This window comes from Papaver somniferum, chromosome 10 (genome assembly GCF_003573695.1).
Source record: "Papaver somniferum cultivar HN1 chromosome 10, ASM357369v1, whole genome shotgun sequence".
NCBI classification, from domain to species: domain Eukaryota; kingdom Viridiplantae; phylum Streptophyta; class Magnoliopsida; order Ranunculales; family Papaveraceae; genus Papaver; species Papaver somniferum.
Genome location: NC_039367.1, coordinates 122,401,065 through 122,473,153, shown reverse-complemented (window position 1 = coordinate 122,473,153; position 72,089 = coordinate 122,401,065). Strand labels below are relative to the sequence as shown.

General features: G+C 40.3%; 2 protein-coding genes across 3 annotated transcripts; one reads left to right on the top strand and one right to left on the bottom strand.

Moving 5' to 3' along the window:
• Positions 1–38,202: 38,202 nt before the first annotated feature.
• Positions 38,203–38,688, top strand: LOC113316165. The gene has a single exon (XM_026564385.1). The coding sequence runs from the start codon at positions 38,203–38,205 to the stop codon at positions 38,686–38,688; it is 486 nt and encodes a 161-aa protein (XP_026420170.1).
• A 171-nt stretch (positions 38,689–38,859) lies between these two features.
• On the bottom strand, positions 38,860–61,096 carry LOC113319594 (calmodulin-like protein 11). Of its 2 annotated transcripts, XM_026567845.1 has the most exons (5): positions 61,021–61,096; positions 58,708–58,710; positions 46,347–46,504; positions 45,779–45,859; positions 38,860–38,994 (listed from the first exon to the last, which is right to left on the bottom strand). In XM_026567845.1, exons 1-5 carry the CDS (start codon positions 61,094–61,096, stop codon positions 38,860–38,862), a joined length of 453 nt encoding a protein of 150 aa, XP_026423630.1. The 2 variants fall into 2 exon arrangements, with proteins under 2 accessions (XP_026423630.1, XP_026423629.1); XM_026567844.1 differs by lacking the exon at positions 58,708–58,710.
• Positions 61,097–72,089: the final 10,993 nt, after the last annotated feature.

Below are 72,089 nucleotides of genomic sequence, written 5' to 3'. Positions count from 1 at the left end.
TGTTAATTTCAAATCTATTGAAAGACTTGCTAAATTAGGCTGCATTCCTAAAATAAACTTTGACAGAGGTCATAAATGTGAAATTTGTGTTGAATCTAAATTTGCTAGAAAACCCTTTAACAAAAAGGTTGAACGTAGTACAACTCCCCTAGAACTAATCCACTCCGATTTGGGAGATTTGAAATCAACACCAACTAGAGGTGGGAAAAAATGGTACATCACTTTTATAGATGATCACTCAAGATACTGTCAGGTTTATCTTCTTAGAAGTAAAGATGAAGCCCTAGACGCTTTCAAATTATATAAACTTGAAGTAGAAAACCAAAGAGGTGTTACTATTAAAACTCTTAGGTCGGACCGAGGCGGTGAGTATGTGATACCTATAGGAGAATTCTGCAAACTTAATGGCATCATTCATGAAACTACTGCACCTTATTCACCTGAGTCGAATGGAGTAGCTGAAAGGAAAAACCGAACACTCATAGATATGGTGAACGCTATGTTAGCTAGTTCAGGGATACCTTCGAACCTGTGGGGGGAAGCAATTCTCTCTGCTTGCTATATCTTGAACCGAGTTCCATTTAAGAAATCCGACAAAAATCCATATGAGTTAGGGAAGGGAAGACAACCGTCCTATGCATACTTTAAAGTGTGGGGGTGTTTGGCCAAGGTGGCCACTCCTCGTTCCAAGAAAACCAAAATAGGACCTAAAACTGTAGATTGTGTTTTCCTAGGATATCCTGAGCACACTAGTGCTTATAGGTTCATGGTAATTGGTGAGAACACCATAATGGAATCCAGAGATGCAGTGTTTTTCGAACACATTTTCCCTTTAGGGTCTGGACCTCATAAAAGGGTCCGCAATGATCTCTCAGATGTTCCTTCGACTAGTCAACCCCCGTCTCTAGATGCTGAAACCGAACCTAGAAGAAGTAAGAGGGTCAGAACCGAGAAAGGTTTCGGTCCAGATTTTGTGACTCTTACGGTAGAGTCTGAACCCCAAACCTATAAGGAAGCTATGACTTCTCCGGAAGCTCCCTTCTGGGAAGAAGCTTCAAATAATGAGTGGGATTCCATTCAACAAAATGAAACTTGGGAGCTTGTAGACTTACCTCCTGGTAGTAAAACCATAGGTTGCAAGTGGGTCTTCAAAAGGAAACTTAGAACAGATGGAACTATAGAAAAACACAAAGCTAGGTTGGTAGCTAAGGGGTACAGACAACAGGAAGGATTAGATTTCTTTGATACCTATTCACCGGTCACTAGAATCACTTCTATCCGGATGATGATTGCTATTGCTTCTATTTATGATTTGCATATACATCAGATGGATGTTAAAACTGCTTTTTTATATGGTGAATTGAATGAAGAAATTTATATGGACCAACCGGAAGGTTTTGTTGTGAAAGGTTTTGAAGATAAAGTATGCAAACTGAAAAAATCTTTGTATGGTTTAAAACAAGCACCTAAACAGTGGCATGAAAAATTTAATCATGTAATGATATCTAATGGCTTCAAGGTTAATGAATCTGATAAATGTGTTTACATTAAATCTGTGGATGATTCTCATGTTATTGTGTGCCTATATGTTGATGATATGCTCATATTAGGTAGTAACCTTGAAAGTATCAATACCACTAAAAGCATGCTTAACGAAAACTTTGACATGAAAGACTTAGGCCCTGCTGATGTAATCTTAGGGATGAAAATCAGAAAGATGTCTGATGGATATAGTCTTAGTCAATCTCGTTATGTTGAAACTGTGCTTAAGAGATTTAATCATGAAAATGCTAAACCTGCAACTACTCCTTATGATCCCAATTGCAAATTGAAAAAGAACAAGGGTGAGGGTATTTATCAACTTGAGTATTCTCGTGTTATTGGCAGTCTTATGTATTTAATGAACTGTACACGACCTGATATTGCTTATACTGTGAGTAGATTAAGCAGGTACACTTGCAACCCTGGGCAGGATCACTGGAATGCTCTCTACAGAGTTCTACGGTACCTGAGAGGAACTTCAAACTATTGCCTAAGTTTTGGGAAGTATCCTGCTGTGCTAGAAGGGTATTGTGATGCTAACTGGATATCAGACTCAGATGAGTGCAAATCCACTAGCGGGTACATCTTCACACTTGGTGGTGCGTCTGTGTCATGGAAGTCTACCAAACAGACATCTATAGCCCGATCCACCATGGAGTCTGAGTTTATAGCCTTGGAGAAAGCTGGAGAGGAAGCTGAATGGATACGAGGTTTCCTGGGTGGAATTCCACTCTGGCCCAAGCCTGTGTCTTCGATCGCAATCCACTGTGACAGTCAAGCTGCTATTGGATGCGCAAAGAATAGTGTATACAACGGAAAGTCTATACATCTTCGAAGAAGACACAAGACAGTGAAACAACTACTCTCTACTGGCATCATCTCTATAGACTTTGTAAGGTCTAAAGAGAATATTGCAGATCCTTTGACGAAAGGGTTATCTAGAGAGGTAGTTAGATCCACATCGAAGGGGATGGGACTCAAGCTCATAGAATAAATCGCCATGAAGGACACTCAACCTTGTGAATGGAGCTCCAAGATCAAGGTTCAATGAGATAACTAATTTTTGGTGATGTCGAGAGAAAGCACTATCTTTGTCCCTCCCTATGGTGTAACCATATGATAGTGCTGCCTGCATGTTTTAGGATGATCTGTCAGGATCTTAATGAGTTCCATGGCTTTACTTAAAGCGGAGCGTGGCAGGACACTCTTAATGGACTCACCTATGTGGATGTTGGAAGTGGGGCCGCTTCCTATGAGAATTTGAGCTTTTTCTCTAGAGACATTCATTAAGTCCGGGATTTAGCCCACGGCCAAAACGGGCACAACGGCAAGAGCTTGGCAGCTTTCTTTTTCTTTGAGACATCAAAGTGTGGTTGTTATTTCTGAATTGCACTCACTGTTGACGGTTCAAGACATTGTGTTCACCGAAACAACAAGCAGTTCCGGTAACCTCTCACTATGTTAAGGTTCAATCTCTGGGACACCTTAGCCTAATATTGATGTATTATGTTTTCTCGTATTTCGTCGATATGTTTTATCATTCATGTGGGGGATTGTTAGAAAAAACGCTTTAAAATTACCAATTTTTCCATGGACTATGTTTTGATCCCTAGACCTATTGCCCATTGATTGTTTTTTCTTTTGAATAGATAAAACAATAGTCCCACATTGACTAAAATCTAAAGAGTTTTAGACATAAATACCATAGAGTTGGCTATAAGGGCATGGCCCTTGGGTCATTAGACTTTTGTGCTTGGGGGGGAGGCTTAGACTAGGGCAAGGTTGCCTTTCCCGTATGCGCGGTGCTTCGCACAGAAGCACGCACGCCGCCGCCGCCGTCCGTCCGGTCGGTCGGTCGGTCGGGTCGGGCTCGGGCTCGGGCTCGGGTTCGGGTTCGGGTGTGGGTGTGGGTGTATTAGATCCTATCTTTTTGCTGAAATTTTTGGTACGTGTTTTCCACACAAGTAGAAGAATCTTTTCTTTGTCTGCACGTGTTTTGTCCTGACTTCTTTGTCTGAACGTGCTTGTCTTGGCTTCTTTGTCTGCACGAGTTTTGTCCTGACTTCTTTGTCTGAACGTGCTTGTCTTGGCTTCTTTGTTTGTACGTGTTTTGTCCTGGCTCCCTTGTATGTACGTATTTGGCTTGGCAGCAACACACTGCTCCATGCCTGACAAAACAACTTTTGTTGCACTATCTTTAACCCAACATAACCAGTTTTTTCTGTCATACGCATGGGTTTTCTTTCTTGTTTGTAACTACACAAACACTATATAAGAGAGTAGTTGTAATCTCAGAAAATATATACCACAGAGAAATATCTCTTCTACTCTTCCTCAGTTTTTCTGTAAACATCTCTTCTACTGTTTTAAGTTCTGCCAAGCTCTAAGGGTACCCTCATTGTATGCTACATTGAGGGGTACTAACTGTAGTTGTATCCTGGAGGTGACTCGCAAACTGCTGTAGCATCTCAGAGGAGTGGCAGGCGATATTGCCTTTAGGACAGCGTAGTTTACGTGCCTCTACATTTTCTGTGCAGCAACATCAGCAACATTATTTTGAGCTAAGTATCTTCTTCTCAGTTACTTTATTATTAATATACCCAAAAATCTAAAGGCAATATCCTCTTTACTATATTTTGTAACAACATGGGAAAGAGTACTGTAGACAAACCCCCAAAGTTTAGTGGCAAAGACTTTAAACGATGGCAGTCCAAAATGTTATTCTTCTTAAAAGACCAAAGGCTAGATGAAGTTGCCTTAGAAAGACCCTCAAGAAGGCTTCATGACCGTGGTTATGAAGATAGACTGGATAGGTGGACTAGGAAAAATTACATGTGCAAAAACCATATTCTTAACTGTCTGGATGACTCCTTGTACGACTTTTATAATGCAAAAGAGAATTTTACTGCTTTTGATTTATGGGAAGCCCTAGAAGAAAAATATCTTGCTGAAGCTGCTGGAAGCAAGAAGTTCTTGGTGGCTAGGTTCCTGGAATATAAGATGACTGATGAAAAGCCTGTTGTAGAACAATTCGTCGAACTCCAGCTACTCATCAACGAAATTCTTGCTAAAGGCATGCATATTGATGAATCTCTAAAAGTATCTGCAATGATTGAAAAGCTACCACCCTCATGGAACGAGTACAAGAGGAGGCTGCGACACAAGAATCGTGAAATCACCATGGTGGAGCTGGGGAAAAAGATCCAGGTGGAGGAACTTCTGTGCTGCAAATACAAGAGCCTGATGCTGAGCAAAGACATGTCAAACAAAGCTCATGTCCTGGACGATAATGCTGCGTCAAAGAAAAGGCACGGAGAATCCAGCAAAAATGGTAAACGTAACAAACAGCGTAACTCCAAAGGTAACCATCTTAAGCCAAAGGGTGGTGTCTCCAAAAACACCATCAAAGGCGACTGCTATAACTGTGGGAAAACTGGTCATATGGCCAAGGACTGTAGGGCACCTAAAAAGACCAAAAATGATCCTAAACAGAAAAATAAGGCAAACGTAGTAGATGATTCTGGATATTTTACTGGCATGGTGTCTGAAGTCAACCTTGTCTCTAATGTGACCAATGTGAGAGACTGGTGGCTTGATTCTGGAGCCACTAGGCATGTCTGTAAGTTCAGAAATGCTTTCTCCTCCTATAACAAAGTAGGAGACGATGAGAAATTGTTTATGGGAAACTCTTCTACCTCTAAAGTGGTAGGAAAAGGCAAGGTTGAATTGAAGCTCACTTCAGGAAAAACTCTCGCATTGAATGACGTGTATCACGTCCCGGACATATGCAAGAATCTTATCTCAGAAACCATCTTACTTGGAAAAGGTTTTAAATTTGTAGTTGAGTCTAACAAAGTTGTAATCTCTAAAGGTGGTGACTTCGTAGGAAAAGGATATGTCACTGATAACATGATTAAGCTTAGTGTACTTTCTTTGAACTTGAATGATAATGCATCTTCTTCTGCTTATGTTTGTGACTCCTCACATGTTTGGCATGATAGACTAGGACATGTTAATTTCAAATCTATTGAAAGACTTGCTAAATTAGGCTGCATTCCTAAAATAAACTTTGACAGAGGTCATAAATGTGAAATTTGTGTTGAATCTAAATTTGCTAGAAAACCCTTTAACAAAAAGGTTGAACGTAGTACAACTCCCCTAGAACTAATCCACTCCGATTTGGGAGATTTGAAATCAACACCAACTAGAGGTGGGAAAAAATGGTACATCACTTTTATAGATGATCACTCAAGATACTGTCAGGTTTATCTTCTTAGAAGTAAAGATGAAGCCCTAGACGCTTTCAAATTATATAAACTTGAAGTAGAAAACCAAAGAGGTGTTACTATTAAAACTCTTAGGTCGGACCGAGGCGGTGAGTATGTGATACCTATAGGAGAATTCTGCAAACTTAATGGCATCATTCATGAAACTACTGCACCTTATTCACCTGAGTCGAATGGAGTAGCTGAAAGGAAAAACCGAACACTCATAGATATGGTGAACGCTATGTTAGCTAGTTCAGGGATACCTTCGAACCTGTGGGGGGAAGCAATTCTCTCTGCTTGCTATATCTTGAACCGAGTTCCATTTAAGAAATCCGACAAAACTCCATATGAGTTGTGGAAAGGAAGACAACCGTCCTATGCATACTTTAAAGTGTGGGGGTGTTTGGCCAAGGTGGCCACTCCTCGTTCCAAGAAAACCAAAATAGGACCAAAAACTGTAGATTGTGTTTTCCTAGGATATCCTGAGCACACTAGTGCTTATAGGTTCATGGTAATTGGTGAGAACACCATAATGGAATCCAGAGATGCAGTGTTTTTCGAACACATTTTCCCTTTAGGGTCTGGACCTCATAAAAGGGTCCGCGATGATCTCTCAGATGTTCCTTCGACTAGTCAACCCCCGTCTCTAGATGCTGAAACCGAACCTAGAAGAAGTAAGAGGGTCAGAACCGAGAAAGGTTTCGGTCCAGATTTTGTGACTCTTACGGTAGAGTCTGAACCCCAAACCTATAAGGAAGCTATGACTTCTCCGGAAGCTCCCTTCTGGGAAGAAGCTTCAAATAATGAGTGGGATTCCATTCAACAAAATGAAACTTGGGAGCTTGTAGACTTACCTCCTGGTAGTAAAACCATAGGTTGCAAGTGGGTCTTCAAAAGGAAACTTAGAACAGATGGAACTATAGAAAAACACAAAGCTAGGTTGGTAGCTAAGGGGTACAAACAACAGGAAGGATTAGATTTCTTTGACACCTATTCACCGGTCACTAGAATCACTTCTATCCGGATGTTGATTGCTATTGCTTCTATTTATGATTTGCATATACATCAGATGGATGTTAAAACTGCTTTTTTATATGGTGAATTGAATGAAGAAATTTATATGGACCAACCGGAAGGTTTTGTTGTGAAAGGTTTTGAAGATAAAGTATGCAAACTGAAAAAATCTTTGTATGGTTTAAAACAAGCACCTAAACAGTGGCATGAAAAATTTAATCATGTAATGATATCTAATGGCTTCAAGGTTAATGAATCTGATAAATGTGTTTACATTAAATCTGTGGATGATTCTCATGTTATTGTGTGCCTATATGTTGATGATATGCTCATATTAGGTAGTAACCTTGAAAGTATCAATACCACTAAAAGCATGCTTAACGAAAACTTTGACATGAAAGACTTAGGCCCTTCTGATGTAATCTTAGGGATGAAAATCAGAAAGATGTCTGATGGATATAGTCTTAGTCAATCTCATTATGTTGAAACTGTGCTTAAGAGATTTAATCATGAAAATGCTAAACCTGCAACTACTCCTTATGATCCCAATTGCAAATTGAAAAAGAACAAGGGTGAGGGTATTTATCAACTTGAGTATTCTCGTGTTATTGGCAGTCTTATGTATTTAATGAACTGTACAAGACCTGATATTGCCTATACTGTAAGTAGATTAAGCAGGTACACTTGCAACCCTGGGCAGGATCACTGGAATGCTCTCTACAGAGTTCTACGGTACCTGAGAGGAACTTCAAACTATTGCCTAAGTTTTGGGAAGTATCCTGCTGTGCTAGAAGGGTATTGTGATGCTAACTGGATATCAGACTCAGATGAGTGCAAATCCACTAGCGGGTACATCTTCACACTTGGTGGTACGTCTGTGTCATGGAAGTCTACCAAACAGACATCTATAGCCCGATCCACCATGGAGTCTGAGTTTATAGCCTTGGAGAAAGCTGGAGAGGAAGCTGAATGGATACGAGGTTTCCTGGGTGGAATTCCACTCTGGCCCAAGCCTGTGTCTTCGATCGCAATCCACTGTGACAGTCAAGCTGCTATTGGATGCGCAAAGAATAATGTATACAACGGAAAGTCTATACATCTTCGAAGAAGACACAAGACAGTGAAACAACTACTCTCTACTGGCATCATCTCTATAGACTTTGTAAGGTCTAAAGAGAATATTGCAGATCCTTTGACGAAAGGGTTATCTAGAGAGGTAGTTAGATCCACATCGAAGGGGATGGGACTCAAGCTCATAGAATAAATCGCCATGAAGGACACTCAACCTTGTGAATGGAGCTCCAAGATCAAGGTTCAATGAGATAACTAATTTTTGGTGATGTCGAGAGAAAGCACTATCTTTGTCCCTCCCTATGGTGTAACCATATGATAGTGCTGCCTGCATGTTTTAGGATGATCTGTCAGGATCTTAATGAGTTCCATGGCTTTACTTAAAGCGGAGTGTGGCAGGACACTCTTAATGGACTCACCTATGTGGATGTTGGAAGTGGGGCCGCTTCCTATGAGAATTTGAGCTTTTTCTCTAGAGACATTCATTAAGTCCGGGATTTAGCCCACGGCCAAAACGGGCACAACGGCAAGAGCTTGGCAGCTTTCTTTTTCTTTGAGACATCAAAGTATGGTTGTTATTTCTGAATTGCACTCACTGTTGACGGTTCAAGACATTGTGTTCACCGAAACAACAAGCAGTTCCGGTAACCTCTCACTATGTTAAGGTTCAATCTCTGGGACACCTTAGCCTAATATTGATGTATTATGTTTTCTCGTATTTCGTCGATATGTTTTATCATTCATGTGGGGGATTGTTAGAAAAAAAACGCTTTAAAATTACCAATTTTTCCATGGACTATGTTTTGATCCCTAGACCTATTGCCCATTAATTGTTTTTTCTTTTGAATAGATAAAACAATAGTCCCACATTGACTAAAATCTAAAGAGTTTTAGACATAAATACCATAGAGTTGGCTATAAGGGCATGGCCCTTGGGTCATTAGACTTTTGTGCTTGGGGGGGAGGCTTGGACTAGGGCAAGGTTGCCTTTCCCGTACGCGTGGTGCTTCGCACAGAAGCACGCACGCCGCCGCCGCCGTCCGTCTGGTCGGGCGGTCGGGCTCGGGTGTGGGTGTGGGTGTGTTAGATCCTATCTTTTTGCTGAAATTTTTGGTACGTGTTTTCCACACAAGTAGAAGAATCTTTTCTTTTGTCCTGACTTCTTTGTCTGAACGTGCTTGTCTTGGCTTCTTTGTCTGCACGATTTTTGTCCTGACTTCTTTGTCTGAACGTGCTTGTCTTGGCTTCTTTGTTTGTACGTGTTTTGTCCTGGCTCCCTTGTATGTACGTATTTGGCTTGGCAGCAACACACTGCTCCATGCCTGACAAAACAACTTTTGTTGCACTATCTTTAACCCAACATAACCAGTTTTTTCTGTCATACGCATGGGTTTTCTTTCTTGTTTGTAACTACACAAACACTATATAAGAGAGTAGTTGTAATCTCAGAAAATACACACCACAGAGAAATATCTCTTCTACTCTCCCTCAGTTTTTCTGTAAACATCTCTTCTACGCCAAGCTCTAAGGGTACCCTCATTGTATGCTACATTGAGGGGTACTAACTGTAGTTGTATCCTGGAGGTGACTCGCCAACTGCTGTAGCATCTCAGAGGAGTGGCAGGCGATATTGCCTTTAGGACAGCGTAGTCTACATGCCTCTACATTTTCTGTGCAGCAACATCAGCAACATTATTTTGAGCTAAGTATCTTCTTCTCAGTTACTTTATTAGTAATATACCCAACAATCTAAAGGCAATATCCTCTTTACTATATTTTGTAACAACATGGGAAAGAGTACTGTAGAAAAACCCCCAAAGTTTAGTGGCAAAGACTTTAAACGATGGCAGTCCAAAATGTTATTCTTCTTAAAAGACCAAAGGCTAGATGAAGTTGCCTTAGAAAGACCCTCAAGAAGGCTTCATGACCGTGGTTATGAAGATAGACTGGATAGGTGGACTAGGAAAAATTACATGTGCAAAAACCATATTCTTAACTGTCTGGATGACTCCTTGTACGACTTTTATAATGCAAAAGAGAATTTTACTGCTTTTGATTTATGGGAAGCCCTAGAAGAAAAATATCTTGCTGAAGCTGCTGGAAGCAAGAAGTTCTTGGTGGCTAGGTTCCTGGAATATAAGATGACTGATGAAAAGCCTGTTGTAGAACAATTCGTCGAACTCCAGCTACTCATCAATGAAATTCTTGCTGAAGGCATGCATATTGATGAATCTCTACAAGTATCTGCAGTGATTGAAAAGCTACCACCCTCATGGAACGAGTACAAGAGGAGGCTGCGACACAAGAATCGTGAAATCACCATGGTGGAGCTGGGGAAAAAGATCCAGGTGGAGGAACTTCTGTGCTGCAAAGACAAGATCCTGATGCTGAGCAAAGACATGTCAAACAAAGCTCATGTCCTGGACGATAATGCTGCGTCAAAGAAAAGGCACGGAGAATCCAGCAAAAATGGTAAACGTAACAAACAGCGTAACTCCAAAGGTAACCATCTTAAGCCAAAGGGTGGTGTCTCCAAAAACACCATCAAAGGCGACTGCTATAACTGTGGGAAAACTGGTCATATGGCCAAGGACTGTAGGGCACCTAAAAAGACCAAAAATGATCCTAAACAGAAAATAAGGCAAACGTAGTAGATGATTCTGGATATTTTACTGGCATGGTGTCTGAAGTCAACCTTGTCTCTAATGTGACCAATGTGAGAGACTGGTGGCTTGATTCTGGAGCCACTAGGCATGTCTGTAAGTTCAGAAATGCTTTCTCCTCCTATAACAAAGTAGGAGACGATGAGAAATTGTTTATGGGAAACTCTTCTACCTCTAAAGTGGTAGGAAAAGGCAAGGTTGAATTGAAGCTCACTTCAGGAAAAACTCTCGCATTGAATGACGTGTATCACGTCCCGGACATATGCAAGAATCTTATCTCAGAAACCATCTTACTTGGAAAAGGTTTTAAATTTGTAGCTGAGTCTAACAAAGTTGTAATCTCTAAAGGTGGTGACTTCGTAGGAAAAGGATATGTCACTGATAACATGATTAAGCTTAGTGTACTTTCTTTGAACTTGAATGATAATGCATCTTCTTCTGCTTATGTTTGTGACTCCTCACATGTTTGGCATGATAGACTAGGACATGTTAATTTCAAATCTATTGAAAGACTTGCTAAATTAGGCTGCATTCCTAAAATAAACTTTGACAGAGGTCATAAATGTAAAATTTGTGTTGAATCTAAATTTGCTAGAAAACCCTTTAACAAAAAGGTTGAACGTAGTACAACTCCCCTAGAACTAATCCACTCCGATTTGGGAGATTTGAAATCAACACCAACTAGAGGTGGGAAAAAATGGTACATCACTTTTATAGATGATCACTCAAGATACTGTCAGGTTTATCTTCTTAGAAGTAAAGATGAAGCCCTAGACGCTTTCAAATTATATAAACTTGAAGTAGAAAACCAAAGAGGTGTTACTATTAAAACTCTTAGGTCGGACCGAGGCGGTGAGTATGTGATACCTATAGGAGAATTCTGCAAACTTAATGGCATCATTCATGAAACTACTGCACCTTATTCACCTGAGTCGAATGGAGTAGCTGAAAGGAAAAACCGAACACTCATAGATATGGTGAACGCTATGTTAGCTAGTTCAGGGCTACCTTCGAACCTGTGGGGGGAAGCAATTCTCTCTGCTTGCTATATCTTGAACCGAGTTCCATTTAAGAAATCCGACAAAACTCCATATGAGTTGTGGAAAGGAAGACAACCGTCCTATGCATACTTTAAAATGTGGGGGTGTTTGGCCAAGGTGGCCACTCCTCGTTCCAAGAAAACCAAAATAGGACCAAAAACTGTAGATTGTGTTTTCCTAGGATATCCTGAGCACACTAGTGCTTATAGGTTCATGGTAATTGGTGAGAACACCATAATGGAATCCAGAGATGCAGTGTTTTTCGAACACATTTTCCCTTTAGGGTCTGGACCTCATAAAAGGGTCCGCGATGATCTCTCAGATGTTCCTTCGACTAGTCAACCCCCGTCTCTAGATGCTGAAACCGAACCTAGAAGAAGTAAGAGGGTCAGAACCGAGAAAGGTTTCGGTCCAGATTTTGTGACTCTTACGGTAGAGTCTGAACCCCAAACCTATAAGGAAGTTATGACTTCTCCGGAAGCTCCCTTCTGGGAAGAAGCTTCAAATAATGAGTGGGATTCCATTCAACAAAATGAAACTTGGGAGCTTGTAGACTTACCTCCTGGTAGTAAAACCATAGGTTGCAAGTGGGTCTTCAAAAGGAAACTTAGAACAGATGGAACTATAGAAAAACACAAAGCTAGGTTGGTAGCTAAGGGGTACAGACAACAGGAAGGATTAGATTTCTTTGACACCTATTCACCGGTCACTAGAATCACTTCTATCCGGATGTTGATTGCTATTGCTTCTATTTATGATTTGCATATACATCAGATGGATGTTAAAACTGCTTTTTTATATGGTGAATTGAATGAAGAAATTTATATGGACCAACCGGAAGGTTTTGTTGTGAAAGGTTTTGAAGATAAAGTATGCAAACTGAAAAAATCTTTGTATGGTTTAAAACAAGCACCTAAATAGTGGCATGAAAAATTTAATCATGTAATGATATCTAATGGCTTCAAGGTTAATGAATCTGATAAATGTGTTTACATTAAATCTGTGGACGATTCTCATGTTATTGTGTGCCTATATGTTGATGATATGCTCATATTAGGAAGTAACCTTGATAGTATCAATACCACTAAAAGCATGCTTAACGAAAACTTTGACATGAAAGACTTAGGCCCTGCTGATGTAATCTTAGGGATGAAAATCAGAAAGATGTCTGATGGATATAGTCTTAGTCAATCTCATTATGTTGAAACTGTGCTTAAGAGATTTAATCATGAAAAAGCTAAACCTGCAACTACTCCTTATGATCCCAATTGCAAATTGAAAAAGAACAAGGGTGAGGGTATTTATCAACTTGAGTATTCTCGTGTTATTGGCAGTCTTATGTATTTAATGAACTGTACAAGACCTGATATTGCTTATACTGTGAGTAGATTAAGCAGGTACACTTGCAACCCTGGGCAGGATCACTGGAATGCTCTCTACAGAGTTTTACGGTACCTGAGAGGAACTTCAAACTATTGCCTAAGTTTTGGGAAGTATCCTGCTGTGCTAGAAGGGTATTGTGATGCTAACTGGATATCAGACTCAGATGAGTGCAAATCCACTAGCGGGTACATCTTCACACTTGGTGGTGCGTCTGTGTCATGGAAGTCTACCAAACAGACATGTATAGCTCGATCCACCATGGAGTCTGAGTTTATAGCCTTGGAGAAAGCTGGAGAGGAAGCTGAATGGATACGAGGTTTCCTGGGTGGAATTCCACTCTGGCCCAAGCCTGTGTCTTCGATCGCAATCCACTGTGACAGTCAAGCTGCTATTGGATGCGCAAAGAATAGTGTATACAACGGAAAGTCTATACATCTTCGAAGAAGACACAAGACAGTGAAACAACTACTCTCTACTGGCATCATCTCTATAGACTTTGTAAGGTCTAAAGAGAATATTGCAGATCCTTTGACGAAAGGGTTATCTAGAGAGGTAGTTAGATCCACATCGAAGGGGATGGGACTCAAGCTCATAGAATAAATCGCCATGAAGGACACTCAACCTTGTGAATGGAGTTCCAAGATCAAGGTTCAATGAGATAACTAATTTTTGGTGATGTCGAGAGAAAGCACTATCTTTGTCCCTCCCTATGGTGTAACCGTATGATAGTGCTGCCTGCATGTTTTAGGATGATCTGTCAGGATCTTAATGAGTTCCATGGCTTTGCTTACAGCGGAGTGTGGCAGGACACTCTTAATGGACTCACCTATGTGGATGTTGGAAGTGGGGCCGCTTCCTATGAGAATTTGAGCTTTTTCTCTAGAGACATTCATTAAGTCCGAGATTTAGCCCACGGCCAAAACGGGCACAACGGCAAGAGCTTGGCAGCTTTCTTTTTCTTTGAGACATCAAAGTGTGGTTGTTATTTCTGAATTGCACTCACTGTTGACGGTTCAAGACATTGTGTTCACCGAAACAACAAGCAGTTCCGGTAACCTCTCACTATGTTAAGGTTCAATCTCTGGGACACCTTAGCCTAATATTGATGTATTATGTTTTCTCGTATTTCGTCGATATGTTTTATCATTCATGTGGGGGATTGTTAGAAAAAACGCTTTAAAATTACCAATTTTTCCATGGACTATGTTTTGATCCCTAGACCTATTGCCCATTGATTGTTTTTTCTTTTGAATAGATAAAACAATAGTCCCACATTGACTAAAATCTAAAGAGTTTTAGACATAAATACCATAGAGTTGGCTATAAGGGCATGGCCCTTGGGTCATTAGACTTTTGTGCTTGGGGGGGAGGCTTAGACTAGGGCAAGGTTGCCTTTCCCGTATGCGCGGTGCTTCGCACAGAAGCACGCACGCCGCCGCCGCCGTCCGTCCGGTCGGTCGGTCGGTCGGGTCGGGCTCGGGCTCGGGTTCGGGTTCGGGTGTGGGTGTATTAGATCCTATCTTTTTGCTGAAATTTTTGGTACGTGTTTTCCACACAAGTAGAAGAATCTTTTCTTTGTCTGCACGTGTTTTGTCCTGACTTCTTTGTCTGAACGTGCTTGTCTTGGCTTCTTTGTCTGCACGAGTTTTGTCCTGACTTCTTTGTCTGAACGTGCTTGTCTTGGCTTCTTTGTTTGTACGTGTTTTGTCCTGGCTCCCTTGTATGTACGTATTTGGCTTGGCAGCAACACACTGCTCCATGCCTGACAAAACAACTTTTGTTGCACTATCTTTAACCCAACATAACCAGTTTTTTCTGTCATACGCATGGGTTTTCTTTCTTGTTTGTAACTACACAAACACTATATAAGAGAGTAGTTGTAATCTCAGAAAATATATACCACAGAGAAATATCTCTTCTACTCTTCCTCAGTTTTTCTGTAAACATCTCTTCTACTGTTTTAAGTTCTGCCAAGCTCTAAGGGTACCCTCATTGTATGCTACATTGAGGGGTACTAACTGTAGTTGTATCCTGGAGGTGACTCGCAAACTGCTGTAGCATCTCAGAGGAGTGGCAGGCGATATTGCCTTTAGGACAGCGTAGTTTACGTGCCTCTACATTTTCTGTGCAGCAACATCAGCAACATTATTTTGAGCTAAGTATCTTCTTCTCAGTTACTTTATTAGTAATATACCCAAAAATCTAAAGGCAATATCCTCTTTACTATATTTTGTAACAACATGGGAAAGAGTACTGTAGACAAACCCCCAAAGTTTAGTGGCAAAGACTTTAAACGATGGCAGTCCAAAATGTTATTCTTCTTAAAAGACCAAAGGCTAGATGAAGTTGCCTTAGAAAGACCCTCAAGAAGGCTTCATGACCGTGGTTATGAAGATAGACTGGATAGGTGGACTAGGAAAAATTACATGTGCAAAAACCATATTCTTAACTGTCTGGATGACTCCTTGTACGACTTTTATAATGCAAAAGAGAATTTTACTGCTTTTGATTTATGGGAAGCCCTAGAAGAAAAATATCTTGCTGAAGCTGCTGGAAGCAAGAAGTTCTTGGTGGCTAGGTTCCTGGAATATAAGATGACTGATGAAAAGCCTGTTGTAGAACAATTCGTCGAACTCCAGCTACTCATCAACGAAATTCTTGCTGAAGGCATGCATATTGATGAATCTCTACAAGTATCTGCAGTGATTGAAAAGCTACCACCCTCATGGAACGAGTACAAGAGGAGGCTGCGACACAAGAATCGTGAAATCACCATGGTGGAGATGGGGAAAAAGATCCAGGTGGAGGAACTTCTGTGCTGCAAAGACAAGAGCCTGATGCTGAGCAAAGATATGTCAAACAAAGCTCATGTCCTGGACGATAATGCTGCGTCAAAGAAAAGGCACGGAGAATCCAGCAAAAATGGTAAACGTAACAAACAGCGTAACTCCAAAGGTAACCATCTTAAGCCAAAGGGTGGTGTCTCCAAAAACACCATCAAAGGCGACTGCTATAACTGTGGGAAAACTGGTCATATGGCCAAGGACTGTAGGGCACCTAAAAAGACCAAAAATGATCCTAAACAGAAAAATAAGGCAAACGTAGTAGATGATTCTGGATATTTTACTGGCATGGTGTCTGAAGTCAACCTTGTCTCTAATGTGACCAATGTGAGAGACTGGTGGCTTGATTCTGGAGCCACTAGGCATGTCTGTAAGTTCAGAAATGCTTTCTCCTCCTATAACAAAGTAGGAGACGATGAGAAATTGTTTATGGGAAACTCTTCTACCTCTAAAGTGGTAGGAAAAGGCAAGGTTGAATTGAAGCTCACTTCAGGAAAAACTCTCGCATTGAATGACGTGTATCACGTCCCGGACATATGCAAGAATCTTATCTCAGAAACCATCTTACTTGGAAAAGGTTTTAAATTTGTAGCTGAGTCTAACAAAGTTGTAATCTCTAAAGGTGGTGACTTCGTAGGAAAAGGATATGTCACTGATAACATGATTAATCTTAGTGTACTTTCTTTGAACTTGAATGATAATGCATCTTCTTATGTTTGTGACTCCTCACATGTTTGGCATGATAGACTAGGACATGTTAATTTCAAATCTATTGAAAGACTTGCTAAATTAGGCTGCATTCCTAAAATAAACTTTGACAGAGGTCATAAATGTGAAATTTGTGTTGAATCTAAATTTGCTAGAAAACCCTTTAACAAAAAGGTTGAACGTAGTACAACTCCCCTAGAACTAATCCACTCCGATTTGGGAGATTTGAAATCAACACCAACTAGAGGTGGGAAAAAATGGTACATCACTTTTATAGATGATCACTCAAGATACTGTCAGGTTTATCTTCTTAGAAGTAAAGATGAAGCCCTAGACGCTTTCAAATTATATAAACTTGAAGTAGAAAACCAAAGAGGTGTTACTATTAAAACTCTTAGGTCGGACCGAGGCGGTGAGTATGTGATACCTATAGGAGAATTCTGCAAACTTAATGGCATCATTCATGAAACTACTGCACCTTATTCACCTGAGTCGAATGGAGTAGCTGAAAGGAAAAACCGAACACTCATAGATATGGTGAACGCTATGTTAGCTAGTTCAGGGATACCTTCGAACCTGTGGGGGGAAGCAATTCTCTCTGCTTGCTATATCTTGAACCGAGTTCCATTTAAGAAATCCGACAAAAATCCATATGAGTTAGGGAAGGGAAGACAACCGTCCTATGCATACTTTAAAGTGTGGGGGTGTTTGGCCAAGGTGGCCACTCCTCGTTCCAAGAAAACCAAAATAGGACCTAAAACTGTAGATTGTGTTTTCCTAGGATATCCTGAGCACACTAGTGCTTATAGGTTCATGGTAATTGGTGAGAACACCATAATGGAATCCAGAGATGCAGTGTTTTTCGAACACATTTTCCCTTTAGGGTCTGGACCTCATAAAAGGGTCCGCAATGATCTCTCAGATGTTCCTTCGACTAGTCAACCCCCGTCTCTAGATGCTGAAACCGAACCTAGAAGAAGTAAGAGGGTCAGAACCGAGAAAGGTTTCGGTCCAGATTTTGTGACTCTTACGGTAGAGTCTGAACCCCAAACCTATAAGGAAGCTATGACTTCTCCGGAAGCTCCCTTCTGGGAAGAAGCTTCAAATAATGAGTGGGATTCCATTCAACAAAATGAAACTTGGGAGCTTGTAGACTTACCTCCTGGTAGTAAAACCATAGGTTGCAAGTGGGTCTTCAAAAGGAAACTTAGAACAGATGGAACTATAGAAAAACACAAAGCTAGGTTGGTAGCTAAGGGGTACAGACAACAGGAAGGATTAGATTTCTTTGATACCTATTCACCGGTCACTAGAATCACTTCTATCCGGATGATGATTGCTATTGCTTCTATTTATGATTTGCATATACATCAGATGGATGTTAAAACTGCTTTTTTATATGGTGAATTGAATGAAGAAATTTATATGGACCAACCGGAAGGTTTTGTTGTGAAAGGTTTTGAAGATAAAGTATGCAAACTGAAAAAATCTTTGTATGGTTTAAAACAAGCACCTAAACAGTGGCATGAAAAATTTAATCATGTAATGATATCTAATGGCTTCAAGGTTAATGAATCTGATAAATGTGTTTACATTAAATCTGTGGATGATTCTCATGTTATTGTGTGCCTATATGTTGATGATATGCTCATATTAGGTAGTAACCTTGAAAGTATCAATACCACTAAAAGCATGCTTAACGAAAACTTTGACATGAAAGACTTAGGCCCTGCTGATGTAATCTTAGGGATGAAAATCAGAAAGATGTCTGATGGATATAGTCTTAGTCAATCTCGTTATGTTGAAACTGTGCTTAAGAGATTTAATCATGAAAATGCTAAACCTGCAACTACTCCTTATGATCCCAATTGCAAATTGAAAAAGAACAAGGGTGAGGGTATTTATCAACTTGAGTATTCTCGTGTTATTGGCAGTCTTATGTATTTAATGAACTGTACAAGACCTGATATTGCCTATACTGTGAGTAGATTAAGCAGGTACACTTGCAACCCTGGGCAGGATCACTGGAATGCTCTCTACAGAGTTCTACGGTACCTGAGAGGAACTTCAAACTATTGCCTATGTTTTGGGAAGTATCGTGTTGTGCTAGAAGGGTATTGTGATGCTAACTGGATATCAGACTCAGATGAGTGCAAATCCACTAGCGGGTACATCTTCACACTTGGTGGTGCGTCTGTGTCATGGAAGTCTACCAAACAGACATGTATAGCCCGATCCACCATGGAGTCTGAGTTTATAGCCTTGGAGAAAGCTGGAGAGGAAGCTGAATGGATACGAGGTTTCCTGGGTGGAATTCCACTCTGGCCCAAGCCTGTGTCTTCGATCGCAATCCACTGTGACAGTCAAGCTGCTATTGGATGCACAAAGAATAGTGTATACAACGGAAAGTCTATACATCTTCGAAGAAGACACAAGACAGTGAAACAACTACTCTCTACTGGCATCATCTCTATAGACTTTGTAAGGTCTAAAGAGAATATTGCAGATCCTTTGACGAAAGGGTTATCTAGATAGGTAGTTAGATCCACATCGAAGGGGATGGGACTCAAGCTCATAGAATAAATCGCCATGAAGGACACTCAACCTTGTGAATGGAGCTCCAAGATCAAGGTTCAATGAGATAACTAATTTTTGGTGATGTCGAGAGAAAGCATTATCTTTGTCCCTCCCTATGGTGTAACCATATGATAGTGCTGCCTGCATGTTTTAGGATGATCTGTCAGGATCTTAATGAGTTCCATGGCTTTACTTAAAGCGGAGTGTGGCAGGACACTCTTAATGGACTCACCTATGTGGATGTTGGAAGTGGGGCCGCTTCCTATGAGAATTTGAGCTTTTTCTCTAGAGACATTCATTAAGTCCGGGATTTAGCCCACGGCCAAAACGGGCACAACGGCAAGAGCTTGGCAGCTTTCTTTTTCTTTGAGACATCAAAGTGTGATTGTTATTTCTGAATTGCACTCACTGTTGACGGTTCAAGACATTGTGTTCACCGAAACAACAAGCAGTTCCGGTAACCTCTCACTATGTTAAGGTTCAATCTCTGGGACACCTTAGCCTAATATTGATGTATTATGTTTTCTCGTATTTCGTCGATATGTTTTATCATTCATGTGGGGGATTGTTAGAAAAAACGCTTTAAAATTACCAATTTTTCCATGGACTATGTTTTGATCCCTAGACCTATTGCCCATTAATTGTTTTTTCTTTTGAATAGATAAAACAATAGTCCCACATTGACTAAAATCTAAAGAGTTTTAGACATAAATACCATAGAGTTGGCTATAAGGGCATGGCCCTTGGGTCATTAGACTTTTGTGCTTGGGGGGGAGGCTTAGACTAGGGCAAGGTTGCCTTTCCCGTACGCGCGGTGCTTCGCACAGAAGCACGCACGCCGCCGCCGCCGTCCGTCCGGTCGGTCGGGTCGGGTCGGGTCGGGCTCGGGCTCGGGTTCGGGTTCGGGTTCGGGTGTGGGTGTGGGTGTATTAGATCCTATCTTTTTGCTGAAATTTTTGGTACGTGTTTTCCACACAAGTAGAAGAATCTTTTCTTTGTCTGCACGTGTTTTGTCCTGACTTCTTTGTCTGAACGTGCTTGTCTTGGCTTCTTTGTCTGCACGAGTTTTGTCCTGACTTCTTTGTCTGAACGTGCTTGTCTTGGTTTCTTTGTTTGTACGTGTTTTGTCCTGGCTCCCTTGTATGTACGTATTTGGCTTGGCAGCAACACACTGCTCCATGCCTGACAAAACAACTTTTGTTGCACTATCTTTAACCCAACATAACCAGTTTTTTCTGTCATACGCATGGGTTTTCTTTCTTGTTTGTAACTACACAAACACTATATAAGAGAGTAGTTGTAATCTCAGAAAATACACACCACAGAGAAATATCTCTTCTACTCTCCCTCAGTTTTTCTGTAAACATCTCTTCTACTGTTTTAAGTTCTGCCAAGCTCTAAGGGTACCCTCATTGTATGCTACATTGAGGGGTACTAACTGTAGTTGTATCCTGGAGGTGACTCGCCAACTGCTGTAGCATCTCAGAGGAGTGGCAGGCGATATTGCCTTTAGGACAGCGTAGTCTACGTGCCTCTACATTTTCTGTGCAGCAACATCAGCAACATTATTTTGAGCTAAGTATCTTCTTCTCAGTTACTTTATTAGTAATATACCCAACAATCTAAAGGCAATATCCTCTTTACTATATTTTATAACAACATGGGAAAGAGTACTGTAGACAAACCCCCAAAGTTTAGTGGCAAAGAATTTAAACGATGGCAGTCCAAAATGTTATTCTTCTTAAAAGACCAAAGGCTAGATGAAGTTGCCTTAGAAAGACCCTCAAGAAGGCTTCATGACCGTGGTTATGAAGATAGACTGGATAAGTGGACTAGGAAAAATTACATGTGCAAAAACCATATTCTTAACTGTCTGGATGACTCCTTGTACGACTTTTATAATGCAAAAGAGAATTTTACTGCTTTTGATTTATGGGAAGCCCTAGAAGAAAAATATCTTGCTGAAGCTGCTGGAAGCAAGAAGTTCTTGGTGGCTAGGTTCCTGGAATATAAGATGACTGATGAAAAGCCTGTTGTAGAACAATTCGTCGAACTCCAGCTACTCATCAACGAAATTCTTGCTGAAGGCATGCATATTGATGAATCTCTACAAGTATCTGCAGTGATTGAAAAGCTACCACCCTCATGGAACGAGTACAAGAGGAGGCTGCGACACAAGAATCGTGAAATCACCATGGTGGAGCTGGGGAAAAAGATCCAGGTGGAGGAACTTCTGTGCTGCAAAGACAAGAGCCTGATGCTGAGCAAAGACATGTCAAACAAAGCTCATGTCCTGGACGATAATGCTGCGTCAAAGAAAAGGCACGGAGAATCCAGCAAAAATGGTAAACGTAACAAACAGCGTAACTCCAAAGGTAACCATCTTAAGCCAAAGGGTGGTGTCTCCAAAAACACCATCAAAGGCGACTGCTATAACTGTGTGAAAACTGGTCATATGGCCAAGGACTGTAGGGCACCTAAAAAGACCAAAAATGATCCTAAACAGAAAAATAAGGCAAACGTAGTAGATGATTCTGGATATTTTACTGGCATGGTGTCTGAAGTCAACCTTGTCTCTAATGTGACCAATGTGAGAGACTGGTGGCTTGATTCTGGAACCACTAGGCATGTATGTAAGTTCAGAAATGCTTTCTCCTCCTATAACAAAGTAGGAGACGATGAGAAATTGTTTATGGGAAACTCTTCTACCTCTAAAGTGGTAGGAAAAGGCAAGGTTGAATTGAAGCTCACTTCAGGAAAAACTCTCGCATTGAATGACGTGTATCACGTCCCGGACATATGCAAGAATCTTATCTCAGAAACCATCTTACTTGGAAAAGGTTTTAAATTTGTAGCTGAGTCTAACAAAGTTGTAATCTCTAAAGGTGGTGACTTCGTAGGAAAAGGATATGTCACTGATAACATGATTAAGCTTAGTGTACTTTCTTTGAACTTGAATGATAATGCATCTTCTTCTGCTTATGTTTGTGACTCCTCACATGTTTGGCATGATAGACTAGGACATGTTAATTTCAAATCTATTGAAAGACTTGCTAAATTAGGATGCATTCCTAAAATAATCTTTGACAGAGGTCATAAATGTGAAATTTGTGTTGAATCTAAATTTGCTAGAAAACCCTTTAACAAAAAGGTTGAACGTAGTACAACTCCCCTAGAACTAATCCACTCCGATTTGGGAGATTTGAAATCAACACCAACTAGAGGTGGGAAAAAATGGTACATCACTTTTATAGATGATCACTCAAGATACTGTCAGGTTTATCTTCTTAGAAGTAAAGATGAAGCCCTAAACGCTTTCAAATTATATAAACTTGAAGTAGAAAACCAAAGAGGTGTTACTATTAAAACTCTTAGGTCGGACCGAGGCGGTGAGTATGTGATACCTATAGGAGAATTCTGCAAACTTAATGGCATCATTCATGAAACTACTGCACCTTATTCACCTGAGTCGAATGGAGTAGCTGAAAGGAAAAACCGAACACTCATAGATATGGTGAACGCTATGTTAGCTAGTTCAGGGCTACCTTCGAACCTGTGGGGGGAAGCAATTCTCTCTGCTTGCTATATCTTGAACCGAGTTCCATTTAAGAAATCCGACAAAACTCCATATGAGTTGTGGAAAGGAAGACAACCGTCCTATGCATACTTTAAAGTGTGGGGGTGTTTGACCAAGGTGGCCACTCCTCGTTCCAAGAAAACCAAAATAGGACCAAAAACTGTAGATTGTGTTTTCCTAGGATATCCTGAGCACACTAGTGCTTATAGGTTCATGGTAATTGGTGAGAACACCATAATGGAATCCAGAGATGCAGTGTTTTTCGAACACATTTTCCCTTTAGGGTCTGGACCTCATAAAAGGGTCCGCGATGATCTCTCAGATGTTCCTTCGACTAGTCAACCCCCGTCTCTAGATGCTGAAACCGAACCTAGAAGAAGTAAGAGGGTCAGAACCGAGAAAGGTTTCGGTCCAGATTTTGTGACTCTTACGGTAGAGTCTGAACCCCAAACCTATAAGGAAGCTATGACTTCTCCGGAAGCTCCCTTCTGGGAAGAAGCTTCAAATAATGAGTGGGATTCCATTCAACAAAATGAAACTTGGGAGCTTGTAGACTTACCTCCTGGTAGTAAAACCATAGGTTGCAAGTGGGTCTTCAAAAGGAAACTTAGAACAGATGGAACTATAGAAAAACACAAAGCTAGGTTGGTAGCTAAGGGGTACAGACAACATGAAGGATTAGATTTCTTTGATACCTAATCACCGGTCACTAGAATCACTTCTATCCGGATGCTGATTGCTATTGCTTCTATTTATGATTTGCATATACATCAGATGGATGTTAAAACTGCTTTTTTATATGGTGAATTGAATGAAGAAATTTATATGGACCAACCGGAAGGTTTTGTTGTGAAAGGTTTTGAAGATAAAGTATGCAAACTGAAAAAATCTTTGTATGGTTTAAAACAAGCACCTAAACAGTGGCATGAAAAATTTAATCATGTAATGATATCTAATGGCTTCAAGGTTAATGAATCTGATAAATGTGTTTACATTAAATCTGTGGATGATTCTCATGTTATTGTGTGCCTATATGTTGATGATATGCTCATATTAGGTAGTAACCTTGAAAGTATCAATACCACTAAAAGCATGCTTAACGAAAACTTTGACATGAAAGACTTAGGCCCTGCTGATGTAATCTTAGGGATGAAAATCAGAAAGATGTCTGATGGATATAGTCTTAGTCAATCTCATTATGTTGAAACTATGCTTAAGAGATTTAATCATGAAAATGCTAAACCTGCAACTACTCCTTATGATCCCAATTGCAAATTGAAAAAGAACAAGGGTGAGGGTATTTATCAACTTGAGTATTCTCGTGTTATTGGCAGTCTTATGTATTTAATGAACTGTACAAGACCTGATATTGCCTATACTGTGAGTAGATTAAGCAGGTACACTTGCAACCCTGGGCAGGATCACTGGAATGCTCTCTACAGAGTTCTACGGTACCTGAGAGGAACTTCAAACTATTGCCTAAGTTTTGGGAAGTTTCCTGCTGTGCTAGAAGGGTATTGTGATGCTAACTGGATATCAGACTCAGATGAGTGCAAATCCACTAGCGGGTACATCTTCACACTTGGTGGTGCGTCTGTGTCATGGAAGTCTACCAAACAGACATGTATAGCCCGATCCACCATGGAGTCTGAGTTTATAGCCTTGGAGAAAGCTGGAGAGGAAGCTGAATGGATACGAGGTTTCCTGGGTGGAATTCCACTCTGGCCCAAGCCTGTGTCTTCGATCGCAATCCACTGTGACAGTCAAGCTGCTATTGGATGCGCAAAGAATAGTGTATACAACGGAAAGTCTATACATCTTCGAAGAAGACACAAGACAGTGAAACAACTACTCTCTACTGGCATCATCTCTATAGACTTTGTAAGGTCTAAAGAGAATATTGCAGATCCTTTGACGAAAGGGTTATCTAGAGAGGTAGTTAGATCCACATCGAAGGGGATGGGACTCAAGCTCATAGAATAAATCGTCATGAAGGACACTCAACCTTGTGAATGGAGCTCCAAGATCAAGGTTCAATGAGATAACTAATTTTTGGTGATGTCGAGAGAAAGCACTATCTTTGTCCCTCCCTATGGTGTAACCATATGATAGTGCTGCCTGCATGTTTTAGGATGATCTGTCAGGATCTTAATGAGTTCCATGGCTTTACTTAAAGCGGAGTGTGGCAGGACACTCTTAATGGACTCACCTATGTGGATGTTGGAAGTGGGGCCGCTTCCTATGAGAATTTGAGCTTTTTCTCTAGAGACATTCATTAAGTCCGGGATTTAGCCCACGGCCAAAACGGGCACAACGGCAAGAGCTTGGCAGCTTTCTTTTTCTTTGAGACATCAAAGTGTGGTTGTTATTTCTGAATTGCACTCACTGTTGACGGTTCAAGACATTGTGTTCACCGAAACAACAAGCAGTTCCGGTAACCTCTCACTATGTTAAGGTTCAATCTCTGGGACACCTTAGCCTAATATTGATGTATTATGTTTTCTCGTATTTCGTCGATATGTTTTATCATTCATGTGGGGGATTGTTAGAAAAAACGCTTTAAAATTACCAATTTTTCCATGGACTATGTTTTGATCCCTAGACCTATTGCCCATTAGTTGTTTTTTCTTTTGAATAGATAAAACAATAGTCCCACATTGACTAAAATCTAAAGAGTTTTAGACATAAATACCATAAAGTTGGCTATAAGGGCATGGCCCTTGGGTCATTAGACTTTTGTGCTTGGGGGGGAGGCTTAGACTAGGGCAAGGTTGCCTTTCCCGTACGCGCGGTGCTTCGCACAGAAGCACGCACGCCGCCGCCGCCGTCCGTCCGTCCGGTCGGTCGGGTCGGGCTCGGGCTCGGGTTCGGGTTCGGGTGTGGGTGTGGGTGTGGGTTCATTAGATCCTATCTTTTTGCTGAAATTTTTGGTACGTGTTTTCCACACAAGTAGAAGAATCTTTTCTTTGTCTGAACGTGCTTGTCTTGGCTTCTTTGTCTGCACGAGTTTTCTCCTGACTTCTTTGTCTGAACGTGCTTGTCTTGGCTTCTTTGTCTGCACGAGTTTTCTCCTGACTTCTTTGTCTGAACGTGCTTGTCTTGGCTTCTTTGTCTGTACGTGTTTTGTCCTGGCTCTCTTGTATGTACGTATTTGGCTTGGCAGCAACACACTGCTCCATGCCTGTCAAAACAACTTTTCTTGCACTATCTTTAACCCAACATAACCAGTTTTTCCTGTCATACGCATGGGTTTTCTTTCTTGTTTGTAACTACACAAACACTATATAAGAGAGTAGTTGTAATCTCATAAGAAATACCACAGAGAAATATCTCTTCTACTCTCCCTCAGTTTTTCTATAAACATCTCTTCTACTGTTTTAAGTTCTGCCAAGCTCTAAGGGTACCCTCATTGTATGCTACATTGAGGGGTACTAACTGTAGTTGTATCCTGGAGGTGACTCGCCAACTGTTGTAGCATCTCAGAGGAGTGGCAGGCGATATTGCCTTTAGGACAGCGTAGTCTACGTGCCTCTACATTCTCTGTGCAGCAACATCAGCAACATTATTTTGTGCTAAGTATCTTCTTCTCAGTTACTTTATTAGTATTTTTCTCAACAATCTAAAGGCAATAGCCTCTTTACTATATTTTGTAACAACATGGGAAAGAGTACTGTAGACAAACCCCCAAAGTTTAGTGGCAAAGACTTTAAACGATGGCAGTCCAAAATGTTATTCTTCTTAAAAGACCAAAGGCTAGATGAAGTTGCCTTAGAAAGACCCTCAAGAAGGCTTCATGACCGTGGTTATGAAGATAGACTGGATAGGTGGACTAGGAAAAATTACATGTGCAAAAACCATATTCTTAACTGTCTGGATGACTCCTTGTACGACTTTTATAATGCAAAAGATAATTTTACTGCTTTTGATTTATGGGAAGCCCTAGAAGAAAAATATCTTGCTGAAGCTGCTGGAAGCAAGAAGTTCTTGGTGGCTAGGTTCCTGGAATATAAGATGACTGATGAAAAGTCTGTTGTAGAACAATTCGTCGAACTCCAGCTACTCATCAACGAAATTCTTGCTGAAGGCATGCATATTGATGAATCTCTACAAGTATCCGCAGTGATTGAAAATCTACCACCCTCATGGAACGAGTACAAGAGGAGGCTGCGACACAAGAATCGTGAAATCACCATGGTAGAGCTGGGGAAAAAGATCCAGGTGGAGGAACTTCTGTGCTGCAAAGACAAGAGCCTGATGCTGAGCAAAGACATGTCAAACAAAGCTCATGTCCTGGACGATAATGCTGCGTCAAAGAAAAAGCACGGAGAATCCAGAAAAAATGGTAAACGTAACAAACAGCGTAACTCCAAAGGTAACCATCTTAAGCCAAAGGGTGGTGTCTCCAAAAACACCATCAAAGGCGACTGCTATAACTGTGGGAAAACTGGTCATATGGCCAAGGACTGTAGGGCACCTAAAAAGACCAAAAATGATCCTAAACAGAAAAATAAGGCAAACGTAGTAGATGATTCTGGATATTTTACTGGCATGGTGTCTGAAGTCAACCTTGTCCCTAATGTGACCAATGTGAGAGACTGGTGGCTTGATTCTGGAGCCACTAGGCATGTCTGTAAGTTCAGAAATGATTTCTCCTCCTATAACAAAGTAGGAGACGATGAGAAATTGTTTATGGGAAACTCTTCTACCTCTAAAGTGGTAGGAAAAGGCAAGGTTGAATTGAAGCTCACTTCAGGAAAAACTCTCGCATTGAATGACGTGTATCACGTCCCGGACATATGCAAGAATCTTATCTCAGAAACCATCTTACTTGGAAAAGGTTTTAAATTTGTAGCTGAGTCTAACAAAGTTGTAATCTCTAAAGGTGGTGACTTCGTAGGAAAAGGATATGTCACTGATAACATGATTAAGCTTAGTGTACTTTCTTTGAACTTGAATGATAATGCATCTTCTTATGTTTGTGACTCCTCACATGTTTGGCATGATAGACTAGGACATGTTAATTTCAAATCTATTGAAAGACTTGCTAAATTAGGCTGCATTCCTAAAATAAACTTTGACAGAGGTCATAAATGTGAAATTTGTGTTGAATCTAAATTTGCTAGAAAACCCTTTAACAAAAAGGTTGAACGTAGTACAACTCCCCTAGAACTAATCCACTCCGATTTGGGAGATTTGAAATCAACACCAACTAGAGGTGGGAAAAAATGGTACATCACTTTTATAGATGATCACTCAAGATACTGTCAGGTTTATCTTCTTAGAAGTAAAGATGAAGCCCTAGACGCTTTCAAATTATATAAACTTGAAGTAGAAAACCAAAGAGGTGTTACTATTAAAACTCTTAGGTCGGACTGAGGCGGTGAGTATGTGATACCTATAGGAGAATTCTGCAAACTTAATGGCATCATTCATGAAACTACTGCACCTTATTCACCTGAGTCGAATGGAGTAGCTGAAAGGAAAAACCGAACACTCATAGATATGGTGAACGCTATGTTAGCTAGTTCAGGGCTACCTTCGAACCTGTGGGGGGAAGCAATTCTCTCTGCTTGCTATATCTTGAACCGAGTTCCATTTAAGAAATCCGACAAAACTCCATATGAGTTGTGGAAAGGAAGACAACCGTCCTATGCATACTTTAAAGTGTGGGGGTGTTTGGCCAAGTTGGCCACTCCTCGTTCCAAGAAAACCAAAATAGGACCAAAAACTGTAGATTGTGTTTTCCTAGGATATCCTGAGCACACTAGTGCTTATAGGTTCATGGTAATTGGTGAGAACACCATAATGGAATCCAGAGATGCAGTGTTTTTCGAACACATTTTCCCTTTAGGGTCTGGACCTCATAAAAGGGTCCGCGATGATCTCTCAGATGTTCCTTCGACTAGTCAACCCCCGTCTCTAGATGCTGAAACCGAACCTAGAAGAAGTAAGAGGGTCAGAACCGAGAAAGGTTTCGGTCCAGATGTTGTGACTCTTACGGTAGAGTCTGAACCCCAAACCTATAAGGAAGCTATGACTTCTCCGGAAGCTCCCTTCTGGGAAGAAGCTTCAAATAATGAGTGGGATTCCATTCAACAAAATGAAACTTGGGAGCTTGTAGACTTACCTCCTGGTAGTAAAACCATAGGTTGCAAGTGGGTCTTCAAAAGGAAACTTAGAACAGATGGAACTATAGAAAAACACAAAGCTAGGTTGGTAGCTAAGGGGTACAGACAACAGGAAGGATTAGATTTCTTTGACACCTATTCACCGGTCACTAGAATCACTTCTATCCGGATGTTGATTGCTATTGCTTCTATTTATGATTTGCATATACATCAGATGGATGTTAAAACTGCTTTTTTATATGGTGAATTGAATGAAGAAATTTATATGGACCAACCGAAAGGTTTTGTTGTGAAAGGTTTTGAAGATAAAGTATGCAAACTGAAAAAATCTTTGTATGGTTTAAAACAAGCACCTAAACAGTGGCATGAAAAATTTAATCATGTAATGATATCTAATGGCTTCAAGGTTAATGAATCTGATAAATGTGTTTACATTAAATCTGTGGATGATTCTCATGTTATTGTGTGCCTATATGTTGATGATATGCTCATATTAGGTAGTAACCTTGATAGTATTAATACAACTAAAAGCATGCTTAACGAAAACTTTGACATGAAAGACTTAGGCCCTGCTGATGTAATCTTAGGGATGAAAATCAGAAAGATGTCTGATGGATATAGTCTTAGTCAATCTCATTATGTTGAAACTGTGCTTAAGAGATTTAATCATGAAAATGCTAAACCTGCAACTACTCCTTATGATCCCAATTGCAAATTGAAAAAGAACAAGGGTGAGGGTATTTATCAACTTGAGTATTCTCGTGTTATTGGCAGTCTTATGTATTTAATGAACTGTACAAGACCTGATATTGCCTATACTGTGAGTAGATTAAGCAGGTACACTTGCAACCCTGGGCAGGATCACTGGAATGCTCTCTACAGAGTTCTACGGTACCTGAGAGGAACTTCAAACTATTGCCTAAGTTTTGGGAAGTATCCTGCTGTGCTAGAAGGGTATTGTGATGCTAACTGGATATCAGACTCAGATGAGTGCAAATCCACTAGCGGGTACATCTTTACACTTGGTGGTGCGTCTGTGTCATGGAAGTCTACCAAACAGACATGTATAGCCCGATCCACCATGGAGTCTGAGTTTATAGCCTTGGAGAAAGATGGAGAGGAAGCTGAATGGATACGAGGTTTCCTGGGTGGAATTCCACTCTAGCCCAAGCCTGTGTCTTCGATCGCAATCCACTGTGACAGTCAAGCTGCTATTGGATGCGCAAAGAATAATGTATACAACGGAAAGTCTATACATCTTCGAAGAAGACACAAGACAGTGAAACAACTACTCTCTACTGGCATCATCTCTATAGACTTTGTAAGGTCTAAAGAGAATATTGCAGATCCTTTGACGAAAGGGTTATCTAGAGAGGTAGTTAGATCCACATCGAAGGGGATGGGACTCAAGCTCATAGAATAAATCGCCATGAAGGACACTCAACCTTGTGAATGGAGCTCCAAGATCAAGGTTCAATGAGATAACTAATTTTTGGTGATGTCGAGAGAAAGCACTATCTTTGTCCCTCCCTATGGTGTAACCATATGATAGTGCTGCCTGCATGTTTTAGGATGATCTGTCAGGATCTTAATGAGTTTCATGGCTTTACTTAAAGCGGAGTGTGGCAGGACACTCTTAATGGACTCACCTATGTGGATGTTGGAAGTGGGGCCGCTTCCTATGAGAATTTGAGCTTTTTCTCTAGAGACATTCATTAAGTCCGGGATTTAGCCCACGGCCAAAACGGGCACAACGGCAAGAGCTTGGCAGCTTTCTTTTTCTTTGAGACATCAAAGTGTGGTTGTTATTTCTGAATTGCACTCACTGTTGACGGTTCAAGACATTGTGTTCACCGAAACAACAAGCAGTTCCGGTAACCTCTCACTATGTTAAGGTTCAATCTCTGGGACACCTTAGCCTAATATTGATGTATTATCTTTTCTCGTATTTCGTCGATATGTTTTATCATTCATGTGGGGGATTGTTAGAAAAAACGCTTTAAAATTACCAATTTTTCCATGGACTGTGTTTTGATCCCTAGACCTATTGCCCATTAGTTGTTTTTTCTTTTGAATAGATAAAACAATAGTCCCACATTGACTAAAATCTAAAGAGTTTTAGACATAAATACCATAGAGTTGGCTATAAGGGCATGGCCCTTGGGTCATTAGACTTTTGTGCTTGGGGGGGAGGCTTAGACTAGGGCAAGGTTGCCTTTCCCGTACGCGCGGTGCTTCGCACAGAAGCACGCACGCCGCCGCCGTCCGTCCGGTCGGTCGGGCTCGGGCTCGGGCTCGGGTTCGGGTGTGGGTGTGGGTGTGGGTTCATTAGATCCTATCTTTTTGCTGAAATTTTTGGTACGTGTTTTCCACACAAGTAGAAGAATCTTTTCTTTGTCTGAATGTGCTTGTCTTGGCTTCTTTGTCTGCACGAGTTTTCTCCTGACTTCTTTGTCTGAACGTGCTTGTCTTGGCTTCTTTGTCTGCACGAGTTTTCTCCTGACTTCTTTGTCTGAACGTGCTTGTCTTGGCTTCTTTGTCTGTACGTGTTTTGTCCTGGCTCTCTTGTATGTACGTATTTGGCTTGGAAGCAACACACTGCTCCATGCCTGTCAAAACAACTTTTCTTGCACTATCTTTAACCCAACATAACCAGTTTTTCCTGTCATACGCATGGGTTTTCTTTCTTGTTTGTAACTACACAAACACTATATAAGAGAGTAGTTGTAATCTCATAAGACATACCACAGAGAAATATCTCTTCTACTCTCCCTCAGTTTTTCTATAAACATCTCTTCTACTGTTTTAAGTTCTGCCAAGCTCTAAGGGTACCCTCATTGTATGCTACATTGAGGGGTACTAACTGTAGTTGTATCCTGGAGGTGACTCGCCAACTGCTGTAGCATCTCAGAGGAGTGGCAGGCGATATTGCCTTTAGGACAGCGTAGTCTACGTGCCTCTACATTCTCTGTGCAGCAACATCAGCAACATTATTTTGTGCTAAGTATCTTCTTCTCAGTTACTTTATTAGTATTATTCTCAACAATCTAAAGGCAATATCCTCTTTACTATATTTTGTAACAACATGGGAAAGAGTACTGTAGACAAACCCCCAAAGTTTAGTGGCAAAGACTTTAAACGATGGCAGTCCAAAATGTTATTCTTCTTAAAAGACCAAAGGCTAGATGAAGTTGCCTTAGAAAGACCCTCAAGAAGGCTTCATGACCGTGGTTATGAAGATAGACTGGATAGGTGGACTAGGAAAAATTACATGTGCAAAAACCATATTCTTAACTGTCTGGATGACTCCTTGTACGACTTTTATAATGCAAAAGAGAATTTTACTTCTTTTGATTTATGGGAAGCCCTAGAAGAAAAATATCTTGCTGAAGCTGCTGGAAGCAAGAAGTTCTTGGTGGCTAGGTTCCTGGAATATAAGATGACTGATGAAAAGCCTGTTGTAGAACAATTCGTCGAACTCCAGCTACTCATCAACGAAATTCTTGCTGAAGGCATGCATATTGATGAATCTCTACAAGTATCTGCAGTGATTGAAAAGCTACCACCCTCATGGAACGAGTACAAGAGGAGGATGCGACACAAGAATCGCGAAATCACCATGGTGGAGCTGGGGAAAAAGATCCAGGTGGAGGAACTTCTGTGCTGCAAGGACAAAAGCCTGATGCTGAGCAAAGACATGTCCAACAAAGCTCATGTCCTGGACGATAATGCTGCGTCAAAGAAAAGGCAAGGAGAATCCAGCAAAAATGGTAAACGTAACAAACAACATAACTCCAAAGGTAACCATCTTAAGCCAAAGGGTGGTGTCTCCAAAAACACCATCAAAGGCGACTGCTATAACTGTGGGAAAACTGGTCATATGGCCAAAGATTGCAGGGCACCTAAAAAGACCAAAAATGATCCTAAACAAAAAAATAAGGCAAACGTAGTAGATGATTCTGGATATTTTACTGGCATGGTGTCTGAAGTCAACCTTGTCTCTAATGTGACCAATGTGAGAGACTGGTGGCTTGATTCTGGAGCCACTAGGCATGTCTGTAAATTCAGAAATGCTTTCTCCTCCTATAACAAAGTAGGAGACGATGAGAAATTGTTTATGGGAAACTCTTCTACCTCTAAAGTGGTGGGAAAAGGAAAGGTTGAATTGAAACTCACTTCAGGAAAAACTCTCGCATTGAATGACGTGTATCACGTCCCGGACATATGCAAGAATCTTATCTCAGAAACCATCTTACTTGGGAAAGGTTTTAAATTTGTAGCTGAGTCTAACAAGGTTGTAATCTCTAAAGGTGGTGATTTCGTAGGAAAAGGATATGTCACTGATAACATGATTAAGCTTAGTGTACTTTCTTTGAACTTGAATGATAATGCATCTTCTTCTGCTTATGTTTGTGACTCCTCACATGTTTGGCATGATAGACTAGGACATGTTAATTTCAAATCTATTGAAAGACTTGCTAAATTAGGCTGCATTCCTAAATTAAACTTTGACAGAGGTCATAAATGTGAAATTTGTGTTGAATCTAAATATTCTAGAAAACCCTTTAACAAAAAGGTTGAACGTAGTACAACTCCCCTAGAACTAATCCACTCATATTTGGGAGATTTGAAATCAACACCAACTAGAGGAGGTAAAAAATGGTACATCACTTTTATAGATGATCACTCAAGATACTGTCAGGTTTATCTTCTTAGAAGTAAAGATGAAGCCTTAGACGCTTTCAAATTATATAAACTTGAAGTAGAAAACCAAAGAGGTGTCACTATTAAAACTCTTAGGTCGGACCGAGGCGGTGAGTATGTGATACCTATAGGAGAATTCTGCAAACTTAATGGCATCATTCATGAAACTACTGCACCTTCTTCACCTGAGTCGAATGGAGTAGTTGAAAGGAAAAACCGAACACTCATAGATATGGTGAACGCTATGTTAGCTAGTTCAGGGCTACCTTCGAACCTGTGGGGGGAAGCAATTCTCTCTGCTTGCTATATCTTGAACCGAGTTCCATTTAAGAAATCCGACAAAACTCCATATGAGTTATGGAAGGGAAGACAACCGTCCTATGCATACTTTAAAGTGTGGGGGTGTTTGGCCAAGGTGGCCACTCCTCGTTCCAAGAAAACCAAAATAGGACCTAAAACTGTAGATTGTGTTTTCCTAGGATATCCTGAGCACACTAGTGCTTATAGGTTCATGGTAATTGGTGAGAACACCATAATGGAATCCAGAGATGCAGTGTTTTTCGAACACATTTTCCCTTTAGGGTCTGGACCTCATAAAAGGGTCCGCGATGATCTCTCAGATGTTCCTTCGACTAGTCAACCCCCGTCTCTAGATGCTGAAACCGAACCTAGAAGAAGTAAGAGGGTCAGAACCGAGAAAGATTTCGGTCCAGATTTTGTGACTCTTACGGTAGAGTCTGAACCCCAAACCTATAAGGAAGCTATGACTTCTCCGGAAGCTCCCTTCTGGGAAGAAGCTTCAAATAATGAGTGGGATTCCATTCAACAAAATGAAACTTGGGAGCTTGTAGACTTACCTCCTGGTAGTAAAACCATAGGTTGCAAGTGGGTCTTCAAAAGGAAACTTAGAACAGATGGAACTATAGAAAAACACAAAGCTAGGTTGGTAGCTAAGGGGTACAAACAACAGGAAGGATTAGATTTCTTTGATACCTATTCACCGGTCACTAGAATCACTTCTATCCGGATGCTGATTGCTATTGCTTCTATTTATGATTTGCATATACATCAGATGGATGTTAAAACTGCTTTTTTATATGGTGATTTGAATGAAGAAATTTATATGGACCAACCGGAAGGTTTTGTTGTGAAAGGTTTTGAAGATAAAGTATGCAAACTGAAAAAATCTTTGTATGGTTTAAAACAAGCACCTAACAGTGGCATGACAAATTTAATCATGTAATGATATCTAATGACTTCAAGGTTAATGAATCTGATAAATGTGTGTACATTAAATCTGTGGATGATTCTCATGTTATTGTGTGCCTATATGTTGATGATATGCTCATATTAGGAAGTAACCTTGATAGTATCAATACCACTAAAATCATGCTTAACGAAAACTTTGACATGAAAGACTTAGGGCCTGCTGATGTAATCTTAGGGATGAAAATCAGAAAGATGTCTGATGGATATAGTCTTAGTCAATCTCATTATGTTGAAACTGTTCTTAAGAGATTTAATCATGAAAATGCTAAACCTGCAACTACTCCTTATGATCCCAATTGCAAATTGAAAAAGAACAAGGGTGAGGGTATTGATCAACTTGAGTATTCTCGTGTTATTGGCAGTCTTATGTATTTAATGAACTGTACAAGACCTGATATTGCTTATACTGTGAGTAGATTAAGCAGGTACACTTGCAACCCTAGGCAGGATCACTGGAATGCTCTCTACAGAGTTCTACGGTACCTGAGAGGAACTTCAAACTATTGCCTAAGTTTTGGGAAGTATCCTGCTGTGCTAGAAGGGTATTGTGATGCTAACTGGATATCAGACTCAGATGAGTGCAAATCCACTAGCGGGTACATCTTCACACTTGGTGGTGCGTCTGTGTCATGGAAGTCTACCAAACAGACATGTATAGCCCGATCCACCATGGAGTCTGAGTTTATAGCCTTGGAGAAAGCTGGAGAGGAAGCTGAATGGATACGAGGTTTCCTGGGTGGAATTCCACTCTGGCCCAAGCCTGTGTCTTCGATCGCAATCCACAGTGACAGTCAAGCTGCTATTGGATGCGCAAAGAATAGTGTATACAACGGAAAGTCTATACATCTTCGAAGAAGACACAAGACAGTGAAACAACTACTCTCTACTGGCATCATCTCTATAGACTTTGTAAGGTCTAAAGAGAATATTGCAGATCCTTTGACGAAAGGGTTATCTAGAGAGGTAGTTAGATCCACATCGAAGGGGATGGGACTCAAGCTCATAGAATAAATCGCCATGAAGGACACTCAACCTTGTGAATGGAGCTCCAAGATCAAGGTTCAATGAGATAACTAATTTTTGGTGATGTCGAGAGAAAGCACTATCTTTGTCCCTCCCTATGGTGTAACCGTATGATAGTGTTGCCTGCATGTTTTAGGATGATCTGTCAGGATCTTAATGAGTTCCATGGCTTTACTTAAAGCGGAGTGTGGCAGGACACTCTTAATGGACTCACCTATGTGGATGTTGGAAGTGGGGCCGCTTCCTATGAGAATTTGAGCTTTTTCTCTAGAGACATTCATTAAGTCCGGGATTTAGCCCACGGCCAAAACGGGCACAACGGCAAGAGCTTGGCAGCTTTCTTTTTCTTTGAGACATCAAAGTGTGGTTGTTATTTCTGAATTGCACTCACTGTTGACGGTTCAAGACATTGTGTTCACCGAAACAACAAGCAGTTCCGGTAACCTCTCACTATGTTAAGGTTCAATCTCTGGGACACCTTAGCCTAATATTGATGTATTATGTTTTCTCGTATTTCGTCGATATGTTTTATCATTCATGTGGGGGATTGTTAGAAAAAACGCTTTAAAATTACCAATTTTTCCATGGACTATGTTTTGATCCCTAGACCTATTGCCCATTGATTGTTTTTTCTTTTGAATAGATAAAACAATAGTCCCACATTGACTAAAATCTAAAGAGTTTTAGACATAAATACCATAGAGTTGGCTATAAGGGCATGGCCCTTGGGTCATTAGACTTTTGTGCTTGGGGGGGAGGCTTAGACTAGGGCAAGGTTGTCTTTCCCGTACGCGCGGTGCTTCGCACAGAAGCACGCACGCCGCCGCCGCCGTCCGTCCGGTCGGTCGGTCGGGCTCGGGCTCGGGCTCGGGTTCGGGTTCGGGTGTGGGTGTGGGTGTATTAGATCCTATCTTTTTGCTGAAATTTTTGGTACGTGTTTTCCACACAAGTAGAAGAATCTTTTCTTTGTCTGCACGTGTTTTGTCCTGACTTCTTTGTCTGAACGTGCTTGTCTTGGCTTCTTTGTCTGCACGAGTTTTGTCCTGACTTCTTTGTCTGAACGTGCTTGTCTTGGCTTCTTTGTTTGTACGTGTTTTGTCCTGGCTCCCTTGTATGTACGTATTTGGCTTGGCAGCAACACACTGCTCCATGCCTGACAAAACAACTTTTGTTGCACTATCTTTAACCCAACATAACCAGTTTTTTCTGTCATACGCATGGGTTTTCTTTCTTGTTTGTAACTACACAAACACTATATAAGAGAGTAGTTGTAATCTCAGAAAATATATACCACAGAGAAATATCTCTTCTACTCTCCCTCAGTTTTTCTGTAAACATCTCTTCTACTGTTTTAAGTTCTGCCAAGCTCTAAGGGTACCCTCATTGTATGCTACATTGAGGGGTACTAACTGTAGTTGTATCCTGAAGGTGACTCGCCAACTGCTGTAGCATCTCAGAGGAGTGGCAGGCGATATTGCCTTTAGGACAGCGTAGTTTACGTGCCTCTACATTTTCTGTGCAGCAACATCAGCAACATTATTTTGAGCTAAGTATCTTCTTCTCAGTTACTTTATTAGTAATATACCCAACAATTACTTCATGCTAAGTATCTGAGAGGGACTTCCTTTTGGAACGCTAACAAACCAAAAAAGTGGTCTTCCACTTGGTCTGCAATGCTCGATAGCAGGAAATATTTAAAGAATGGATGTTTGTGGGTTGTCGGAAACCGAGCTAATATTAAGGTATGGAGTGACCCTTGGATCCCAACTTTACCAGGCTATATTCCTCCCATTTCCTTGAACAATTCAGCTGCAGTTACTTTAGTAAAAGATTTGATGCAAAATGATTCTCCCACTTGGAATCAAGGCCTGATCCACCAGCTTTTCGAGCCATATGTTGCTGAACAAATTCTTGCAATCTCAATTTACTCTGGAACATCTGAAGATAAACTCGTATGGAGCTTCACATACCATGGTAACTTTACTGCCTCTTCATTTCAGAAAATGATGGTCGATCTCAATGGAGAATCTTCTTCATACAATGATACTTCTTTTCCCTGGCGAAAATTTTGGGACGTGAAATCCCTTGCTCCAAATATAAAGTCCTCTTTGGTTCTCCTATTACTTTCAGAACTCCAAGTGATGCGTCTTACAAGATAAGTGACTGTCTTACTCATTGGCTAAGCTTGAAGGATAACGATTATACATTCTGTCAAGGTGCTTGTTTGTTTTGGGCCCTATGGAAAGCCAGGAATCGTCTCTGTTTCGAAAAGGAAGTTCCAAACGTTCTCACAATTCTGAAGGATGCTTCTTATTGGTTTCATTTATACTATCAGCCAGCAGATAACCCGAGCATTTCGAATACCCATGGATAGCACTAACAATGCATATGAATGGACTGCTCCTCTGATGGATTCATAAAGATCAACGTGGATGCGACTTTTCATCTTGGAAAATCTGCTGCTGCAGTTGTTGCTAGGGATCATAAGGGAGACATTGTGGCAGTGGCTTCTACTATCCAGCGACAGTCAAAAACTCTTGCAGCTGAGGCCTCTGCATTCCTTCTTGCTTTAAACGTTGCCCAGCAGATGCAATTTCACAACTGTATTATAGAAGGTGATTCTCAGACAGTAGTGAAAGTGCTTAATGGAGAGTTGCATACTACTCCATGGAGAATCCTCATATTGTCAGAAGAACTGAAGAGTATTTCTCACTCTTTCAACTCAGTATCCTTCAAGTTTGTGAAGAGAAGAGCTAATGCAGTAGCTCATAATCTCGCTAAATATGCTGCGAAGCATAATGTCCAAGCTATATGGATACCTTCCCAAATCCCCCGTTATATAGTTTCCTGCTTGTCTGAAGCCCCTACGGCTAGTTAGGCTTCTGTTTCTCTTGTTTCTTTTTCCCTTTGGTTGGATTGTTTCCTCTACCAAAAAAAAAAAACTAAGGAAAGAAAAAACGAATTAAATTGAATTATTCATATATTTTGTTCCCACAAATTTCATCTTTATACCAAATAATCGAAATAATTTATAATTCAGATACACTAATTAAACAGCCATCATCATCCTGACGAATTCTTCATAATTAACTTGGCCATCGCCGTCTAAATCCGCTTCCCTAATCATCTGATCCACCTCTTCATCAGTTAATTTTTCTCCAAGATTGATCATAACGTGCCTCAACTACCAAAAAAAAAAATAAACAAACAGAAATTTAGTTAATCTTAGTTAAGACAGCTAATTCGCAGTTATAAACAAAAGCGTTAGCGGTCCGAGTTCCAAAATGCTAGTAATTAATATAATTACATAATCCAGCTAATATGCTCATTGTACGAGACAATGGGTACTTAGTGTTATCTATTAAAAATGCTTACACACGTTGGAACTTCAAAGTTTAAATTCCAATCGGGAAGCCGGTGAATACAGTGAGAAAGTTAAGAGATGGTACGAATATACTAAGTTGATCAGTACCAATTTCTTTTATCGACCAACAGAAGAAAAGAAGGCCATTATTGAGGCGTCACACTTCAATAGAGGGGTTTTATTTGGATTTTTAATGTCCAAAAAAGTAATTATGGGATATCTTAACACATATACAAAATGTCTAGCTTATCCTTTAACTAAAATAAAACTTAAAAATCGTAGAAGTGATTTTACGTCCAGGTTAGGGTTAATTCCAACCGTAAAATTTTATTTGCATGTAGTTTAACGTCCAGGTTTGGACTAGTTTCCAACCGTAAAAGCTCATTTTACGTCTAGGTTTCTTTTAATTCCAACCGTAAAATCCGATTTTACGTCCAGTTTTCTTTTAATTCCAACCATAGAAGTGATTTTACGTCTAGGTTTAGTTGAATTCCAACCGTAATTTTCAATTTTACGTCTAGGTTTAGTTGAATTCCAACCGTAATTTTCAATTTTACGTCTAGGTTTAGTTTACTAAATTTTCCTTTCGTCAACCTAGCCGTAAATTTCAATTTTACGTCCAGGTTCCTTTTAATTCCAACCATAGAAATTGATTTTACGTCCAGGTTTTGATTGATTCCAACCATAGAAATTGGTTTTACGTCCAGGTTTGGATCGATTCCAACCGTAGAAATTAATTATTATCTAGTTAAATTAAAATTAATTAAAGGATTATTCGGTCATTACAAAATTATTTGAGATAAGGGATTTTTTATATTACTTCTGGGTGACCCGTTTTTGTTCTATTAGGTGACGCCCCTCTAATGGAATGTGACGCCCCAATAATAGCCTTCAAAGAAAACTCGTTATGTTTCATCCGGTCATTTGGACTAACCAAATTAATCGTACGGGACGCGGTTTCTCCCTGTCTCATACCTAATGGATCACGTGACTCAAACTGTTCCTATGTATTTGTGTTTATGCATAATTACAACATTATTCAACCAACTTATATAATTAATGGTATTTGTATATGATTAATGTGGAACAAGGTAAAAGAAAGCAATACTAGATTGCTATAAGCAAGAAGAGAAGAGAATTCAAGCAAGAAGAGAAAGATAAGTTTTGTGTTTAATAATTTGATGGAGTAATAGATAGCTCTTACAAGACTTAATGTAGCCTTTATATAGGCTTGAAGAATAACTAAACTAGGAAACAGAAAACTAAAAGGAAATCTAAAAGAATCCTAAAAATAAGAAAGACTGAAACTAGGAAACCATGGAAGCCAAACCTCTAAGCGGAATCTTCTGGAATTGTAGTATGCCCTGCATCAGTCCCCCCTTCTAGAGTAAAGCTCGTCCTCGAGTTGTCCAAACAAACCAGAAGTTCATTGTCACCATGAAACGTAAAAATCTCTTGAACATTAAATGTGTTGGAGATATTCCAATCATTTGGTAGATCAATAACATAAGCATTATCATTGATCTTCTTTAAAACCTTTAAAGGACCATATTTCTTCATCTTGGTTTTGTTATAAGTACCCACTGGAAATCTCTTTTTTCTTAGATGTATCATCACGAGCTCCCCTTCCTTGAAGGTTTTAAACCTCTTTTGTTTATCAGCATCCTCTTTATATTTAGAATTGGACTTCTCCAGTTTAGATTTTACTTCATTATGTAATTCAGTTGCTTTGTCTACAAAAGAGTCGGCTGCAGTGTTTGTACTCTGTGTGGTGGGTAAGGATACCAAATCAAGAGTATGATTAGGTACTCTAGAGTACACAATCTCAAATGGAGTTTTCCCAGTAGAACGATTCACAGAAGTGTTGAAAACGAATTCCATATGTGGCAATAACACATCCCACTGCTTAATATTATCCAGGCACTTAGCTCTAATCAAATTACCAAGTGATCTATTAACAACCTCAGTCTGTCCATCAGTTTGCGGATGTGAAGTTGTGCTGAATTGTAGAACTGTGCCTAAGCGCATCCATAAACTTTTCCAGAAATAACTCAAAAATTTGGTATCTCTGTCAGAAGTGATAGACTTTGGAACCCCATGCAATCTTACTACTTCTTTAAAGAACAAAGAAGCAACATTAGAAGCGTCAGTTGATTTCTTACAAGCCACGAAGTAAGCCATTTTAGAGTAACGATCAACTACGACCATAACAGAATCATTACCTCTAGCAGTACGAGGTAAACCAAGTATAAAATCCATACTTATATCAACCCAAGGTGCATCAGGAACTGGTAAAGGAGTATACAACCCGGTATTTTGAATTGTACCCTTTGCTCTCTGACAGACCATGCATTTTTGTACGAACTTTTGTACATCACGCTTCAAAGATGGCCAGAAATATCTTTCTTCAATTAGGGCAATGGTTTTATCTCTCCCAAAATGACCACCAAGACCACTGCCATGTAATTCTCGCATAAGATGTAAACGTAAAGACCCTTGAGGAATACATAATCGATTCCCTTTAAAAAGAAAACCTTCTTGTATAAGAAAATCATCAACCCCATGAGTTTGAGAACTGCATTGATCCCATAGTTTGCCAAAATCTTCATCTTCTGGATAAATGTCTTTGATATAGTCAAATGCATACCTCTCATTACGAATTGTAGTTAATAGATGACTTCTTATACTTAAGGCATCAGCAACTTGATTCAATTTGCCACTTTTATGTCTCACGGAGAAAGTGTATTTGTTGAGTATGGAAAGCCATCGATCATGCATTCTGTTAACTTTAGCAGAAGTATTCAAAAACTTCAAAGCATGGTTGTCAGTGTTGACAACAAATTCCCTATGTATAATATAAGTATGCCACTGCTTAAGAGATTGAACAAGAGCCAGTAACTCTAATTCATATGTAGACCATTTCTTTTGTGCATCTGAATTCTTCTCACTGTAATATGCAATTGGATGACCCTCCTGTGATAATACTGCACCAATACCAACAACAGATGCATCACAATCTATTTCAAAAGGCTTGTTGAAATTCGGAAGTGCAAGAATTGGTGCCGTACAAAGCGTTTCTTTAAGAAGAATAAAGCTTTTATCCATTGCTTCCGTCCACTCAAACTTCTCCTTCTTGAGACAGTCAGTCAAAGGTGCAGAAATAGAGCTAAAGTTCTTCACAAATCTTCGATAGAAAGAAGCCAAACCATGAAAACTACGAACATCACGAATAGAAGTAGGAACTGGCCAATCTTCAATTGCTTGAACTTTAGAAGGATCGACATGAATACCATCAGTATAAATTACATATCCCAAAAATGTTACTGAAGAATCCATGAAGGTACACTTCTTCAAATTAACATATAAAGAGTTGTCAGCAAGAACTTGAAACACTTGTGAAAGATGTTGGAGGTGTTCTGGCTCACTGCGACTAAAAATTAGTATGTCATCAAAATAGACAATAACAAATTTACTGAGAAAGGGTTGGAGAACCTGATTCATAAGTCGCATAAAAGTACTAGGTGCATTAGATAACCCAAATGGCATGACCAGCCATTCATATAAACCTTCACGTGTCTTGAATGCTGTTTTCCACTCATCTCCACCTCGAATGCGTATTTGGTGGTAACCACTGCGTAAATCCAACTTAGTAAAAATAATAGAGCCCGACAGTAAATCAATCATATCATCAATACGCGGGATCGGAAATCTATAATGAATGGTGATGCGATTTAATGCTCTGCAATCGATACACATCCTCCATCCATTGTCTTTTTTACTAACCAAGAAGGCAGGACTGGCACAAGGACTGTTTCTAGGTCGTATCAAACCATTTGTAAGCAAATCATTTACCTGTCCCTGTAATATCTCATGCTCAACAGGACTCAAGCGATAGTGTGCTTGGTTTGGTAAAGAGGCTCCAGGAATAAAATCGATGCAGTGTTGAATATTCCGTAAAGGAGGTAATGCAGTTGGTAGTTCATCTGGAAATAAAACATTATATTGAAATAATAAGGGCTTCACCTTTGCAGGAAACTCAATCATAGGCTTAGAATCTTCATGGGAATGTAAAGAATGTTGTGGGTGCAAAGAACGAATAACAGTGGCTACGACAGCATCAGTATGCGCACAAGAGTTTGAAGTGGAATTGGATGGACTAAGAACCTTGGTTTTCCCATTATGAACAAAAGTGTAAGTATTCTCGAATCCATTGTGAACCGCGTGAAGATCGTATTGCCAAGGTCTGCCAAGAAGAAGATGGGTTGCCGTCATATTAATGACATCACATAGAACTGTGTCTTCATAACCCTCAAAAGAGAATGACACATAACACTGAAGAGTAATCTTCTGTGTGCTAGAGGCATTAACCCATCCTACAGTGTAAGGTTCTGGATGAGAAGTTACTGGTAGTTCAAGCTTCTTAACTACATGATCAACAATATAATTATCCACACTGCCACTATCAATTATCATCTTGCAGATTTTACCCCCAATATAACATCTGGATTTAAAGATACTGTGTCTCTGAGACTTGCATTGTTGAGTAAGAAATAATGGACGAATCATCCCAACAAACTCATCGTCATCACCAGGTGAGTCTTCATCTTCGAACTCATTAAGCGCACCAGTGATTTCATTAATGAACTGAGGTTCACCAATCAAAGCATTGAATTTCCGACAATCACTAGACGTGTGCCCCGATTGCTGGAATTTATTGCACTTATCTCCACGAAATTTTGCATAAGTATTAGTAGTTCTCTGTTGCGGTGGAAATTGTTGTTGCCTGTTATGAAACCGATTCCCTGTAGTAGGAGGAGTTGGTTGCAGAGAGTGAGACTGCTGACCCGGCTGAAGATCAACTGGATTGGCTAAGATAGGTGTAGCCATAGGTGGAGTATAAGGCACAATATGGATAGGTTGTCGATGTGATTGGCTAACATCATCATAAGGAGGCCTGGTAATAGTCAAAACAATATCTGGAGAAAAGTTTTGAGATGAATTGGTACCCCTGGAATTATTTTGATAACGCCCTTGTCTGGATGGATAAGTCCTAGAAGAACGAAGAAGGAGATTTTCTATCTTAATAGATTGCTGCACAGCTTCGACCATAGTAAAAACTGATTGAGTCATACCATTTTGTATTAATCTATTCAGTCCCTCAATGAATCTTGCAACTAACTGTTCTTCAGATTCTTTGAGTTGATTTCGTGCGACCAAATTATAAAAATCTGACACATATTCTTCAACAGTTCGTGCCCCCTGTTGAATGTTTTGTAATTTGATGAAAAGTTGTTGCATAAAGTCTCTAGGTAAGAACTTATCCCTGATCAAAGTTTTCATACGTTTCCAAGTACGTATTTTCGGTTTGTTAGCGTTTCTACGATCATCACAGATCTTATCCCACCAAGATGCAACTCCTCCTTTGAGTTTGTATGTCACAAGTTTGACCTTAGAATCTTCAGGGACTTCCATGAATTCGAAAAAAGCTTCTAACTCAAAGAACCAATCAGTTAGTTCTTCAATACGAAAATTTCCAGAGAAGTTGGGAATATCAACTTTTAGTTTATATTCTGGTAAAGAACTGTAAGGGTTGTGACCAGTTTTTAAACGTCGTTCTTCAATCCAATTCTTTTCTAGATCGTTCTCATGTTCATCTTCATCATCACTGTCAAGTGCAGGAGAAACTATCTTCTTCTTTGAATGACCTATGAAACCTTCATACGGTTTCTTAATGTTTAAAGTACGCAATACATCTTCAGGTACTTCATCATTCTGTAAAAACTGAAGTATATCTTCTTTAGTTTTTCCTTCTAAGTCTACAAGCTCAGGCATATCCAAATCTAGATTTATATGTTTTGCAACCTTCAAAAGTTGATTCTGCATGGTTTCAAGCTTGGTATCTCTTAACCCTAATTTGTCCTCCATGGACTTCTCAAGAGCTTCAGTAATGTTTTTTTGCCAAAATCTCGGTATGAGATTTGATGAGAGCTTCGATTGCTGCTAAAGTAACTGGTTGAGCAGTCATTTTTTTTTTTGTATACGAAAAGGAACTAAAAAAGGACTGAAAGGTGTTGCGGAAGCGATGTAAAGGATCAAGTTATAGGATGAAAACCTAAAACTAAGCGGTTGATACCAACTAATGTGGAACAAGGTAAAAGAAAGCAATACTAGATTGCTATAAGCAAGAAGAGAAGAGAATTCAAGCAAGAAGAGAAAGATAAGTTTTGTGTTTAATAATTTGATTGAGTAATAGATAGCTCTTACAAGACTTAATCTAGCCTTTATATAGGCTTGAAGAATAACTAAACTAGGAAACAGAAAATTAAAAGGAAATCTAAAAGAATCCTAAAAATAAGAAAGACTGAAACTAGGAAACCATGGAAACCAAACCTCTAAGCGGAATCTTCTGAAATTGTACTATGCCCTGCATCAATGATGATGATGATAAGGTTTAAGCTCCTCATAATGTCATCAGCAAGAAAGACATCAAATACCAGGGGATAAAGTTGGTGAGTAGTTATATCTAATCAATATTTCAATTTTAATACTAGATATATGAATACCTATAAAAATATGTACGTAGATTAAAATATGTAATATTCACCTCTGGAGCAGAAATGAATCCGTTTTGATCCTTGTCAAATACTTTAAAAGCTTCTTGCAGCTCTTCTTCAGCATCAGTCTCCTGTTATTTATAAATTAAATTAAAGATAAACAAAAATTATTTATGTTGTATATATTAATCCCCTCCTTTTCATTGGGTATAAATAAAAAATATATAAAAAACGATTCGTAGTATAACTTTTCAGTTAACGACATCAAAATTTTCGGAAAATTGGTTATTTGTCCAAATATTTTCAAATCACGGTTCAAATGGACGAGTAAATAATAGTTTGGGTGAAATGGCCAAAAAAAAAATAGTAAGGATGAAACTGGTTTCATCTTAGCTTAAATTTAAAAAATAGCAAGGATGAAACTGGATACATGCTGTGTAAATTAAAAATAAGAAAAAAATATTTGAAAATGGGCGCAATGAAACTGGTTACATCCTGCCTATTTTTACATTTTTGTCCATTTAAACAGTATCAAAATCTAACTGTCCATTTCACCCAGAAATTGTTGATTTTGATCTTTTTAACCAATTTTGTGCAAAATTTTTGGGTGGGGTTTACCTTCATTTTTCTTGCCATGAGACTTAAGAACTCTCCAAATTCAATAGTTCCATTTCCATCAACATCAACTTCTTTTATCATATCTTGAAGCTCTTCTTCAGTGGGGTTTTGATCAAGAGAACAGATAACCGTCGCTAATTCTTCAATGGTAATGCAACCTACATAAATCAAACCAATTCAGGGTCATTAATCATGAATATATCTCACCATATGCAAAACGAAATTCTGTAGAGCAGTATCTATGTAAATGAGTATCATTCTGTAGAACAGTATCTATGTAGATGATTATCAGACAATTGAGAAAGAGAGATGTTAAAGTACATAACCCATATATGCCATAAGTAACAAATATATCTAGTAGAACTGTTATAAGCATAGATGATATATATGTGATCCTCGTAACAAAACAGTTAAATATCCAAGGTTAATCCCAAACGAGTCTCAAACGATATGCAAAGAAGTAGTATAAAAGATACATGTCAATATCAAGACAGAATCCAAACAAACCTCATTAATTCAACAGGATAGAATTAAAAAGCAATCAAAAACACTAATGAGAGCCCGACTATAAGATTATTGTATGTACACCTTTCATCATCCACCACGTATACAGAAAGAGACACTTGGAAAGCATGCAAAACAAGATATCAAAACATGATAATAAGCATCTCATCAGAAAATGCCACCGGTCAGCAGATCTGACGGTCAGGGACAGAGGATCACAGAGGTATGATGGCTTAGAGGAGCACCAGATAATACCCCTTGGGTGTTAATACATCCAATCCCGAGGAAGATCCCAGATCAACGGCTGAGAGAAAGTTTGACTGACACAGATGTGACCAGACAAAGAAACACTTGTCTGACACGAGCAGACATCCATCTACCCGCATTAAATACCAAAGAGATATACACGTGTCAATCAGCTCGTGAAAGAGGCGAGGATAACCCTTCGTATTCAAGCTTAGGCCGCAGCATATGCCGAAGACCTCTGCGTAATGGGCACAAAGCACAAGAAGATAAGATTACAACGGCACCTCAGAAGTGGGACCCACGTTCCAACCCTATAAATACCCCTCTCCACTAAGATAGAAGGGGTCGACCGATCCAGAGAAAAGATAGGAGAATATAGGAGAGAGAAATAGGAAGAGTAAGTGATACCCCTACTTCCACAGACCTATGTGTACTTTAAAGTCATTTGACTATCTTTGTAATCATCCAATACATAGTGAAACACCAACCCCGTGGATGTAAGCCTTAGTGCCGAACCACGTAAATCTTTGTCTCATTTATATTTCAGCACTTTACATTCAGCATTGAACGTCATGTGCTTTACATTTATGTTTGATTCTCTGTTTACCCCTTTTATACGAACATTATTCATGATAATATTCGACTAGACAATGACAAGTCCGAAGGCTTAGAGTCAATGAGTCGATATAATCATCCCCTTTACATATACGATGTGCGATTTCAGAATTAGAATGTATGCGAATATTGTTTGTGAACACGTGGATGGCTTCGAGATTTATGTGTTCACAATCTGGCGCTAGAAACAGGGACTTTGTCCCGGTAAAAGATTTATCTTATCTTGTGATTTCACCTTAAACGCGCATTATGGTTGTGCCCTATTCTGGGTTCAGCGTGCTTTCAAAACCTTTTTTATTCTGGGTTCATGGTCTTCATTTTCACAAACACCATTTCAAAGCAGACAAATCCACGGCTATCTATCACATATTTGCACGTGAGGCGTTTTTCTTTTAAAACTAAGACTTAATAATCCAGATTCATGAGTTCTCGCTATGGATCTGCCTTTTCAAGAGTTTTCCTTTTCAAAAGTAGTCTGAAAACAAGGTCCTTGATTGTTTATTAGAGGATTTGTATTGCGAAAACTAGACCGATGGAGTCTTTATGTTTCTCTTTTATTAAGGCCCTTGGGAAGCTCATTTCCTTTTATTCCACAAATTTTGCGGATACGAATGGCACTAACCCGATCCTCGTGGATATCTTTGATTCTCTTTATTTATTCCCCTATGCAGAAAAAGACTAAAAATGGAAAAGATACTAGAGGCAGGAAAAACCAAAGCCTCATCAAAGGAGACACCGAGGATTACCCCGATCATGACCCGAAGCAAGCAGAAAGGAGACAAAGCTAAAACAGCTACTCAGAGGCAGGATGTTGCGGAAATCACCTCACCTATGAACACTAACTCCATTGCAGCCGCGGCTCTCAAAGCAGCAGCCATAAAGAACAACGCAACTGTTGCGGCCCTCCAGGCTACAGAAGCTAACAAGACTTTGGTTTCAAACCAAATACATCAACAAAGAGAAGGGGTGGAAGAATCTATGACACATCAACCCGCACATCCACCAGTCTTCGGAATGCCGTCAACCAACGGTCAGAATCAAACCATACCAGTGGTTTTAGTACCGCGGGTGGAAGCTCAACCGAGGGGACCAAACTTGGAGATACCAACAATTGAAGTTGATCCTCTACCACCCTTAATACACACAATAGACGAAGGGGGAACTATGGCCGTAGGGGTACAAGCCGGAACTCCCAATCAGGGATCAAACCAGTCCCACCGACTGATGGTAGAGCTCGAAGAATTGAAAAAGAGCCAGCAGGTCTACGCAGATGCCGTAGCTCTTCTGGCGAGAGAGAACCAAGACTTGAAAGATAGGATTGCCCAAAGCACGAAGACTAGCCAACAACTGGACGAAGCAAATTCTAAGGCACCAGATCCTAATCGAGACCGAAGAATCATCCTAGCAAACGCCGCTAGCGGAAGCAGTGCATCCGATCCGGAATATGCCGCCGAAGACTTATACTATTATGACAGTGAATTTCGAAGAAAGAAACGCTCAACTGAGCATGAGAACGTGGGACATTACCGCGTAATGGAAGAGCTGCGTGATGAGATGATGGCTGAGATCAGGCAGTTAAAATCCAGACAAGGCGGAGGAAGGCTTGAAGAGGTGATTAAAGAAGCTAACTCCACGCCCCTAACTCATCGCCTGGAAAATACCCCCATTCCGTTAAAGTGCCCTGTCCCAACTTTTGAATGCTATGACGGATCCAGTGATCCCGCGGCACATATCCGGTATTATGATCGTATCTTAGCACGATGGAGTCAAAACGACGCCGTCCTCTGTAGGTATTTCCCATCAAGTATGAAGGGGTCTGCTTTTTCTTGGTTTGACAACCTGCCGCCTGATTCCATCAACTCCTACGATCAACTCGCAGAGAAATTCTTGAGAACCTACATGTACAACAAAGCTGTCAACACCGGAATGGATAAACTTTTTTCTCTGGGAATTGGTTACAAGGAGAACACGAGGGAATACACCAACAGATGCACAAGATCTGCCAAGCCATCGGGAGTGTGGATCCCATAGTAAGCATCAACTGCTATAAGTGTGGATTAGACCGAATGAGTCCACTATTTGTTGAGATCCACGGAAGCGTACCTAAGACAGAAGGACATCTTCGAATAATTATTGAAAAGTATGCTCGTCTTGAAGAAATCCAGCGTGAGAACCCGAGGGCACAAACGCAGAGGTCTCACCGTACCAATTCCGCAGAACAAACCAGCGGGGCCAAAATAAATAGCTCAGTGGAACGACCGCATGAAGATAGGAAGGAACGAAGAGATGAACGACGAAAAGACGATCGAAAATTCGAAGATCAGGTTTACACGAAGCTCAATGCTAGCTACGCTCAGATCTTGCGAGAGATCAAAGTAAGGGAAAATTTGGAGTGGCCGTGGTCTAAGGGAAAACAGCCCCCAAGGACCGAGAAGTCTAAAGATTACTGTGAGTATCATTACTTCAATGGACACCAGACCGAGAAATGCAAAAACCTCAAAATAATGATCCAAAAATTGATTGATGCTGGCGAACTCAAGCAATACATACGAAAGGAAGTCACCGAGGACATATCCAAACGAACCAAGCAAGTCCAACTTGCAGAGGAAAACCGCACAATCAACACCATCTCGTGTTCCGAAGCCGCAGGGCCCTCACTTACAACGCAGATAGGAAAGAGGCTACGAAAGCAATTCGAAGACCACTGCGAATTATATAAGATTGATGGCGTAGAGGTGGACGAGCACGAAGAGTGGATGGACGCACCTATCATCTTCGATACTGAAGATATCGAAGAATATATGGAAGACCATAACGATCCCTTGGTCCTCACACTACCAGTGGTCGGATGTAACCTCAAAAAGATCCTCATCGACGGGGGAAGCTCAGTGAACGTTCTATTATACGACGCCTTCAAACGGATGAAGCTCCATGATGAACAGCTGATGACCTCTTATTACACCATCTACGGGTTCAACGGAGCGCCCACAAAGCCATTGGGAGACATCGTGTTGCAGGTGAACGCTGGGCCCATGAAAGTAAAAACACGATTCAGCGTGGTAGACGCCCCATCCCCCTATAACGCCATTATTGGACGAAAGTGGGTACATAAACTCAAGGGATGGCAGCAACTTACTACCAATATCTCAGGTTCCCTACACCCGAGGGAGTAATGGAAATCAAGGGAGATCGGGTCTCTGCAAAAGAGTGCCAGGCCACTCAGGATCGTATCAACAATGAACAGGAAGAGCAGCGAAAAACCCGAAGGATCAAAAATAAAGAAGCTGCGAAAGAAAAGTCCATAGACTTGTTCCTCAAGGAAACCGCAGGGAAGGGCTTGACAAAAGATGATAATGTCCTTAACACAGAGGCAAGTACTTCAGCAGCCAACGAAGGACAGAAACATACCAAATAGCAATTAAAGAACGTCCCAGTCCTTGGGGACCCGAAGCCGGTGTTCACACCAGTGGAGCCCGTAAAAGAAATCAACATAGGAACGGAAGAAAACCCGAAGATGATCAAAGTAGGGACCATAATGGATGAAGAAAGAGAAGATTCCTTAACCAAATTACTTAAAGAATACGCGGATGTATTCGCCTGGAAGTTAGGAGACATGCCGGGGATTGATCCAAAAATAATCCAACACGAGCTGCGCATCAAACCAGGCACGCCACCTTTCAGGCAGAAAATAAAAAAAGTTGCACCAGAGTATCATAAGGCAGTAGAAAAAGAACTTAGGAAACTACTAGAAGCAGGCTTCATCAAGGAAGTCAAATACCCTACATGGATCTCCAACATGGTCGTCGTTCCTAAGAAAAATGGAGGGGTTAGGATGTGCATCGACTTTACTAACCTCAACAAGGCATGTCCAAAAGACAGCTATCCCCTACCGAGCATAGATCAACTGGTTGAAGCAGTGGAAGGGTACGAAGAGCTGTCATTCATTGACGGATATTCTGGTTACAACCAAGTAGCCCTGGCAGAATAAGATCAACTACACACAACATTCTACACCCCGCATGGCCTTTATTGCTACACTAGAATTCCCTTTGGACTTCGAAACGCAGGGGCAACTTACCAGATAATGGTCGATGCTATCTTCAGGTCATGGATTGGTAGTACCCTAGAAGTCTACGTTGATGACATGCTCGTCAAAAGTAGGCTGCGCAAAGATCACCACCAGGACCTGAGAGATATTTTCGAAGCAATGAGGAAACATCACATGAAAGTAAATCCAGAAAAATGCACCTTCGGTGTCACCTCAGGGAAATTCCTCGGATATCTGGTAACAAAAAAGGGTATTGAGGTAGACCCCGCGAAGATTCAGGCCATAGTGGAAATGCCATCTCCGAAGAATTTAAAAGAAGTGCAAAAACTCAATGGGTCCTTAGCAGCCTTGGGCAGATTTATTGCCCGATCCTCGGACAAATGCAAACATTTTTTCAATATTCTCAAAAAAGGGAGTAAGTTTGAATGGACCGCAGAATGTGAAGAAGCATTCCAAAGAATCAAGGAATACCTGGATTCAATTCCAATCCTGCAGAAGCCTGATCCTGATGAGGTTTTGGCATTGTACATAGCAGCGACAGAAGACGCAGTTAGCGCAGTGTTGGTCAAAACCAATACGAAGATAGAACAGCCTATGTATTATGTCAGCAAGACCCTCAATTCTGCGGAAAGGAATTACACGGAGATCGAACAACTCATCCTGGCATTAGTATGGGCTACTCAAAAGCTGAGAACCTATTTCCTAACTCACTTCATCCGCGTCCCATGCAAAGCACCACTGGAAGCAGTCCTCAAAAGCGCGGGAAAAGTAGGTAGAATATCCAAGTGGAACACCCACCTAGACCAATTCAACATCATTCATGAAATTCAACATTCCCAAAAATCCCAAGTATTGGCGGATTTCTTAGCAGACCTCCCCCCTGGACAACGATGAAGAGATTAGGGGAATACCAGAAGCCGACGAGGAAAGCAAGGATCCAGTTGATGTCCTCGAACCCGCGAGTCAAAGATAATGGGAAGTCTTCGTTGATGGTTCCAAAAATAAGGAAGCGGCAAGAATAGGCATTGTCATCACCACCCCAACTGGAGAAAGGATCGTACAGGCACTCAGGTTAGAATTCAAAGAGAATACTAACAACATCGTCGAATACGAGGCAGTCGTACATGCCCTCCGCTTGATAATAGAGATGGGGGTAACTGATGTAAGACTGACAAGTGATTCGCACCTTGTCATACGGCAAATAGGGCTCGAATACAATGTGTACGACGACACCCTCTCAGCTTACATGGCATTGGTCCAAACATTGGCATCACAAATTCCGAACATCAAGTTCCGGCATTTATGTAGAAGGGATCTCAGGCACGCGGATACCCTATCATATATATCATCCATGCTGAAGGACAAGAGTATCGAAGCTATCAAAATAACAAGGGTATACGAGCCTTCGATTGCATCACAATTTTCCTTTGCTACAAATCAAGATACAGTGGAAGAAAATATCGAAGATCAGGTGGGAGAAGACATTCGTAACGATTTTGACGAAGAAGATATCCTGTCAAGAGAAAATCAATACGAAGATTTCAACAACGAAGATGATTGGAGAATGATGATCCATGCGTTTCTCAAGGATGGAACCTTACCCGCGGATCATAAACAAACCAGGAAAATACTCTCCAAAGTAGGAAGATATGATCTTCGGGATGGGGTCCTGTACAAGAAATCTTTCCTCGGACCGTTACTACGTTTATTATCCAGGAAAGAGGGGCATCGAATTCTAAACGACATCCATTATGGTGACGCAGGGAATCATAGCGACATGAGATCACTAGCCGACAAAGCAAAAATGCAAGGATATTACTGGCCCACAATGATACAAGATGCTGCAAGAATGTCCCGACGATGTGAAGAATGTCAGCGTTTCGCTAAAAAGATACACGCACCAGCAACAACGTTGAATTCTGTGGATAGTCCGTGGCCATTTTCAAAATGGGGCATAGATATCGTTGGGCCTTTCATCGAAGGATCAGGGAAAAGACGATTTTTGATAGTAGCCACGGACTACTTCAGTAAATGGGTGGAAGCCAAAGCCTTATCCAGGATCAGAGATGTGGACGTGTTTACTTTCATATTCCAAAACATTATTTGCAGGTTCGGCATACCAGCGGAAATCGTGTCCGATAATAGTAAACAATTACATAGGAAAAACATAGACATGCTCTTCGACACTTTCAAAATAAGGAAAAACAAGTCCACCCCCATATACCCTCAAAGAAACGGAAAAGCGGAAGCTACTAACAATACCCTCGCCCTTATCCTCAAAAAGCAATTAGACGAACACAAGGGGCGATGGTGTGAACAGCTACACAATGTATTATGGGCATACAGGACAACACGAAGATCTGCCACTGGGGAGTCCCCATTTCTCCTCACTTATGGAGCTGAAGCAGTCATCCCAACAGAGATCCTCATGCCAACCACAAAGACCGAAGCATGGGAGAAAAATCTCAGAACATACATGATGTTAGAGAGACTGGACGACCTGGAAGAAAGGAGGGAAGCAGCATTTCAAAAGATGGAAAATTATCAACGGAGATTAGCGAGAGAGTACACAAAAAGGTTAAGCTTCGAAATTTTGTAGAAGGGCAGTATGTGCTAAGAACAATCCCGCAGTATCAACGAGAGAAGAAATGGGGAAAGTTAGCACCTACATGGGGAGGACCTTTTATAATACACGACATTTCGGGAAACGGTTCCTATTATCTTCGCAATCTGAAAGGCGAGGTCCTCCGGCACCCTTGGAATGCTAAATGGCTCAAACCGTACTACCCATAGGAGCAGCGCAGCTTTGCATCTGCGTGAAGAATACCAGAAGAAGAAGGCAGCGTAACCGCTTTACATGTTTCGATCTCTGGACGAGGAGTAGCAGGCCTCAACCTATCAATCAAACAAACTTTTTGGGAAATCTTCAAGCAAACGAAATGGTCAAAAGGCCCGCTGGGTGAACGCATGTACATTACATAATAAATTAACAATATTTGGGAAAGTAGTTAATCTACAATCTCTCAGGGCTCCCCTATCATCTATGAATGTAAGACCAGGGGGAAGGCACCCAGCAGAAAAAGATACCCAACCAATTTTAAGGCAGCGGGTCGACGGAATGGGTGCATGTAAATATTCCAAATAAGCATCCCATATCCTAGAACGCTGCCTCGGCCCCCACCGTTTGGGAATCCTCTGGCCCAGGATTCGCCAGCGGGGTGACAAGTCTCAAGAGGATCACGAAGGTATTTACCTTCGGTGTCGCACCCAAACACTCTCAACTTTTTACAAGTTATTTTTAGTTTAACACTTCACAATACTTAAAATAAAAATGAATTGATAACGCAGGTATGCCAAAAGGATGATCCATTTCATAAAGAGTTGATTACAAGTTCAGCAAATAAGATAAAGCAGGAAACACATCAAAAAATGATCCGAAATTATATAATCAACAAGGATCAACTTTCTATGACTAATAAAATAAATCTATTTGGACGATACAGATCCATCAACAGGGTTGTCTCTGCGAGATGAAGGTACGCTACCACCTGAAGAAGGCCCAGAAGAACCAGGAAAGGGCGCGGGAAGGGGACGACGCGGATAATTCTTGACAAGACCATGTTCGACTTTAAGATCAAGTTCAATCTTATCTAGAACTTTGTTAGTCTCTTCATCCAACTAACATCGAGATTTATAAGTGATAACAGCGGTCCGCTGGTTGGCCTGAGACAGGAATGCAGATAGGCGTTCCGCCTCTTTGGAGGAAATCTCCGCTGCTTCCTCACGAGACGCGTCCAAACCTTTGAAATAGTTGGCTTGTCCTTCCTGCTTCACTAAGGCAGATTGAGTTTTTTTAAGCTCATCATTTGCTGCGTGAAGCTGTCCCTCGAGTGCTGAAAACAAGAAATACCAAGGGGTTAAAACGAAGAAATAACAGAATCACACTCGATAAAACGAGGTTATACCTTCGACATTAGCCGAAGCCTCTTCATACTCATTAACAACTGCGTCCCGAGCCTCATCAAGAAAGTCATATTCGTCGGATAGTTTCTTATAATCCGTTTGAAGGTTCGTAAGAGCAAATTGACTCGCGTCTAAGTCTACCTGCTTCATTAAATCCAAGTGACGAAGATGGTTTACTTCGTCATTCATCTCCCCCATCCTTTTATGGAGTCGATACACATTCACTTCAAGATCTCTTTCAGATTCCACTTGGCGAGCAACATCAGCTCGAGACGTTGCTAGGGCTTTACTAAGAGCACCAACCTCAGCCCTAGCATTATCTCTTTCCTAGGAAAGATGCAGCATACTATCCCTAACCCCGGGGCCTAAGAAAGAACGAGCCTGTTGTAACTCTCCTTCCAAAAAGCGCACTCTATCCTCTAAGTCCGAAGCATGTCCTCGAGTATCACGCAGGTTGTCACGCGTCAATAGCAGCGTATCATTAAACAGACGACGGTCATGATTGTACTTATTTTGCATATCAACCATCAGTGTTCGCTTTTCACGCCACTCAGCTGTTAAGGCGTTGTGCTCATCAGCACGAGCATTCCACTTTACGACTTCGCTTTTCAACTTACCCACCAACTCTGCAATGAGGGATTTCTGTCGTTCCCTTTCTTTCCGATGCCATATGAGCTCGGGGACTCCACCCACTGAAGATAGGGTGGGGAGACTGAGATAGAACACCAAAGTACAAATAGGGAATCACGAGGAGTAAAAGACCAATAAAAAATACGAACCTGTGAGGGACGATACATTTCTGCGAGCTTGCTCCAATTCGTTGCGGACTATAGCAAGTTCCGAACGGAGACTCTCCTCGGCATTACCCAGCCGCTCCTTTTCCTTCAGGTGACCCTTCAGTTCACTTATTTCCATCTCGTCCGCAGATAGTTCTTCTTCTCTATGACGAAGCTTAGCCTCCAACTTTAAAGACTTTGCTTTAAAGAATTGGTATAGAATATGGTTACATTGTTCGCTCCTCATCATCTATGTCACAAACGACAAACATTATTATACCCAAGGGATCGGATATCGCGAAGAATACAATGTTCGTATATCATGAGGGAGTCAGTACAAGGATTTACCTCTAAGACACGCTGCTGGGGAAAACCGTATTGGTACCCATCAGCTATGGACATCATATCAGCAACAAAGGAGGGAGGGTCAACCACTAGGTTAGCTTCTAAAGCTCTCAGATTCTTCTCCCACATCTCAGAAACGCGGACTTCATAAGACACTTGCATCATCTGACGAGTATAAGCGTCAGAATTCTTCTCACCAGGGACCATTGGGGCAGGGTTGGGGACGAACATCAGATTTTTCTTCTTAAGCCAAGCCAAAATGGCATCTTCGCCTTCGGGCATTAGCGAGTAAGGGAAATCCTATGAAGGAGATTCAACCGCAGACTTCCCTTTGACTGTTCTTCCCTCACTCGCGCAAGTCTCGACATCACCAGCCTTAGCATGACCACCGGCGTTTTCAGCCTGCTGACCGGTGGCATCTTGTTTACCAATATCCCCAAGCACATCCCAATCGTCATTTGGGGAAATCAATGAGAAGTCTTCGGCAAGACCCATGGCAGCATTCACATCAAAGGATTCCCCCGCGGAATATATCCTACCAAAAGAAAATTCAGGGGAAATAACGGGCAGAGTACCCACACCAACAATATTATCGCCAACAGGGGCAGATCCACCCCCGCCAGTACCACCAATGGTAATATTACCCTTAGACTCACCATCACCACCCGCGGCAATTTCTTATTCACCATCACCACCCGCGGCAACTTCTTCTTCACCATTACCACCTTCGTCATCAGGGTGAGAAGTATCGGTACGCTCTTCTCCATCGGACATTTCTTCATCCTCAGCATACCCTTCGTTTATAGGAGTCGTAACCTCCTCATAAACCTCAGCCTCACCGGTAACCACAGTAGAAGATTGTTTGGGTCCAAGTTTCTTCTTCTTCGACACCTACAAACCAGTACACATCCCCACAAAGGCTCATTTTTTTCCCTCACTTCAAAAATGAAAATTATTTCAAGCAAGGAAAAAGGGGCAAATAGAATAGAGAATATAAGAAGAAACTATACCTTGGCAGCAGCAGCACTCTTCGGTGGATGGGTAGCACCAGAACCCTCCTCCTCATCTCCATCAACGACATCAAGAGCGTAAGGAAAATTCATGCCTGCGAAATTCGGACGCCAAGGACAGAAATCTCCATAACGAGCAGGAGGAGTTTCACGAGGCTTGCTGTTTTCAGAAGGACACCAACCGCGCGGACCAGGAATCCAACCATAAGCCCAAGGACAAACTACCTCAATAACAGTAGCATGCCATTCATAATCATGGTCAGGCTTAATCCTTTCACGAGCAGGAAAGAGTTTTCGTTTAGCAGATCCCTCAGTACCAGGAACATACTTCAGCTTGGCATCACTCACCTCACTCAAAAGACGAATTTCACCACGAGGAGCAGCAATGTTACGAGGACTAACACTCCACAGCTTACGGTTTCTACTGTTGACATAATCCCCAAAGGAGCTGTTAAAATTCTGAGGAGTGTACCACTCTCTCTCAGCAGGATTTGGAACATAGCAGGTCATCATAGTCTCTCCCTTGCTTCGCAGGTAACATTCCTTCAGTGCACGAAGATAATTCCCAGATAGTTGTGACACGGAATGATTATGAGTGTTTGTGGAAGAGCCTTCGCGACTAGCCAGCACGTCATAATAAAAGGAGTCACCCGACTTATATAGGGGCAACATGAGACCCGCCTCGAAGGCTCCAACAGTAGTCAATAGATGAAACTCGTCAAACTGATACTTAGCAAGGAGCTTGTAAGTGATATCATCGTCAGGGGCATAGAAGCGACCCTCAAAAGCTTGAAGCTCATGTTTTTCCTTGAACATCTCAAGATCAATATGCTTGAAAGTGACCTTCTTCTTACCAACTGAAATGTTGCGTATCACGGGGACAGTTTCTTCTTCGTCTTCGGAATCAGAAGTAGGACTCAATTCCGAAGCTTTCCTTTTAGAAGGAAGATTTTTAGACGGATCAGCTCTCGACATAGTACCCTTGGAGTACTTCCCTTTGAAAGAAACCGTGGGAGGAGGCGGCAAAGATTTCTGCGGAGGCACTGAAGGAGGAGCCATAGAACGAAGGGGCGGAACATCCAATGTTTCATTACGAGGATGAGGAGCCCGCGTACTCCTAGAGTCATCACGAGGGGGAGACTGCGTACTCCTACAATCTTCACGAGGACGAGAAGGGGCACGGTTAACAGCATACCTAAACCCAGAAGGACCCTTCGGCACATCCTCTTTCTTAGTAGGCACAACCTTCGCACCATAGGAAGATGAAACCATATGACCCCGAGGATCCGATTGCGAAGACTTGTAAGGACCTTCCCCAAGTGGAGATCTGTCAGAATCTCGACGCGGAGGGGATCTTGGCGGACTAGACGGCGGGGTTTGGTAAGGAGCCCGCGGACGATCAGACATATCTACAAGGAAACACAAAAACAGTTTAGAGAAGAATACGAGGAGATCACTAAAGATCAAAAAACCCATAATTGATGGTTCATCCGGATAAACATTAAAAACCCTAAGAACTAAAAATAACCAGAAATACTCCATCAAACTCCAGGGATAATACTTAGATACAAACTCACAGAATTTGTAACAAATAACAGAGGCAAGCATATATGCTTCGACATGTGTGTTCTTCATCACAAAGCCAAGAATACAGCAGCAGGAAATAAACGGGTAGATACATAAATAAATCAATGATGAGCAGCTAATGAAAAACCCCATACCTTTATATAAGAGGACGACAAGCACCAACCACAGTCGAAGAAAGGAGGATCGGAGATATCAAAAGCTAGTTGTCTGCGATACAGGGGCAACAACAGTCGAGAGCGAAAGAGGCAGAAAATTGAATGATGTTATCTTCTTCACAAGAATGACGATAATAAATGACTAAAGAACAAGAATAGAAAACAAAGAAAGGATGAATACTGACAAGAAGAGGATGAACAATGACAAGAAGAGGATAAAAGTTTTTTTTTCCACATTCTCTTTCCTATTTATAAAGCTAGAGAAGACAATAACTGTCCCTCGTACCAAGGATCAGTTATGGGGAAAGTTAATGCAAAGTGGGGAACGTGCCTGTATTTATAGGGGAAGTTATTTCAGGAGAGATAAAACATGTAGGACGACTTTTCTTCTTCTAAATTGCAAAATGCGCCCAAGTCAGAAGAAGAGGGGCAAATTGTATGTACACCTTTCATCATCCACCACGTGTACAGAAAGAGACACGTGGAAGGCATGCAAAACAAGATATCAAAACATAATAACAAGCATCTCATCATAAGATGCCACCGGTCAGCAGATCTGACGGTCAGGGATAGAGGATCACAGAGGTATGATGGCTTAGAGGAGCACCAGATAATATCCCTTGGGTGTTAATACAACCAATCCCGAGGAAGATCCCAGATCAACGGCTGAGAGGAAGTTTGACTGACACAGATGTGACCAGACAAAGAGACACTTGTATGACACGAGCAGACATCCATCTACCCGCATTAAATACCAAAGAGATATACACGTGTCAATCAGCTCGTGGAAGAGGTGAGGATAACCCTTCGTATTCAAGCTTAGGCCGCAGCATATGCCGAAGACCTCTGCGTAATGGGCACAAATCACAAGAAGATAAGATTACAACGGCACCTCAGGAGTGGGACCCACGTTCCAACCCTATAAATACCCCTCTCCACTAAGAGATAAGGGGTCGACCGATCCAGAGAAAAGATAAGAGAATATAGGAGAGAGAAATAGGAAGAGTAAGTGATCCCCCTACTTCCACAGACCTATGTGTACTCTAAAGTAATTTGACTATCTTTGTAATCATCCAATACATAGTGAAACACCAACCCCGTGGATGTAGGCCTTAGTGCCGAACCACGTAAATCTTTGTCTCATTTATATTTCAGCACTTTACATTCAGCATTGAACGTCATGTGCTTTACATTTATGTTTGATTCTCTGTTTACCCCTTTTATACGAACATTATTCATGATAATATTCGACTACACAATGACAAGCCCGAAGGCTTAGAGTCAATGAATCGATATAATCATCCCCTTTACATATACGATGTGCGATTTCATAATTAGAATGTATGCGAATATTGTTTGTGAACACGTGGATGGCTTCGAGATTTATGTGTTCACAGTTATCTTGAAACTGAAAGTAGTACATACCATCTCCATCTTTGTCAAAAAGACAAAAAGCTTCCTGAAACTCTACAATCTGATCTTGAGTCAAGGATTCTGCCATGGGATATCAGTAGTTATCAGTAATAGAACTGGTAGTTATTGAGTAAAACTGTAGTCTCTAGGAGAAATAAGAGAGAAAAGGAGAAAGGAAGGAAAAGAGACGGAACAAAGAAAGAAGAAGGAAAGAGCCTAAAGAAACAGTTCTCAGCTCTCAATCTTCGTGGGTCTCTCTTTATGTAGAGATTTTTTTCTCGTATTGAAAGAGTAAGAAAAAGGAAAAAGATATTTTCATCTTTTATCTTTATTTTTTTTGTAAATTATTGTATAAAAAGTATTTTTATAAGAAACTATCTGGAAGCCTAGCAACAAGCTGAGCTCCAACAACGTACTACATTAGTTGAACAAGTTGTCGTGCTAGCCTACCAGCGAGCCTCATAAAGATGAGGAACAGGTTGTCGTGCTAGCCTACCAGCGAGCCTCATGAGGATGAAGAACCGACCAACACATTCGAAGCGGATAGGGCCGGGGATGATTATATCGCAAGGGGGCAAGCTTCTACCTTCCATGTCATATGCCGCATCTGCGGGATTGGGTCATTGGGAACTCGAACCTGGAACTTCTGGAACGCATGAAATTTTTGGGAAACGGGGATGACCAGCTGAGCTAACTACCCATTTTTTTATCTTAATTATATTAATTTCTATAATTTCCGATTGATGTGTGTTTATTTTTATTTCTACAATCAGATCCGAGCAAGGATTTCTTTGCAGATATTTAAGCTATTGTATTAATGACTTTTCATCATAGTCATGCTTATCTAGAATACTCGATTAGAGATTATGAGTTTTCTCATGGGCCTAAGTGGCAAGGGGATTTCTTCTCTTTGATCACAAATTTATTCGTTCATCAATATGTGAGTGGTGCGATTTACAACAATCAGTCGGTGGCGGTTCCAACTTTTAGCGCACATCTTCAACTTTTCAATGAAAAATAAGATCATAAATCTCTTCTACTCTTTTATTCGATTAATAAAATTTTCCTCTTATGCCCTCCTCTCTCTGTTTTATTTTTCTTTTCATATGATTAATAAAATCACACTATGAGGTTTCGTCTAAAATTCATAATACACAAACTTGGTAGATTTTGTTTGGCTTTTATTAATTTAATTTATTTATTTTGAAGATCATAAATATATATTAAAAATTATCCAATATGGCTAGTATATAAGTTGGTGCATTTAAAATAGTGGAGACATCGAACACAAGTTTTGTTTTACCTTCTGACGTAATATTTAATTTCCAATTGAAAGTACATCGATAATATTTAACTTCCTTGGTTATAGCATGTAGTGTTTTGTTCTCTGACTTAGGAATGAAAATGAAACTCAAAACATTCATGGATTGCCCTATTATTATTTGCATAATATAGCTATACTTTTCCAGTTGATCATAATCTTGAGACAACCCAAGATTATTTTGCAATCCCCTTGTATATAATTTTATTTTTTTATAATCTTTTTTTTTCATAAAATTGTTCGGAGAGTTGCTACTGCTTCTATTTCTTCCGAAGTGGGGTACTAGAAGCTCATTCTCTAGCCCCTACAAAGATATCAACATTGTTTCATAGTATTAATGCAAAACTAGAAATTGTTGATTTAGATACCCCACGAGGCATCTATATTGATTTTTAGCTGGTTCACTTCAAGTTGTTACCACTTTGAATATAGATATTTCTGTTGGTTGTTTAGAACCTCAATATCTTGTAATATTCTGAGACATATGACCTGGTCCAAGCATGTCTTTGAGAATTTTCTAAAGATGCTTAGTTATTTTCTAGGAAACATATGTTGCATGTCTCTTTCCAAATGTACTAACATTTAGTGGTTGTCGCTTCCATACTTAGGTTTACATTTTAACCAGTCCTATAAATTTTATACATCTTAGCATAGATAACAATTAGAACGTATAATAAAAATAGATTCTAGTATATGATTGATGTAGCAAAGTGACAGTTGAGAAAAATGTTATACTGTTTCATTTTCTTTACAACCAAAGGTGCAAAATGGGTTAACCCGATACATAAATCTTTCTAAACTTTGATTAGTAAGTAAAACATCACACAATATTTCCAAAGGGAAATTTTGATTACGTGGGTTACTTTCAGATTCCATCGGTGCTTTCAGAAATAATTAGTTAATCGAGGATATCTTGTTATGTATGATGGGTTATTCAGTTTTTTCATACATAGACTTGACAGAGAATTCTATGCATGGTCTTAGAAGGCCATCTAATGTTATCCTTTTTTTCGCCTTCTTATTTTGCTTTATCATGTAATAAGTTACTATTGGGAGTACAATTAACCATATGGAAAGGAACTATGGAAGCATTAGGTTCAAGATCCTTGTCATATCCATGAGATCATCAACAAATGTTAGGTTTTGATTATTTAAGTTCTTCAACTATAATAAGTTTAAAGATGGGTGAAAATCCAATTATGTTGCCAGATATTAATTGAGTTCCCAATTTCGACCTCCCAAGTATTATTTTGATCTACAAGAGTTAGACATTCGCTTATACATTTCCAAATCCAAAAACTAGAGATTGGTGTTTATCAGGGTAAAACTCTTGAATGAGTACTTATGCTTTTAGTAAATGATGCTAGACGGTATTAGGATTATATACTAGCCTCTGTACAACATTAGCTAACATGGATAGGTTAGCTTTAGATGCACTCTTAAATCTAAGCTCGTTGGAGATACTAATTTAGACATACTTGCCCAAGATTTTAGATAAGGGCCTTTAAAATTGGAATTCTTAACCCGCCGTAAATCCTATTAGATAAAATTAATCTTCCAAGTTATTTCCTTAGAACTTGGGCATCATTTTAATATTGGGTTAAGATTGCTTTATTTAGTACCCATTTTACTTGCTTGCGACAAAATCTTACTTTTCTAACTATGACTTTTTTTTCTTTATATTTTTGTATTATATGGTGTCTTTCTATTTTTGTATTATATGGTGTCTGGTTCAATTAAAAATTTATTTTCCTAGAATGTAACACCGCCAAATCTTATACGTGGGGAGAGGAATGTTGTAAATGGTGTAAAGAACTGCTTCAAGGATGGATCCAGATTTGACGATGTTGGTTGTATTTTTTTTCATACTCTAAAAACGCGTACTATGTTGGAGGCGACTATCGAGGATCTAGTTTTAATATTATGAGAATGATGGAAAGATGTGTTAGGTTTTTATCCTGGAAGAATATCTGGGATAACTTATGTGAGAACGTATGTCGTGAGTTAATTGATAGATTTTGCGTTTTTATGAGCTGGGATACAATATACAAGTAACTATCATCTTTCACCTGCATCTTGTTAGGAAGAAAAAGAACTTGCTTGGAGAGTATAAAAAAGGTATGTGCAATGACGAGGTGTCAACTCGCAAATAATATTTTTCTACTTCTCTTTACACTAGCAAGTAATATATGGAAGAAGGATCGTCCCAAGGGAGGTGTGTTAAGCAAAAGTTGTTATGCAAATACTCTTAGCAAGATTATTTTGTTGTAGAAAATTCTGAAAATTGTAATTTTATTCAAATATGAGATGGAATTGATTAAGGATTCATTCTCGACCACGAAATATAAACCAAAGTGACATATAACTACGTTCTTCGCACTATCTCGTTACTAACAACCCTAGGATAATTGGTACGCTCAACTATCCCGTTATTATCTCCTAAGCTCACCGGATACGGAAGCGCTCGACTATCGGATTCTACTTGCCAAGTTTCCTAGAGTTACGCTTACTAGGAGTGACTTAAACAAATGCTCTAAGTGTTGTGAGATAAGGTTGCTCCTAGTGATGAATTCAAAAGCTTGAATCACCTAACAATGTCAATTTCTACATATGGGTACTTAACAAAGTCCCATCATCAATACCCATATATCGCTACTTGTGTTTAATTCTCTAGACAATTACGGGTCGAAGAAAATCTAAATTAGCAATAAGATTGTGACATAACTATTTAATTTCGAACTTAAACAATTAAGGAACAATCCACGAGCATTATTAGCATGGTAGAAATCAAACAATAACGGAAACAATGACGAGAAAACGAGTTATTTCATATCAATTGTAGGTTCATAGTTCGGGTTTTGAAATCACCCTCAATCAAAGATTGTTTTAGTTACTCATAATTATGGAGTTCATCATCATTTAATAAAAATAAAGAAGAGGATAATAAACCAAAGCAAACCCTACGATATCCGGCTCTCTCCAAAACCTCCAAGTAGATGTAATATAAAGTTATAGAAAGATTTCTCTTTTATAGATCCTCTTGTTCCCAAAATTAGGTCTCGTCTTCCAAGGTCCAATAGATAGAATCCCACCAAGCCCAAGTAAGAAATATGCTAAAAAAGGTATCGCCGGAAAACTGGTTCCATACCAGAAATTGGCCGGAAACTCACCGGGAAAGTACCTCAGGTGATCGCCGTTCACCAATGAAACGTCAGTCGAGTCTGGGTTAACTCAGTGATGTCAGATAACTCTAGTCAGATCTGAGTCGGTGCTAGTCACCTGACTCAGCTCTAGGCCAAATCCATTTTGCAAATGCCAACATAATGCGGTGCCATGATAACCCTTTATCTTCAGTGTTGCACCATTTCATGACCTGGCCATCCAAATTCTGCACAGTTCATACCCACTTTCTCAGCTACAAACACTCAACTGCAACCTCATCCACCAGCAGAAGTATTCTTGCACATCAGCTTCATGATCAGTCCCATCGAACAACACCAACCATTCAGTCCTGCAATTGCCTGCAATACCAACTACAACTGCAATGACTCAGTTACTTCATAGTTCAAAACTCCAACAGCAATAGCATCCTGCAATTGCACAGCAACAACTCCATCTGAGCTGCAACTCTTGCTTTTACTGCAACAACATACCCACAAGCACAACAAACCATCTGCATCTCCTCAACGAGTTCAATACCACCACTGCTTCACCACCAATTTAGCTCCTCCTGAACTTGTTCATCTGCATCAACTCCATTCCATTGCAGCTTGCACCTGCAATTCCAAGTCAGCTTCATCACGACTGCGATCATTTCCTTGAGCCATTCTTCCCAGCAGCACCTGCTTCCTCTAGCAGTCACAGCCATTGCCACCTGCAACAGCATCAACCAACTTACCACCATAGGCCATTTTCATATCAAAATCCGCAACAATTTCATCCATTGCATTACACTCTGCAACACCCATTTTCTATAGCTCCACAACTACAGCTGCAATAGCCACAACTCAGTTCACTGCCTGGCCATCTCATGCATTCATCTAACTTCTCAGCTGCTGTAGCTTCAAAACCACCAACAACTTTATCCAGTAATCCCACTATTCAAACTACGCTGCACTATAACCTCCAACATCAACTTCATTCAGTACCAGAACCAGGAAGTCGACCAACTTCTCCATTCATCTGCAGTATCACTCCCTGCACTTGAGCTAACACCACCACAAACACCCTCATCTTCTCGAGAACCAGTTCTCAGCTCAAGCCTGTCACTGCCAAGACCTTGTGGCTTCATCTTCTCAATCTCAGTTGCAACTAAGTTATACTCAACTTATCAAAATCTCCATCTGAGCTGCAACTGCAACTTCATATTCTTCTCAGCTACAGAACATCATCAGTTCATGGCCAACACCTTGTTTCTCCGTGTGCAGTTTCATTCGACCAAACCCATTCTTCATCCTTCATCACAGTAAGCTTCTACTTCTTCAATTGGACAGCAGTACCACTCAAACCCATCATTGCATACTCAAATCCGAGTTGAACCCTAACCTGTAAATCCATTATCATCTCAGATTCAATCACCTCTGTACTCTGCAGCATCGATTTCTTCTCTTCAATTCAGATCCAGGACAATCAACTTCAAAACCCTGTCCTAAACATACATCTAACCCCGCATTTCTATCTTCCTTATCATCAAATCAATAACAACCCATCTTCAAATTCTTCTCTTTCACAGCAGAAACCCATTTTACCGTCAATTTAACACATCCAACCCTAATTCTTCGTTGTAACCTTTGATTTCTTCTCTGATTCTCCCATTGACAGCAACAACACAACACCACTACCAATTTCTTCATTTCTCAAGACCATCTCTCTGTGTCATTCACTCGAGAAGAAGCAGAAGCAAATCTCCTCTCATTTTTCATGAACAGCTGCAGCCATTTTCTCTCAATTTCAGGTAGAGAAATAGAACAAATGATTTGTTCTCTCTGAAATTTAGGTTTTGTGTAGGAAGAAGAATGGATATATCCACCCCCGTTCTGAGAACCTCAGAGTGTAGGCACCCGACAATCAGATTCGAGCCGCCAACAACAGCCAATAAGCACAACTCAGCAGGTTGTCCCCTAATCGCCGAGCTCCCAATCGCGCTTGCATACGAACCGACGCTTTCGCCTTTCTTTGAAATCTTCCGCCAACAACAGCCGCCTCTTATATCTGAAATCCACTTCTTCTCTTCATCACTAAAGCAGTCATGCTTTTCAGACAGATATTTGCATCACTAAAGCCGACATGCTTTTCAGACAAAGAAGAAGAAATAAAAGAAAATAATGAGAAATAATCCTCCTCCAACAGCAGTTGCACCTTTTTGCCTTTTAAGCGACGTTTCTTCTTCTTTTGTTCCAAATGACTCCAAAATACCTAAATACTCAAAAGCAAACATAAGATACATATTTTACAAGAAAACATAGCGAAGAAAGCATAAACAATAGATAAATATTAAGGTGTTTTAGACACCTATCAAATTCCCCCACACTTAGACTTTGCTAGTCCTCGAGCAAATCAAACAAAAGAATTCTAAAACATACATACAACTCCGTTTCATCGAGTCTACGGTCACACTTAGCACTTATAACAAGCCTTTAAACCCCTAAGTGTCCCTAGTGGACGAGTTTTAGTCTCGTGAAGGTTTACAATAGGTGTACCTACAAAACCTTTTACTCCAAATTCCAACTACATGTGAAGAGTCTATGAACGAACCCAAAATGACTATAGGAGGAGGTACCTTGATTCAAATCCAATTCATATATAAGTAAATAAAGCTCTATTTAGAAAGTCGAATAAACCACAATACTCGGAATCTAACTAACCAAAATCACACATGAGTATATTAAGAAGATGGATATAGAGATAGATGTTTGCGCATGTTAACAAGTGATCGATGTTTCCCATATCTGTCTGAAGGTCACCGCCAAGATGAACCTATGACCTAATGGATTGAGATACTGGTCTAAATTCTAATATCAACTCAGCGGCATATACAAGGGAACCAGCAGTCGACAATCTTAATTCTAGATCAACTCAACTGTCATATACAAGGGAACCAGCAGTCGATTTTATTGAACAATAATAATATTTTTTTTCTTTTTCATTTTTCACTTTTTTTTCTTTTTTTTTCTTTCCTCTTTTTTTTTCAACTTGACAACATGATTAGATCTTTTGGATCCAAGCGCATGCTTCTTGTCAGCAGATTACATGGTACTTCCCATGGATCCTGCGTTCCACGCTTTCTTAGGCGACAGAGACAGGGAGAACATACACATATTGCATCAAATAGTCAATTTTTTTTTTGTATAAACACTCCGGTTGGTCTAATTGGTCTGGTTTTTTTTTTTTTAGTAACTCAATTACTCTATTTCATCCCAGCAGTAATAACAATTCGATGTTAGTGAACCACCAAATCACTTAGAGAAACAAAAAGATTGCAAAAATAAAAACAGAAGGTGATAATGGTGACATTCCGAGATATGGTAACAACTATCATATTATTTCTGGCACATGAGCTTTGTCTGTACTTTTAGTTAATACGTTCCTCAACTCCTGCAATCAAGATGGTTCCATCCACTTATATTGGTAGTGTCATCCTAAAGGCACAAGTTTCTAGATTTCGGAGTTTATAAATCAATTTTTTTAACTAAAGGCAACAAACTCTAAAAAGATATAAATGCTCCCCCACACTTAAACTTTACATTGTCCTCAATGTAAAATTTAGTCATTCAAAGTAAAGTCCAAGGTGGGAAATTCCGCAAATGATATGCAAAACAAGAAAATAAAGATAAAATGCTTAAAGATAAAAATATAAAGAACCGGTGGGTTGCCTCCCACTTAGCGCTTGGTTTAAAGTCGTCAGCCCGACTTTCAGCTCCAATTACTCCTCCAGAGGGAGTGGATTACTCAATGTGACCATATCCTGATTCTCCGTCACAAATTGCTCATAGTATGGTTTCAAACGATGGTCGTTGACCTTGGAAACCCGCCCTGTTTTGGGACTAATAATTTCAACTGCACCACGCGCATACACATTAGTAATAACAAATGGTCCAACCCATATGTGTTAGAGCATAGCTCGGTCGACCTCGCATGCGTTGCTATCTCAAGCATGTTTGTCAATGTTAGTGATCAAAACTATGAGTCTTGATTTCTAGCCTACATAGATAAGTCTCGGACTAGGATAGAAAAGTGTAGTTGATCTCAAGGACTTCATGGCGATTCATCATACAACAACGAAGATCTACTCGAGGAACTGTGGAACTTCATCAACACAAAGGTATGTGGAGACTTGAACTTATATATCACTCAAAAGTCTATCTCTTCTATCTCCTACTTCTTATGAGACAAAAGTCGTATGATATATAGACTGGATCATACACATTTGATATTTCGAACTGAGTATATCTCGCCTATTTATATCTCGAAATCATGTGTTGGTAAGGCGTTTCGCTTTGATCAAGTTTATCTTCACCTAGTGACGAAAGTCATGGAAAGTTTCAATTACTTTGAGAATTGCTCTGACGCGAAACAGTCTGTGAATAACGGCTGTATAACGTACTCTGAGAATGTCTCAATGATTGGAATGAGAGTTTAGATTACATAACCATGTATTCCTTAATCCGAAGTTTTCGAACTTTGTTGATTGAGAGAAACCGGAGGAATTGGCTTTTCCAAGTCCGCAAACCCAGTCCGCGAACTGACGGAAGTTCTTGTACCGATAATTTATGCTGGGATTTTCCAAAAACTCGTTTTCGTGTAAGTCCGCGAACCTAGTCCGTGAACTGGCGAAAGTTTCTTTGCCGAGATTTCCTGCTGAGTTTGGAAAACTCCACCGGTTGTCTTAAGTCCGCGAACTTGTTTGTGAGCTTAAGAGGTTATGATCTAAAGATGTGCTCTGAACATGAAACTTAAATTACTAAGGAATGCTTTATGCAAACCGTGGCTATAAAGTGCATGAGCCGATTCAATCGAATCGAATCATCTTTGTTTCAATTGTGTCTTGTGTAGTTACATAAGATCTCATAACAATTGAACAACTCTTTAACTAGTTCATTTGAGTCAATTGAACTAGTTATGGTGAAGAAGAACAAGGTTAATATGAAATGCTCATATGGTTAACCTTTTGGGTTACTATGTTGAACCAATATACACGTACATATTTGAGCATGGTTTTCGCAAACCCAGTAAACGTCTACCCAAGTGTGTGTGACAAGCTAAGTTTTCGATCTAATGGTTGAGAAATATTAGCTTGAATCTAAATCAGGTTTTCATCTAACGGTGAATATGGATTGCTTTGTAACTAAGACAAAACCTTGATTTGAAGACTATATAAAGGAGACATCTAGCATTGTGCAAAACTAATCCCCACATGTCTGTGTGATACTAGTGCGCTCGCTAGAGTCGATTCTCCTTTAACCTTTGGTTTTCTTCTCTAAAACCAGGTTAACGACTTAAAGACTTCATTGGGATTGCGAAGCCAGACCGATACTACTTTTATCGTAGTTGTGTGATCTGATCTTGCATCTTCTATCATACGAGTACAATCTTTGATTGTCTTGAAATCGTGAGAGTTCTCCGATAGGCAAGATAAAGAAGTCACAAACATCTTCGTCTCACTGTTTGTGATTCCTCGACAAACCGCCTGTGTAGTCAGGAAGGATTGTAGAGAGGTGATTGATTAATCTAGGCTGTTCTTCGGGAATATAAGACCGAATTATCAATTGGTTCCTGTTCACCTTGATTTCATATCTTAAGACGGAACAAAACCTAGGGTTTATCTGTGGGAGACAGATTTATCCTTTGATAGACTTTTCTGTGTGAGACAGATTTGTTCATTATCAAGTCTGCGATTTTGGGTTGCAGCAACTCTTGGTTGTGGGTGAGATCAGCTAAGGGAATCGAGTGCGCAGTATCCTGCTGGGATCAGAGGCGTAGGAGTACAACTGTACCTTGGATCGGTGGGAGATTGATTGGGGTTCAACTATAGTCCAGTCCGAAGTTAGCTTGGAGTAGGCTAGTGTCTGTAGCGGCTTAATACAATATGTATTCAATCTGGACTAGGTCCCGGGGTTTTTCTGCATTTGCGGTTTCCTCGTTAACAAAACTTCTGGTGTCTGTGTTATTTCTTTTCCGCATTATATTTTATATAATTGAAATAATACAGGTTGTGCATTCGTGATCATCAATTGGAAATCCAACCTTTGGTTGTTGATTGATATTGGTTGATCCTTGGACATTGGTCTTTAGTACCGTCCAAGTTATTCCTTGTATTTGATAAAGACACGCTATTGATTTTAGCTTGAGTAAAAATCAAATCAAGAGAGAGATATTAACTCCTTGAGATACTTTTATCTAGATTGAGTCTGACTGTCTAATTGATTCTCTAGCAAAGTATTTCAGAGTTAGTCCATACAGATTGCTAAGCGAAATATTGGGTGGTGTTCTTAGACCCCCCGCTTTTTCAATTTGGACCTAAGTTTACCCGGAAACAATTTAAGACGAGAATGGAATAAAAGAACTTTCTGCCATACTTCAAAACTCTTTCGGGAAATCATTTTATCATGGAAATCTTTGGTCTTTTCTTTGTAAATGCGTGAACTTTCATATGCATCATTTCATATCTCTTCTAACTCATAGATTTGAAGTTTCATATGTTCACCAGCTGCATCTAATTCCATATTACATACCTTGATAGCCCAATAAGCTTTGTGTTCAA

Bases quoted from the DNA above. Each gene is read 5' to 3' on its own strand.
- LOC113316165 (XM_026564385.1), top strand. From the start codon at position 38,203: ATGGACTGCTCCTCTGATGGATTCATAAAGATCAACGTGGATGCGACT.
- LOC113319594 (XM_026567845.1), bottom strand. From the start codon at position 61,096: ATGGCAGAATCCTTGACTCAAGATCAGATTGTAGAGTTTCAGGAAGCT. The intron at 45,860-46,346 runs GTAAACCCCACC...TATAAATAACAG, and splicing joins TCATGGCAAGAAAAATGAAG to GAGACTGATGCTGAAGAAGA. The intron at 38,995-45,778 runs GTGAATATTACA...TTTTTTTGGTAG, and splicing joins GATTCATTTCTGCTCCAGAG to TTGAGGCACGTTATGATCAA.